Source organism: Callithrix jacchus, chromosome 14 (genome assembly GCF_049354715.1).
Source record: "Callithrix jacchus isolate 240 chromosome 14, calJac240_pri, whole genome shotgun sequence".
Taxonomy (NCBI): Eukaryota; Metazoa; Chordata; class Mammalia; order Primates; family Cebidae; genus Callithrix; species Callithrix jacchus.
Window position 1 is genome coordinate 25,048,119 of NC_133515.1, and position 72,089 is coordinate 25,120,207.

General features: G+C 40.6%; 1 long non-coding RNA gene and 2 gene segments (V, D, J or C); 2 read left to right on the plus strand and 1 right to left on the minus strand.

Moving 5' to 3' along the window:
- Window positions 1–4,075: 4,075 nt before the first annotated feature.
- LOC118147435 (immunoglobulin kappa variable 1D-33-like) lies at window positions 4,076–4,985 on the plus strand. The segment is given in 2 exon segments: window positions 4,076–4,157; window positions 4,279–4,985. Coding segments are annotated over 2 exon segments (378 nt in total).
- Window positions 4,986–35,386: 30,401 nt separating this feature from the next.
- LOC118147436 (uncharacterized) lies at window positions 35,387–36,785 on the minus strand. Its single transcript, XR_008476520.2, has 2 exons — window positions 36,494–36,785; window positions 35,387–36,000 (listed from the first exon to the last, which is right to left on the minus strand). It is a non-coding gene; the product is annotated as an uncharacterized LOC118147436 (long non-coding RNA).
- LOC118142815 (immunoglobulin kappa variable 2-28-like) lies at window positions 35,925–36,781 on the plus strand. The segment is given in 2 exon segments: window positions 35,925–36,003; window positions 36,360–36,781. Coding segments are annotated over 2 exon segments (459 nt in total).
- Window positions 36,786–72,089: the final 35,304 nt, after the last annotated feature.

Sequence of the window (72,089 nt, forward strand, 5' to 3'; positions counted from 1 at the left end):
TAGAAACCTAGTCTTAGAAGTAATGAGAAAGTAAAAGTGATAGTGTCTCATTATCAACAGAGAGCCCCTAAGGCTGGGCTGGGGTCTCCTGTGTGACATGGATCACCTGGGAAGACCTGCTAGTGTGCTTAGTGGTGGGAAAATCCCTAGTCCTCAGAGAGGAAGCCTGATCTTGCCCTTTTCCAACTGCCTTGGCTGTGTTGCCAAAGCCCATCTGTTGTGGACTGAATTACGTTTCACAAATTCCTATTTGGAATCTCTTACCCCAATACGGCTGTATATGGAGAGAGAGTCTGAGGAAGTAATTAGGGTTAAAGAGGTGATCAGGGCAGGAACCTGATACCACAGGATTAGCGTCCTTATAAAAAGAGACCCCATAGAGCTCTCTCCCACCCCCCGCCCTCCCTGCATGCCCTGAGGGACAGTAATGTGGGGCATGGCCAGAAGGTGGCATCTGCAAAGAGATGCCCCATCAGAGAGAGTCCTCATCAGAAAGAAAATGTTAACATTTTCTACCTTAGAAGAATTCTGGTGCTACCTCCCCTTACAATGTTGACTCTTGTCAAAATTGACAAGTGACAGCAAGGTGGAAATACTTTGGAGAACAGAGGTCAACCATGCACTCAGAAAGACAGAAGCCATCTCTTCCTCTTGCATTAGTTTTCTATTGCTGATGTAACAATTTACCATAGCTACACTGGATTGAAACAACGCAAATGTATTATCCTATAGTTCTAAAGGTCAGAAGTCTCTCTGAGCTAAAATTGAGGAGTCAGTAGGGCTCTATTCCTTCTGGAGGTTCCAAGGGAAGAGAATTTGATTTTCTGATTTTCATCTTTAAGATGTCCCGACCTTGTCTGTTCTATAGCCTCATCACCCATTACATTACTCAAGCATCCCTCTTCATAGTTCCAGCTGCTCTCTTGCTGTGACCCTCCTACCTCCCTAGTATAGGATCTTTTGATTATGTTCTCTCAACCAGATAATCCAGGACCCTCTCCTATCCTCACACATCTTAATCTAATCACATTTGCTAAGTTTCTTTTGACACACGAGGTAACATTCACAGACTTCAGATGTGAAGACATGAATGTCTTTGGGGTGAGGTAATATTTATTGTGTTAACAACACTTATGATTTTCCACAACTGTTTTCTCTTAAAGTAGAATAAAAGAATCACAAGACTGATGAGGTAAGAGAGCTGGAAACAATCTGAGACTTGGAGACCCTCTGACTTAAGGCTTTTAGGGTGAGAAGTATTTATTTCACTGCCTCTAATGTGGAATTCGTGGTATGTAGCTTTGTGGAATTTTGTTTTGTTTTGTTTTGTTTCTTGAGACAGAATCTCACTCTGTGGACCAGGCTAAAGTGCATTGGTGCAATCACGTCTCACTGAAGCCTCCAGCTCCTAAGCACAAGCAATCTTCTCACCTCAGCTTCCAGAGTAATGGAACTAAAGCAGCATGGGTAATTTTTTGTATTTTTTTTTTTTTTTTGTAGATATGGAGTTTTGTTGCCACGTTGCCAAGGCTGGTCTCGAACTTCTGGGCTCAAGCAATCTGCCCACCTAATCTTCCCAAAGTGCTGAGATTATATTTGTGAGCCACCACACCTGGCTATGTGTAGCTATTTTAAAGGCTCCTTTTGTTTTGTGAGTCAGAAGAAATCAACTGCTTAAATCAAATCTAAGATACATTGGTAAAGGGAAATGAAGTGCTTCCTGGATTTTCTTGTGCACCAAGAAAGGAAAAGGGATAAGAATTCAGAGCAAATATACCTTTTTCCAAGAGTAGGGCTTTGTTTCTTATCTTGAATTGGGTTCACCAGCATGAAGGAATTTGCTGCAGGCAGCCTATCTACACTGGTAAGGAGTAGAAAAGTAAAGCAGGAAATAGAAGATGGATGGTAAAAGTCACCCCAAAATGCAACCTAACTTTTAAGATGACTGAAGCTCCATCCCACGTGAAAACATGGGGATGATGCCTCTAGGCTATTCCATTTGAGGAGAGAGAGCTGGGGTATGTATACTTCTACTCCTGTTATCATCTGTTGAGGGCTATGTCTCTTAGTCTGTTTTGTCTTGGTATAACAGAATGCCTCAAACTGTGATTAATAAAGAACAGACAATTATCCTCTCACATTGGAAGATGAGAAGTCTAAGATCAATACACTGTCTGATTAGGATTTGGTTTATCTACTTTCAAGGTGGCATTATGAACCCTGAGTCTTCTAGAAGAAAGGAAATCCATGATCAGAAGAGCAGAAAAGAGAGAGAGAGAGCCCACACCCACAAGTGGGAGAGAGCAGGGACTCACTCTTAGAAGCCTGCATGGAAATGATAGAACATCTTGAGTATTTTCAAAGGACATTCTAAGCACTTACCTATCATTAATAAGTAAGTAAATAACATGATAAGCAAGGAAGTAATAGTAGCCAAAAACAACAGCCAAATAAGCTAGAATCATAGGTTGGTTGGGTCCCCTTTAGAAACTGAAGTGACATTTTGATATATGTTTCTGAGTTGTTTTTTGGAAAACAAGACCCCTCCAAATGAATCTGCCACCACATAGACCTCATAAAAAGGGAAAATGGGGACTGAGCTCTGACCATGGTTCTTTGTTCTAAATTTCTTACTGTGGGGCCTGGTGAAAGTCATATCTGTAAACCAGAGCTAATGTTCTTTTCTGCTGAATCCAAATTTTTAAACAAAGCTTTTCTTCCTTAACCAATTGCAAATGAGGAATCTTCTAATCTACCCTTGATTTGTAGCCCCCTGCTTCAAGATATCTTGCCCTTGTAGGCCAAAACCAATATGTGACCTCCATGTATTAATTTTTAATTTTACCTGTAATTTTTGCTTTCCTGAAATTTACCCCTGCCTTAAAAAACTCTTACCTGTAAGCCATCAGTGAGGCCAGGATTTGAGCCTCAAATTCTCTTTACCTGATGCCCTGCAAAGAGAGAGAGAAAAAAAAATCTTACTTTCTCCTGCTGCAAATTCAGTGTGAATATCTGATCTTACTGAGCTGAGTGAGTGGACTCCAGTTTGGTTCCATAACACAAGCCCTGTTAATAGCAGCATTTATCCATTCATAAGGGCAGAGCTCTCATGACTTAAACATTTCCCATAGGCTCTACCTCCCAATTCTTTTGCATTGAGGGTGAAGTTAACAACAGATGGATTTTGAGGGACACAGTAAACTTATAGCACTGTCCAAAGAGAGGCTCATTTGAGTCCCTGTAGTCTGCTATGAATACAGGTAGAGCCACGTTCTCCAGCTTCAGAAAGAGCAGTGAAATGCATAGATGGCCACTGGAAGTCAGCAGCAGTACAAGAAAAGGGAAGGACATAGGGTATAGACAGGGATTGCAATCTTGGTACAATTCCTTTTTAATTTCCTTTCCAAAAATAGAATAATTCTATGCTAACAGAAATGTTGTAAGTACAGCACAATGAACTGTCTTCTATTTGAGTGTATATCATATTTAAAAAAAAAATACCCAGCACTTTGGGAGGCCGAGGTGGGTGGATCATGAGGTCAAGAGATCGAGACCATCCTGGTCAACATGGTGAAATCCCGTCTCTACTAAAAATACAAAAAATTAGCTGGGCATGGTGGCACATGCCTGTAATCCCAGCTACTCAGGAGGCTGAGGCAGGAGAATTGCCTGAACCCAGGAGGCGGAGGTTGCGGTGAGCTGAGATCGCGCCATTGCACTCCAGCTTGGGTAACAACAGCAAAACTCCATCTCAAAATAATAATAATAATAATCTCTATACACCAGCAAAATACATTACTTCATCTAGTCATCAGGAATATTTCAAATTCTGACATTAACTCAAAAACATTCTTTGTAACAAAACAGCTCCCAGGAAGAAACATGTTATTTACACACAAATCTGTGCTGCTCTGGTCTGACCTGGAATCCTGAGGACACTGCCTTTGTACTGAGTTACTGAGATGAGCCAGCCCTGCAGCTGTGCCCAGCCTGCCCCATACCCTGCTGATTTGCATGTCCCAGAACACAGCCCCTTGCTCTGCAGACTTATTAATAGGCTGGCCACACCCTGTGCAGGAGTCAGTCCCAGTCAGGACACAGCATGGACATGAGGGCTCCTGCTCAGCTCCTGGGGCTCCTGCTGCTCTGGCTCCCAGGTAAGGAAGGAGAACACTAGAAATTTACTCAGCCAGTGTACTCAGTACTGGGCTGGATGTTTAGGGAGAACGTCTTATAACATGATTGTATGAATGTTTGTTTTTATGATTCCAATCTCAGGTGCCAGATGTGACATCCAGATGATCCAGTCTCCATCCTCCCTGTCTGCATCTGTAGGAGACAGAGTCACCATTACTTGCCGGGCAAGTCAGGGTATTAGCAGCTGTTTAGCCTGGTATCAGCAGAAACCAGGGAAAGCCCCTAAGCTCCTGATCTATAGGGCATCAAATTTGGAAACAGGGGTCCCATCAAGGTTCAGTGGAAGTGGATCAGGGACAGATTTTACTCTCACCATCAGCGGTCTGCAGCCTGAAGATATTGCAACATATTACTGTCAACAGTATGATAATCTCCCTCCCACAGTGTTACAAGCCCTAACATAAACCACCAGGGGAGCAGATGTGTGAGGCTGAGCTGTCCCAGATGCTCCTTCTGGTGCCTCCATCTGCTGAGAGTGTTTCTCAAATTGCAGTCACAATTTGAGAAGGTCACTGGAGAGTTTCTGTAAAAGGGCCATGAAGGCCCACTTCATCTTTTCTGTCTTTCCTGGTCCTCATCCCCAGTAGCATTGACATGGCAATGCCTGTCTTGATTTCATTGAGAAGAGATGATTACACCTGAGGAGTCTCAGTTTTGGCATTGGTCGGAATTCATACAGCAAAAGTGAGCCACTCTAGGTATTCCAAGTAGGATTTAAAAAAAAAAACAACACAGGGAATGAGAGTCTAAACTATAGCCTTTAAAAGGCTTGGGTGTGTAGTAGTCAAAGATGCAAATACTAGAAAAGAGGAATTCTCTTCCACAATCCAGAATACATATGGTAGAGAAGGTACAGTTGCCAATCATGTGGTCCTCAGACCTTTCTGAGAACCCCATGGTGGTGGTGCAGATGCTCTCAGATGCCTGGAGGACTTCACCTGGTGCTTCTGCAGTCCTCACCTTTGTCAATATGTCCTGCTGCAGGTGTTGAATGACAGTATTGAATCTTCCTCTTCTGACTTTCCAATCTCAGGGCAGGCCCCTCACTGGGAAACTCTTCCAAAAACCAAAGAAGGAAATTTCTGGCAAATGTGCTTCCAGAATGACAGTGATGATAGGAAGTGACAGCTGACATACCAGTGTGGTCACGTATCTCAACTCTTAAGATTTTGTCAGTTAAGTGATGGCCTCAGAATATACTTGGATGTACTTCCAAAGACTATGTTTAGTTTGAAATCATAGCATGAAAATAATATTCAGTCATGGTAAATAGAACTATGTGGCTATATTAGCCAAAAGAGCATAGTAGTGGTACAAAAAGAGACATAGACAAATAGAACAGAATAGAGAACTCAGAAATAAGGCTTCACACCTTCAACCATCTAATCTTCAACAAACCTGACAAAAACAAGCAATGGGGAAGGTCCCCCTTGTTTAATAAATGGTGCTGGGAGAACTGGCTAGCCATATGCAGAAAATTCACGTTGGATCCCTTCCTTACACCTTATATAAAAATGAACTCAAGATGGGTTAAAGATTTAAGTATAAAACCAAAAACTATTAAAGAATACCCTAGAAAACAAATCTAGGTAATACCATTTAGGACATAGACACAAGCAGAGATTTCATGATCTTGTGGCTGTGCAAATTTTTGCAAATTTCTACATTCTTGCAGCTGGGCAAATTTTTGCTTTTGTTGCCAAGAGCAATTGAAACAAAGGCAAAAATTGACAAATGCAATCTAATTAAACTAAAAAGCTTCTGCATAGCAAAAGAAACTATCATCAGAGTGAACCAACAACCTACAGAATGGGAGAAAATTTTTGCAATTTATTCACCTGACAAAGATCTTATATCCAGAATCTATAAGGAACTTAAACAAATTTACAAAAAAAAAAACATTAAAAAGTTGCAGACACTTCTTACAAGAAGACATATGTGCAACTGATAATCATATGAAAGAAAGCTCAACAACACTAATCATTGGAGAAATGCAAATCAAAACCAGAATGAGATACCATCTCACATCGGTCAGAATGGCGTTTATTAAAAAGTCAAAAAACGAGAATTTGGGCATGGTTATTCACACCTATATTTTGGGAGGCCAAGATAAGTGGATCACTTGAGGTCAAGAGTTCAAGACTAGCCTGGCCAATATGGTGAAACCCCATCTGTACTAAAAATACAAAAATTAGCTGGGCATGTGGTGAATGACTGAAATCCTGGCTCTTTGAAGGGCTGTGGCACAACAATCACTTGAACCTGGAAGGCAGTGTGGTACATATAAGTGGGAGCCGAACAATGAGAACACGTGGACACATGAGAGAAAACAACACCCTTCTCCCACAACACACTTCTCCCACAGACACCCTCCTCCCACAGAAACACTTCTCCCACAACACAACACAACACAACACAACACAGACCCCAATGTGTTTGTTCCTCCCATGTGTCCATGTATTCTCATTGTTCAGCTTGCACTTATATGTGAGAACATCAGCATTTGGTTTTTTGTTCCTGCATTAGTTTGCTGAAGATAATGGCTTCCAGCTCCATCCATGACCCTGCAAAGGACATGATTTCATTTATTTTTTATGGTTGCGTTGTATTCCATGATGTATATGTACCACATTTTCTTTATCTATTTTATCATTGATGGGCATTTGAGTTGAATTCATGTCTTTACTATCGTGAATCATGCTGCAATAAACATGCATGCATGCATCTTTATAATAGAAAAGTTTATATTTCTTTCAGTATATACCTAGTAATAGGCTTGTTGGGTCAAATGGTATTTCTGCTTCTAATTCTTTGAGGAAGTGCCACAGTGCCTTCCAGAATGGTTGAACTAATTTATATTCCCACCAACAGTGTAGAAGTTTTCCTATTTCTCCACAACATCAACAGCATCTGTTGTTTTTTGACTTTTTATTTTTTTTTCTCTGAGAAGGAGTCCAGGCTGGAGTGCCGTGGTGTGATCTCAGCCCACTGCAACCTCCGCCTTCCAGTTTCAAGATCATCCTGCTTCAGCTGTGACATCTGCACTAGTGGGAGGAGGGTGTCCCACATTCTGCGCCTATGTGGGGATATCCTCCTTTCTCCACTATAGCTTCAACACCTCTGGTGGGCTTCCCTCTCTACTCCACAACACAAGTGCCCTTTACATACTGTGTGGGTTTCACACCCCATGCAATAATTTGGTCTTCCTTTCATTTTGGTTCATGGTTTTCTTTCTGAACCTGCTTTGGTCAAATGCCCTAAATCCAGTAATTAAGAACTGCTTTCTCTTATAAACTGGAAGAGATTGGTAATATAGAGATGCACAGTTTATGGAACAGAGTAGATTCAAGAGTAGATGTGAGCACTGGGTCTATATAACATCTCAGCTTCTGAAAGAAATTAGCTTAAGAATGATTAAAGACACACATATTAATCCAAGGAACTCAGGAAATACCTAGTGTGGGAATGCATGATGACACACGGAGCTAGAAAGAAGCTGAGACTTTTCAGAAGTGGGGGAAGAAAATTTCTGATGTTGGCCTAGATGAAAGAAGTAGGAAAGGAAATGTAGAAATAGAGGAAGACAATCACATGTCCGAGATAACAGCTTAGCTATGTCACACCTAGTGGCTGGACCCTTCCTTGCAAAACATTACACTATTTTCACATATTACATGTTAACATTTTTCTTATTTTTCAACAAATAAATCTGTCCTTCTATCCATCCATCTATGTATCTATCCATCTTTCTTATACCCCACTGCATCACTGGCTGATAGTGCTGATGATTTACAACATTAAGGGCTCTAGAGGATCAGAGAAAAGAAGAAGTCTTTCTGGCCTCAATAATATTCATCAGTACCAAATGCAGAAGACTTCTAAAATTTATTGCGGTTTCTGGAGATGTGCTTCTCTAACAAGCCAGGTCTTACATGGGAAGCTAGCAAAAAAAGTAGGTCATGAATAGAGCAGAAGAGCAATCTACTTGCAAGACAATAGACAGATTCTGACCTGTGGCCCCCAGAAAGAAATATGTTTTCTGCAGACAAGCATATGCAGGCCTGATTAATCTTAGGACCCCTGAGAGACACTAGGCCTGTGCAATATCATGGAGATAAAGTCATTCTTGCAGATGTGCAAATTTTCATATTCAACAAATTTTCATATTTTGAAAAGGAAATTTCATAATATGAAAGGCAAATTTTCATATTCAACAAAGCAAAAGCTAGTCACACCCTTTGCGAGCATCAGTCCCTCGGGCTCCTACTGCACTGGTTCCCAAATAAGTAAGGAGAACACTAGGAATTTACTCTGTCAGTATGGTCAGTACTGCCTGGTTATTCAGGAAAGCCCTCTCATAACATGGTTAATAGTGTTAACAGTTTTATGTTTTCAATCTCAGAGCCAAATGTGACATCTAGATGACCCAGTCTCCATCCTCTCTGTCTGCTTCTCTAGGTGAGAGAGACCTTCACATGCCAGGCAAGTCAGGCAGGGCATTAGTCTTGTTTTAGCCTGATATCAAGAGAAACCAGGAAAAGCTTCTGAGCTCCTGATCTATGATGCATCCAATTTGCAAACCAGGGTCCTATTGCAGTTCAGTGGCAGTGTATCCAGGACAGATTTTATTCTCATGATCAGCAGTCTGCAGCCTGAAGTTGCTGCAATTTATTATTGGTGAACAGTATAAAAGTTACCCCCTCACAGTGTTACAGACCCAATAAACTCCCCAAGGAAGCAAACGTGTGAGGCTGGGATGTCCACATTGGTCCAGGTTCATAGAACAAAAGATAATGTATTGTAGGTAACCAAAATACAAACAATCATCCTGTGATTCTAGATTATTCGGCTATTGTTTTAGGCTATTACTACTTCCTTGCTTATCATATTACTTACTTCCTAAGGCTAGGTAGCTGCTTGGAATGTCCTTTGAAGAGACTCAAGACTTTCTATTATTTCCATGCTTGGGGTGTAGGAGTTGCAGGCTCTTAAGAGTGAGTCCCTGCCCTCTCCCACTTGTGGGTGTGGGCTCTCTCTCTCTTTTCTGCTCTTCTGATCATAGACTTCCTTCCTTCTGGAGGACTTAGGGTTCATAGTGCCATCTTGAAAGTAGATAAACCAAATCCTAATCAGATGGTGTATTGATCTTAGACTTCTCATCTTCCAATGTGAGAGGATAAAACAGACTAAGAGACACAGCCCTTAACAGATGGTAACAGGAATAGGAATATACATACCCCAGCTCTCTCTCCTCAGATGGAATAGCCTAGAGGGATTGTCCCCAGGTTTCCACATGGGATGGAGCTTGAGTCATCTTAAGAGTTAAGTGGCTTTTTGGGGTGACTTTTTCTTAATGTGGAAATCTATGTCTAAACCACAACTTTTCAAAGACCAGAGGATATAATGGTTAGGACACCAGAAAGGCAAAAGGAGTGCTGGGAAATCTACTTCAAGAAGCAGTGGTGGCTGGGTGTGGTGGCTTGGGAGGCTGAGGTGGGTGGATCACCTGAGATCAGGAGTTTGAAACTAGGCTGGCCAACATGGCGAAACCCCATCTCTAATAAAAATACAAAAATTAGCCAGGTATGGTGGTGGGTGCCTATAATCCCAACTACTCAGAAGGCTGAGGCAGGAGAATTGCTTGACCCGGAGAGGTGGAGGTTGCAGTGAGCTGAGATCATACCATTGCAATCCAGCCTGGGTGACAAGATCAAAACTCCATTAAAGAAAAAAGAAAAAGAGAGAGAGAGAGGAGGAGGAAGAAGGAAAGAAGAAAGAAAAAGAAGAAAGAAAGAAGAAAGAAAGAAAGAAAGAAAGAAAGAAAGAAAGAAAGAAAGAAAGAAAGAAGGAAAGAAAGAAGCTATATAATAATGGAGAGAGTTAACAGCAGATAGCCCAGTATGGTCACTAGTTCCCTGTCTCTCCAAATTAGCACACTTAGAGAATGGCTGCAGGATAGGTTGGGATGCGCTTCTAAGTATCATCAGCAAGTTGGGATCATAGGAAGAAAGGTTCATTAGGTCACAGAGTCAACAAAAAAATGAAAAGCTTTTTCTTATTTTATTTCACTTTATTGCATAATATATATAACTAACATTTGAGAAATAAACAAATGCAAGTAAGCAACTACAATTAAAAAAAAATAAAAACAATGCAAAATTGCAGCACCACCTTAGATGAACTGAATGAAAGCCTACATTTTAGGAAGCTAAAAAGTGACCCATGCAAAGTTTAAGAGCTATGCTTTAAGGAATATTTACTTTAGATAAAGAGATTTTTCCCCATATGAGGACATTTATGGAAATTTCTATTTAAAGCTACATGTTGAAAAAGTACACCCATCTTTACTTCCTAATTAAGGAAGAGTTAAATTTGAAAATATTTGAGAGATTGTAAAGGATAAGGAACAATTATGTATCAATGTCATCAAATATTTGCCTGTGTATGTCAGTTTGGGGATTTTGTTCAGTCCTGTAACTTACATGGTAATGTTATGTACTGAGTCATCACTGCCCTTCAGGCTTGAGCCCAAATAAAACACAATTCATACACTGGAGATAAGCTCAGTGCAGCTCAGATAAGCTGCAGTAGAAACACTCAGCTGAGCTCTGCCTGGATCAGCCAAAATCATTAACATGAAAATCCATGAACGTGAAAATCCGTGCTTAATATTATAACTTACCGAGTTGAGTGATTAGTTACCAACCATTATTATGCAAATACCATTAAATATTTCTACATCTGCCCATACAGATACATGTATTTTATTTATATATATGGGTTTAGTTTAAATTTTAGCAGTGCATTCATAAAGATTTTTAAAAAGAAATTAAAACAGTAAAATTTGAGTAAAAATAGTAACATCATAAACATCATTTGAGTAAAAATGGTTACATCATTGATAGAAATGTGCACATATGTTTATAATATACATGTAGGTACATAGGCAGTATATTATTTCCTGTATTATTGGCTGTACATATTTATGTTTGTATGTATTCATGTCTAAATAAGGTTACAATTCCAGGTTAATCCAGGTGTTTCTGTTTGTTTCTGAATTGTTTCTGCATTTGGAGACATAATTTTGCCTTCCTATTTGTGAGATTTGTACTTGAGTAATATCATACCACTGATAAGTCAAGGATGTCCTGGCAGAGTGGAAATCACAACATTGGGTAAAATGCAAGAGTTACCTCTCATGGTTATTTTCCAAAGAGCGACTGGCAATTCGATGACATTGACTGCCGGATTTGACAGCTTATCAGGTCTTAGAAGAAACAGCTGAAGGATTACAGACAAAATTATTTTAGAAAAGCTATAACTGGACTTTTCAAAATGAACCTAGATTGAAAACAATGGTTTTCCAAGTGAATACCCATCTAAAGGCCACTACTGAGCAGGAGGCTCTCAATAATTAAGATGATCCAACACAGGGACGTTAGTCAGTCACTTTCCTAGGTTTCCCAGTGAGGTCCACGCATGGGCTCAGCCATGTGAATTTCAACTAAGGAGGCTCACATGACTACTGACATTTCTAAGCAACCAATTTTCCAAGAACAACAACCTCTCCTGAGCCCCTAACATTGTACCACACATCAAAGATCAGACTAACCACCATGATCAAGTTGATTACAGTGGGCCAGCAGAACCAGACAGTCTCTCCCATGGTGGTATAGCCTTGGGCATAAGCCTTCTTTCCAGGATGGTTTTCTAGTGAGGATTGGTAGTGCCAGCAGCCGCACTCTCCTCTGTGGTCTGCTATGAAGTGCTGCCTATTTCTAGGAATGTTGTGTAGGGCTGGAGTCCTGCATGGGACTTCAGTCCTTTGAAAACTTCTTTCCATGTGATACACAAATAATGTTTACAAAGATAAGTGATATACACATAGAAATATGAGCATTTCTTTTTCTGAGCCTTTAAAATATTTGGCCTTTAAGTAGAAAGAGGGAAAGAAGATATGCATGGAACCAGGTTAATGCTTAAAGGAGACTTGTTATAATACAAGGATTGGTTAGGTGAGCTAAAGAACCAGTGTTAAATATCAAATGTTGTTTCTCTTTTTATCTTTGATTGAAATACAAATATACAATGAAGTTTTTTAAAAAAGGGAAAACTTCTTTTCTTCATGACATAAATCTCTCAAACCTTAAATTCATTCTGAAATGATATTTCTATTTCAAGCCTGTAAAGGAGTGTGTCCAGAGCATAGTCTTTGAATCTATTCACTACAGGAGGTGTTTTTAAGGTAGAGAACTAAGCAAATAAAAAGAGCCCATATCCAAGGAAATAATAAAATAATAATAATAATAGTAACAACAACAGCAGAAACACCATCTACGATACCAATTGCCATCTACTGACGTTTTGAAGTCTTCTTGTGCATTGAATGCTGCACTAAGGGCTGAATCAACAGCCTTTTCCAACCTGACCACCTGAGCATGGGCTGCTTAGTACACAGAGGAGGAGGAAAGTAGTCTCTGCAGTTCCGAAGCCTAGCACCAACTGTGGCTGTTATGTATGTCTCTCCCTGCCACCTTGCTGTCCAGAGTTCATATCAATGTCTGGGGTAGCTCTGTGGAGGAGCTATTCAGTTGGGACCCAGAGGGAACCTTGGAAGCTCCAGCTCAGCTGCTCTGATTCTGGTTCCTCTGGCTCCCAGATGCAGGAAACACTGGATGGGTCTGCATGTCAGTGAAACTCTCTCAACCTTGTTGAGTCCTGTCACCTGGCACCACCTGCTGGGAAGGCACAATAATTAAAGCTCATTGTAGATCAGTGCACTGGGAAGACAATAAGTATGATCTAGTTTACATGTGTGACATTTCTGTTTTTATTCCAATTCAGATACCACCAGAGAAATTGTGATGACATAGTCTCCAATTTCCCTGTCTTTATCTGTGGGGGAAAAAGCCACCCTCACCTGCAGAGCCAATTCAAGTATTAGCAGCTCCCTAGCAGGTATCAGTGGAAACCTGGGCAGGCTTCCAGGCTTCTCATCCATGGTGTATCCACCAGGACCACCAATGTCTCAGTCCAGTGGAGTGGCAGTGGGTTTGGGGCAAACTTCAGTCTCATTATCAGCATGCTGGAGCATGAAAATTTTGCACTTTAATCCTGTTATCAGCATAGCAGTGGGTATTCCACAGTGATTCCATGTGAAACCAAACCTCCACAAGACTGCTGGTGTTTTTTGCTCAAACCTTCTGTTTCTTTAGAGTAAGCTACTATGGTGGCTGCTCAGTTTTATTGAGAGAAAACAATGGAGACTTCAATAAATAGAAGCTTATGACACATTCATGCATTGTAAAAGCTAATATTGTGAGTAAAATAATTCTCCCTAAATTAACTCAATACAGTGACAACTAAAATCTCAGAGAACTTTTGTGAAATTAAAATGATGTTTCTCATATATATATAGTGATATTTATATGTATATCATATATATATATAGTGTGTATATATAGATAGATGGATACATACATACATACATACATACATACATACATATCACACATGCATTCAAATTACAAAATTACTTTAGAAAAGCTATGACTGGACCTTTCCAAAAATAGCCACTGGAATCTTGCATAAGAATAACAGGCCACGCCACATGCAGTGGCTCACTTCTATAATCCCAGCACTTTGATAGGCCAGATCACCTGAGGTTGGGAGTTCAAGACCAGCCTGACCAACATGGAGAAACCCAGTCTTTACTAAAAACACAAAATTAGCTGGGCTTGGTGGCACATGCCTGTAATCCCAGCTACTCAGGAGGCTGAGGCAGGAGAAGCACTTGAACCCAGGAGGCAGAGGTTGTGGTGAGCTGATATCAGGCCATTGTACTCCAGCCTGGGCAACAAATGTGAAACTCCATCTAAAAATAATAATAATAGGCTGGGTGTGGTGGCTTATGCCTGTAATCCCAGCACTTTGGGAGGTGGAGGTAGGGAGACTTCTTGAGGTCAGGAGTTAGACCATGCTAGCCAAGATGGTGAAACCTCAACTCTACTAAAAAAATACAGGCATGGTGACACATTTCTGTAATATCAGCTGCTCAGAATTGCTTGAAGCCAGAGGGTGGAGGTTGCAGAGACCCAAGATCATAGCTCTGCACTCCAGCCTGGGCAACACAGCAAAAGCAAAACTGTTTCAAAAAAAGTAGAACAAGAAGAGGAGGAGGAGGAAAAGAAGAAGAAGGGGAAGAAGAAGGAGGAGGAGGAGAGAAGAAGAAGAAGAAGGAGAAGAAGAAAAGAAGAAGGAGAAGGAGAAGAAGATTATTGAAGGAATAACTCCAAGCAGTATCAAATCCTTTTGAGGAAATGTATGCTCTTCCCAGGTCCACAAGGGGGTGTAGTTTCAAAGGCAAGAACTTTCCAGTGCCATATCCCCTCCGCCCAACCAGAGACTAGAGGTTTTTGTTTAAATTTTCGCGGGCGCGGGAAAGAATCAAAGATCAATCACTCCAGCGGAAGTTTAAAGGAACTCCTTTCATAGGTTGGGAAAATTAAATGGGGTGGGAATTCCTCCCAGTTAAAAGTTCCTTTCCCCCACATCCGGGTGGACTCGGTGTCTGGATCCCTTTCCATGACCTCGTGGGAGCTGCTCTTTGTCTTTTCTATTTCTTTCTCCTTTCTCTCTCTCTCTGCCTAAATAAATCACTTTCTGCAAAACTCTTTGGGGTCTGATATTTACTTACAAGTGCACCACGTCTGACGGAGTCCTCCCTCCTATTCTTGGGTGAGTGAGAGACCAAGGACCTGGAAGAACACAGCCCACCAGGGAGTGTGTCTCCTCAGGGTCCCGGAACCGGGTCTCAGTATTGGCGAGCCAGCCAGGAGAAGGTACGGCGTAAGAAATTGTTCCTTCGAAGTGGTAAGTGAGTTTGACCTCTCTCACTTAAAATTTGTCCTGTCGCTTTAAGGAGACACTGGAAGCGGCTGCACCAGGCCATTGGGTGAGAGCCCAGCAGGGCCTGGTCACTAATCCAGTGACCTGAAAGACACTGGCCTGTCTTTAAGGGGTGCAGGCCAGCCAGACGTAAAAGCACAGTTCTTTTTTCCAAACTGTCTTTCTTTCTCTTTCTCTCTCTCTCTCCCTCTCTCTCTAGGCTGCATCTCCGGGTCAAGCACCTGCAGGAGGCGGGGCAGGCAGATGCTATCTGTAGAAACTGGGCAGGACCAGCTGTGCCGGTGGCAAACTAAGCCTGTGGGGGATGGAGCAGGCAAGCATTCTCCCTGGGGCCATTCACTCACAGGTCTCACCTTGCAGCCATAAACTGGGACCACAGGTTGGGCTTGGGCTGTTAAAAGCCACAGTCACAGGCACTGTGGGGAGGGAGCAAAACAGCAGAGATGTGGGGAGGTATGGCCCGGGCCTGTGTGGGATTGGGAAGCCCAGTTGCCTGGGGCCACAGCCAGGTAAGCCTCTCCATCTTCCCCCTGCAGCAGAAGCTCCAGGCTCCCAAACAGAGATGCACCTGGCTTTCAAACTCACAGCAGCAAGCCGTTTTTTTCTTTTGGTGCATTGTAAGGAGACAGTGGCTGAAGCAAAAAGCAGCCACTGGCTGCAAGCCCTGCCCAAAGCTTCAGGCCCACACCTGGGTCCAGATTTCCATAAGGCAGACTTCTTCCTGGCAGCCCCTTAGCACAAGCAGCCAAATGGCAAAGGGGTTAGGATATAGGGCTGGCAGCTCTGAGGTTGCCAGTTCAGATCCCTGGTGGTATCAGTCTTGAATTGGGGAAGCCTTTTGGGGAATCTAGAAGCTGAAGGCTATGGAACATTGTGTTTTGTGTATAATTTGTCTTGCTTGGGATTGGCTTTCTCTACAGCAGAAATTCTCCATCTAGAAGATCATAGTCAAACTGGGTCCTAGGCCTAAGTAGTTAATTGCTGGCCCCACAACACTAAGGACATTTCCTATAATGGAAAATGGGGTGGGGAAGGAGGACTGGGTCCTGAGGGTATTGTTCCAGCCTCAGTCACCCGGCCCACCTTCTTTGAATTTTGTGCATAGAGGTCCCTCCTTAGAAGTTTACCCTCCTGGGCAGTTTTATAATCTGGCCTGATCTTTGCTCAGGAATATTAGTACCCATCTCCCGAGCCTCACTGGCCTGGTTCAGGGATGTGCTGGTACAAACCAACCATCCCAGCAGTCTACATGTCTTTATGGTGGTCACTAAAGGAATGCAGACAGTAAGCGTGAGTTCCCATAACGCTAGTAGGCATGATTTGAATCCAGTACATGGGAGGCCCTGAAAAGATTATCATGCATCTTGGTCACACAGAAATTATGAGGTACTGACTAGGGGACACCCCAGATCCCATGCCTTATCTGAGGGATACCTCAGATTGAGTGGTTTCAATTAATAACCAGGGATGTGGGCATCCCTTGTGTTCGATTTCAGATGGGTGCTACTCTTCCCAAAATAAAGTCACCATTAAGATGTATCCTGGAAAATTGGGACCAGTTTGACACACAATCTTTGAAGAAGAAGCGGCTCGTTTTTCTCTGTGGAACAGTGTGGCCGAAGTACCCACTGCTGAGTGGAAAAACCTGGCCTCCTAAGGGAAGTATAGATTATGACACTATTCTACAATTAGACCTGTTTTGTAAAAGTGAGTGTAAATGGTTTGAGTTGCCCTATGTGCAACTTTTCTTTTCTCTAAAGAAAAAGCCTCAGCTCTGTCAGGCCTGTTCCCCATACCCTACTCAGCCCTCCTCAGTACTATCTCCACATTTGGGACTCCCTGTGGCTTCTACCTCTACTAATGTCTACCAGGGCTCCTCAGCCTCTATACCCCAGCAGGAGCCAGGGAGGGCCGAGATGGCCAAGGCATCTCAGGTTACCAGGATGCCTAGCTTCTGCCCCCTACAGGCAGTAGGAGGAGAATTTGTCCCAACCACGGTACGCACCCGCTTCTCACTTTCTGACTTAAAGAAAATCAAGGTGAACTTAGGAAAGTTTTCAGATGACCCAGACAAGTACATAGATGTTCTGCAGGGCCTGGGTCAGTCCTTTGAATTAAACTGGAAAGATATCATGTTATTGCTTAATCAAACGCTAACTAGCAATGAGAGAGAGGCTGCTCTAGCAGCAGCTCAAGAGTTTGGGGACACGTGGTACCTTAGTCAAATACATGACCTAATGACGCCAGAGGAAAAGGATAGATTTCCTACAGGTAGACAAGCAGTTCCTGGCACAGACCCTCACTGGGATCCTGATTCAGAACAGGGGGACTGGAGCCGTAGGCATTTCCTGACCTGCATACTTGAGGGATTAAAGAGAACTAAGAAGAAGCCCATGAACTATGCAATGTTATCCACCATAACTCAGGGAAGGGAAGAAAACCCAACAGCTTTCCTTGAGAGATTGCGGGAGGCCTTAAGAAAGTACACTCCCCTGTCACCAGACTCCATTGAGGGTCAGTTAATACTAAAGGACAAGTTTATTATGCAGTCAGCAGCAGATATTAGGAGGAAGCTCCAGAAGCTGGCCTTGGGGCCAGTACAGAGTGTAGAATCATTACTGAACCTGGCAACCTCAGTGTTTAATAATAGAGACCAGGAGGAACAGGCTGAAAGGAACAGGAGAGACCAGAGAAAGCCTGCTGCCCTAGTCATGGCCTTCAGGCAGGCAGACCCCAGGGGCTCAAATGAGGGAAAGCCTTGGATTAGCCACCAGGCTAGCAGAGCTTGTTACCAGTGTGGTCAGAGGGGACATTTTATAAGAAATTGTCCCCAGAGGAATGGACCACCTCCTAGTCCTTGCCCGCTGTGTCAAGGGGATCACTGGAAAGCACACTGTCCCAGGGGACGAAGGTTCCCAGGGCCTGAGATGTCTAAGAGATGACTGAACTGCAGGACTGAGGGTATCCGGGGCAAGTGCCAGCTCGCATCATCACCCTCAATGAGCCCCTGGTAAAGCTGACTATAGAAGGCCAGGAAGTTGACCACCTCCTGGACACTGGCATGGCCTTCTCAGTATTACTCTCCTGACCTGGACAGTTGTCCTGTAAGTCTGTAACTAGCCACTGAGTCCTAGGATGAGCAGTCTCCTAATATTTCTCTCCGCTACTAGAACATGCTTTATGGACTGCTCTTTCTTACTAATGATCTTGTATTAGACAAGGAAACAGCAGACTTAATAAAAGATATAACCTCTTTGGCTAAGTACCAATAGACTCTTAAAACTTTACCTGAAGGACACCCTAGGGAAAAAGGGAAAGAGTTGTTCTACCCTGGAGAGTTGGTGCTTGTTAAATCTCTCCCTTCAGACTCTCCCTCTCTAGGCCCATCTTGGTGAGATCATTTTCAGTTATTCTGTCTACCCCAATGGCAGTTAAGGTGGTGGGAATTTACTCATGGATTCTTCACACTCAGCTGAAGCCTTGGACTCCTCCTGAAGAAAGTCATAAAACCTCCATTCTGCAGTCTAAAGTTCTAGAAGATGACCCTTCATATACCTGCAAGTCATTAGATGATCTACACTTGCTCTTCCAACAAGATCTCAGGGAAAGTAACTACTCATGAATCTAATTTATATCCTGGTATTAACAGGACTATAACTCTTAATTTTGCTATCTCTCAAACTCCAATTATTTCTTTAATGGAGGGTGGTCAAAATAATAGGAAAACTTGGTGCTGACATTAGAAAATTTACTACCTCTATTCAGTTATTATAAGCTATCTCAGGGGTTAATTAATAACATTAAAAGGCTGCTAATTCGCTCTGCAAAGGCAGCTCACTCTGCAAAACAGCTCAACTCTTTAGCCGCTGCAGCTCTTCAAAGTTAAAGGGCCCTAAATCTGCTAACAACAGAGAGAGAGGGAGCCTGTCTGTTTCTAGGAAGAAATGCTGCTCTTTTGCAAAGCAATTACGTGTTGTTGTAAACAAAGTTAAAGAACTCAGGAATCAATTGAACACAGGGCTAAAAACCTTCAAGAAATAGTATTGTGGAGCTTGTTTAACAACTGGCTGTTCTCATTATATCCTCTCCTAGGCCTGTTTATAATCATTTGATATTTTTTGGCCTCTGGGCTTTTCATCTTTAACCTCCCTGTCGCATTCGTTTCTTCTAGAACCATAAGGTCATGTATAATCCTGCAACTGGAACCCCAGATGTCCTTGGATCATGAGCTCTATCGTGGACCTCAGGATCAACCTGAACCCCTGAAAGACTCCCCTCTGGAGGAAACCTCAACCATAGGGCCCCTTCTACACCCCATTTCAGCAGGAAGTAGCTAAAGAGCGACCGACGCCCCATGTCCAAACAGAAGTTGGACTTTCCTCTTCAGAGGGGGGACTGAGGGAATGTATTCTCTTCCCGGGTCCACAAGGGGGCGTAGTTTCAAAGGCAAGAACTTCGCAGCACCATACCTCCCCTCCAATTGGGGAAGTAGAGGTCTTTGTTTAAACTTTCACACGTGCAGGAAAGAATCAAAGATCAACCACTCCAGAGGAAGTTTAAAGGAACTCCTTTCATAGGTCAGGAAAATTAAGTGGGGTGGGAATTCTTCCCAGGTTAAAAGTTCCTGTCTCCCACATCTGAGTGGACTCCATGTCTGGATCCCTTTCTCCAACCTCGTGGAAGCTACTCTTTCTCTTTCTGTTTCTTTCTCCTTTTCTTCTCTCTCTGCCTAAATAAATCACTTTCTGCAAAACTCTTTTGGGTCTGACATTTACTTACAAGTGCACTGCGTCTGATGGGGTCCTCTTCCCCATTCTTGGGAGAGTGAGAGACCAAGGGCCTGGAAGAACACAGCCTACTGGAGAGTGAACTGAGCCTCCCAGAGTCCTGGAACCTGGTCTCATTGTTACAAATAACAAAAATTTAAGTATTTTGTGTTGGTGAAGAGTGAGAATGATAACCCTGTGCAATGGGTTAGATAATCTAAATACACATGCTCACATACGTATTCACCCAATTTACAATAAAAATATTACCACAATTGTCTTAGATAATTCATGCTGAAAGACAAAAATATACTGGTCAGGTAATTTAAAACAAGAGACATGTACTTTCTCACAGTTCTGAGAAACTGGGAAGGCTGGCGAATCCAAGGTCATGGCATTGGCAATCTTGGTGTCCCATGAGGGCTGCTCTGGATCCCAAGATGGTGCCTTGTGGCTGTGTCCTCGTGTGGTGGAGGAGGAAGGGCAAAATAGACAAACTGTGTGAAGCCACTTTCATTGGGCATTCATCCTATTCACAGGGGTAAACCCCTCTTGAGTAATCAGCTCCCAAAGGCTCCACTTTCTAATACTTTTGCATAGGGTTAACATGAATTTTGGGTGAGACAGACATTCAGACCAGAGCGGTAATCAGTTGAAAAATATAGAATAATTAAACTGTATTGGATCAATAAGATATTTATATTACATCAAAATGAATTCTGATCTCTACATTTCACCACTACATTATGCAAATATCAACTCTATAAGAATCATAAACTAAAATATATAGGCAAAATAATAAAGCTTTTAGAAAAGAGCATAAAAACATATACCACAAACAATGCAGAAATATATTTCTTAAAGAAGACACACAAAGCACTAGGCACAAAGACAAAGATTCATAAATTACATTTTATTTGTATGAATTCTTTCCTATAGAATTTTAAACAAATAAATTAAAAATATTATTTGATGAATACATATAGAAGAAATTAACTACAGAGAGGAAAGTCAAATTATAAAGAATATGAGATTCAGAATTCTGATTAACTTGGTGGAAGGAGATAAGCATATGGCATCCTGGAAACCTCAACCAGAGATCACACTTTTAGAGGATCCTGTAGAATGGTAGGTCCTGTGACAACCATCTTGAAGGATATATTGGCATCAGTCAACCCTGTGGCCCAAACAATTCATATCCCTTTTACTTGTTAAATGCTCTAATTCTCACCTCATCAAGCCTAAGTATTATTCCAAAATAGTGTGTATTATTCCATAATAGTGTCAGGGCAAAGTTCAAAATATCATCATCAAAATAATGTCCTGGGGAGCTAATGTCAGCAAGATAGCAGAGTAAGAGACACCAGGCTTCACCCTTCATAAGCCAGCAATTAAATAATTATCCAAGAAGACAATTACCCCAAGTGGGCGGAGGAGTTCAATTACAAACATACAGCAACATAATAAAGAATAAGCACACACAAAGGATCGCTGGAAGCTGATGACACACCTGAGAGCCCTGATACCTCTAGGAACAAAGAAGGGAAGATATAGAAGAAATTAACTACAAAGAGGAAAGTCAAATTATAAAAAATATATGAGAGATTCAGAGTTCGGATTAACTTGGTGGGGGGAGATAGGCATATGGCACCGTGGAAACCTCAACCAGACATCACACATTTAGAGGAAACTGTAGAATGGTAATTCCTGTGACAGCCATCTTGAAGGATATAACTCTTATAATTGTTATCAGCCAGAAGTGATGCCACTGTGGGCCCCATGGCCTGCTCTGTGGAAGGACCCAGCAGGCTTTGCTACTGATAACCTCAGCAGTCACTCAGGCAATCCCCCACCCTTCAGCTTTCCCAGTGGAGGTCCCTTAATGTTCCTCATGGAGGATCATAGCAGCCTGCTCCACAGGGGCCTCTGGTGCTTTTGCCTGGGTGGTAACCTGCAGTCATAGTTGTGCACATCCCAGAGAGGGAGATGCTGCTCTATGCAGTTTCCAATAATGAGCCGTTGTTGTGCCTCCTATGACAAGGCTACCTCCCAGCCCCTTGGCATAAACCCCACCCTCTGCACTGACCCAGACCCAGGCCCCAGGGCCTCACCCTGCACTGGTAACTCAGACATTAAGCCACCTCTATGTGGACTAGCCCATGCCCAGCCTCACAGTGTGAGGGTACACTGTGATTGCAAGTGTACCCTCACACCAGACCTCATCACTGTGGCTCTCTGGAAATTGCCAAAGACATACAATAAATTGAGATGTGTTTAGAGGCACACTTCAGAGATATTGCTGGTTTGGTTTTCAACCACTGCAATAAAATGAACATCATCATAAAGGGAGTCACACACATATTTGGTTTCCAAAAACTTTGCTGAAGTTGCTTAAGATGATAAGCAACTTCAGCAAAGTCTCAGGATACAAAATCAATTTGCAAAAATTGCAAGGATTCCTATACACCAAAAGTAGACAAACAGAGAGCCAAATCATGAGTGAACTCCTATTCATAATTGCTACAAAGAGAATAAAATACCTAGGAATACAACTAACAAGTGATGTGAAGGACCTCTTCAAGGATAACTACAAACCATTGCTCAAGGAGATAAGAGAGGACACAAACAGATTGAAAAACATTCCATGCTCATGGTTAGGAAGAATCAATATTCTGAGAGTGGCCATACTTCCCAAAGTAATTTATAGATTCAATGCTATCCCATCAAACTACCAATGATTTTCTTCACAGAATTGAAAAAAAAAACACCTTAAAATTAATATGGAACCAAAAAAGAGCCCACATAGCCAAGACAATTCTAAGAAGAAAAAAAAAAGTTGGAGGCATCATGCTACCTGACTTCAAATTATATTACAAGGATTCTGTACTCAAAACAGCATGATACTGGTACTAAAAGAGAGATATAGACCAATGGAACAGAACAGAGGCCTCAGAAAGAATGCCATACAACTACAACCATCTGATCTTTTACAAACCTGACAAAAACAAGCAATGGGGAAAGGATTCGCTATTTAATAAATGGTGTTGGGAAAATTGTTAGCCATATGCAGAAAGCCGAAACTGGATCCCTTCCTTACACCTTATACAAAAATTAACTCTAGATGTATTAAAGGTTTAAACATGAGGCATAACATCATAGAAAGTATAGAAAAAAACCTAGGCAATACCATTCAGGACACCATGGGCAAAGACTTCATGATTAAAACACCAAAAGCAATGGCGACAACAGCCAAAATAGAAAAATGAGATCTAATTAAACCTAAGAGCTTCTGCACAGCAAAAGAAACTATTGATAGAGTGAATTGGCAATAAATAGAATGTCAAAAAATTTTGCAATCTACCCATTTGACAAATGGTTAATATCCAGAATCTACAGTGAACTTTAACAAATTTACAAGAAAAAAAAAAAACAAACACCCCATTAAAAAGTGAGCAAATGATTTGAACGGGCACTTTTCAAAAGAAGACATTTATGTAGCCAACAAGCATATGAAAAAAAGCTCATCATCGCTGGTCATTAGAGAAGTGCAAGTCAAAACCACATTAATATACTACCTCATGCCAGTTAGAATGGCAATCTGGTCATTAGAGAAGTGCAAATCAAAACCACATTAATATACTACCTCATGCCAGTTAGAACGGCAATCATTAAAAAATCAAGAGACAACAGATGCCAGAGAGGATGTGGAGAAATGGGAACACTTTTACACTGTTAGTGGGAGTGTAAATTAATTCAACCATTGTGGAAGACAATGTGGCAATTCCTCAAATATCTAGAAATAGAAATACCATTTGACCCAGCAATCCCATTACTGGGTATATACCCAAAGGATTATAAATTATATTACTATAAAGACCCATGTTTATTGAGGCACTATTCACAATAGCAAAGACCTGGAACCAACCCAAATGCCCATCAATGATAGACTAGATCAAGAAAATGTGGCACATATAGACCATGAAATACTACGCAGCCATAAAAAAGGATGAGCTCATGACCTTTGCAGGGACATGGATGAAACTGGACACCATCATTCTCAGCAAACTGACACAAGAATAGAAAATCAAACACCGCATGTTCTCACTCATAAGTGGGTGTTGAACAATGAGAACACACAGACCCAGGGAGGGGAACATTACACAGCAGGGTCTGGAGGGGGTGGGGGACTAGGGAAGGAATAGCAGTGGCTGGGGGGATTGGGGAGGCATAGCATTAGGAGAAATACCTAATGTGGATGACAGGGTGATGGATGCAGCAAACCGCCACCATGGCATGTGTATGCCTATGTAACAAACCTGCATGATCTGCAAATGTACTCCAAAACTAAAAGTATAGTAAATAAATTTTTTAAAAAGAAATTATCTTATCTGAAGAAAGAAAATCATTAAAGAAAAATAATCATGACCTTAGAGAAACCTCAAGTCCATGTGAAGAACTTCAGCAAATGTGCAATGAGTCACAAAGGAGAAGACAGAGAGAAACTGGCCAAAAAAAAATTTGGAGAGATGACAAAAGCTTTCAAGAAGCAATGAAACACATTCATCTATAGAGAAAAGAAATCAATAGATCTTATTCAGACAAACACAATGCTATGCATAACTACGCATATTATAATTAAAAGGCTGAACCAATGACAAGAAGAAAATCTCAAAAGCATCAAACATAAAATGACTATATACAGGAATATAGTGATAAAGCCACCAGCTGAGTTTTCAACATGCCCAATGAGGGCTGGAAAACAGTGGAATGACATATTTAAATGCTGGAAAAGAAAACAAAACCAAAGATTCAACATCCAGTGAAAGTATGCATTCAAAATAAAGGTAAAGTGAAAACATTTCTTGATAAACAAAAATTAAGAGAAATTATTACTTACAGACATTCTCCACAAGAAATTCCATAGGAAATTCTTCAGATTCACAAGAAATGACAGCAGACAGTAACTCAAATCTTTAGGAAGGAAGGAAGGCCTAAAAAGTACTAAGGAAACAAAAAAAGAGCTAGAAACCCGCCAAACAAGTGTGTTTACTTTCATTTATCTGAGGTTTCACGTAGAGAAATCCAAGCTATTTGGACAGATGTCAGAATGCCAGTTTCCCTGGTTGGGGTGTGGGAGCAGCGGTTTCCTGAAAGGTACATTGGAAAGAATCTGGAGATTCTGAAGTATTCTACCATTTAATCTGGGTTGAGAATACACGTAAAACTTTATTCAGTTGCACTTTTTAAAATTTTGGTCCTTTGTGTGTGTTTTATTTCAATTTAAATAAAGTTGAAAGGGCCAAATCTGAACTCTTTTAAACAAATATGAGCAAAAAATGAGAATTATTAAATATTTGTGGAAACTTAGCCTTATTAACAATAAATATAAAATGTATCTGAGAAAGTGCTATGAAACAAGAAATCTGTTAGAGAAGACAGAAGGAAACACTTAAATTTCTTCCACATAGGCAGCACAGATTTTATGCCTATTGGTTTCCCTCCAAACAGAGAAGATATTTAAGTCATTTGGCTCACGAATGACTCTCCCCTTGGCTCTTTCCATCCCACTGCACCCACCAGGGGATTTGCATATTGTCCCATAGGGAGGATCTCCCCTTGTGAGTTTGAGATAAAAGATCAGCTTTAACTTTGCCTTGACTGATCAGGACTGCTCAGTTCACCTTTTCACGATGTGGTTCCCTGCTCAGCTCCTGGGACTGCTAATGCTCTGGGCCCCTGGTAAGGGCAGAAGGGATATGAGAGAGGAGAATGGGGTAGGACGGTGAGCTCTGGGAGCCCCATTGCCTCCCATGGGTGTTCCTTACATGTATTGGAGATATGCATCTTGTCCTCCAGGATGGGGCTTGTGATGTTCAGATCTCTGAGAGTGAGGAAGATTCAAGAAGGGCTAAGGATCTGTGTTCTGGGAAAGACTGACATGAAAGAGGGGATAATGTGGGTACTTCTGGAGACACCCTTGAGCCTTGGATTCCTTGAGTTCTATTTTGAAATTGTATATTCTTGAAATATAAGCAAACAAATACATCGCCTAAAATAAACAACAAATAAAAAATAATAAAAATGATGCATAAAGTTTATACATAACCTTGCTCTTCATTCTATTTATTTCAGGATCCAGTGGGGACGTTGTGATGACCCAGACTCCACTCTCCCTGTCCGTCACCCCTGGAGAGCCAGCCTCCATCTCCTGCAGGTCTAGTCAGAGCCTCGTATACAGTAATGGAAACACCTACTTGAGTTGGTTTCTGCAGAAGCCAGGCCAGTCTCCAAGGCTCCTAATTTATGAGGTTTCTACCTGGGAATCTGGGGTTCCAGATAGATTCAGCGGCAGTGGGACAGGGACAGATTATTTCACACTGAAAATCAGCAGAATGGAGACTGAGGATGTTGGGGTGTATTACTGCATGCAAGGTACACACTTGCCCCCCACAGTGGCACAGCCCTGAACAAAAACCTCCCTGTGGGGTGGCCCAGCTGCCCACATGTGGAGCAGCTCAGCAGGGTCTCAGAATCTGTGTAAGAGGAAGATGCTGGAGAACCAGGTGACGATTCACAGCTGAGGACTCTGGACTGTGAGAGCCCCAGCTACATCTCAGGCACCACTCCTTTATGCCCTGCCAATTGCCACAACCTTGACTGTCATAAGCAGCAGGAGAATGAGGAGTCCAAGGGCCCTGTGAGTAAACAAGCAACTTTGGAAGGAGAGGAGAATGAAAGCTCATCTTAACTGTCTGCCTTGTGTGCATTTGTGAATTAAATTTAATCAGCAGAGCAGCCAGACCATTGACACAGACTGTGACAATTCATGCTGGATATATCTTCGGGCTTAGCAGTTTTGGGCATATTTTTCAGATGATGTTTGATAATGTTTAATATTGATATTTTGCCAGTTCTCTAACTTCCTACTTCCCCTATTCTCCCACTCACAAAATTATAGTAGAGACAGCATTCTATACTAATTATCCTAAGGAGAAGCTGGCTGGGGACAGGCAGTAAAAATGTTGATTTTGGAGTATCAGATAGATTTTTGTAAATTCATAGGAGATAAAAGATCCTAATGCTAAAACTGTTTAATTAGCCTTAATTATCTCTTCATGATAGAAAAAAAAATGAGTCCTTGAAATTCCAAAAGATATTTTTAAAAATATAAAGCATATACTGGAAGAGGTAGAGTATATAATTTTTCTCATAGAAAACTGGAAAAGTACAGAATGATGTGAACGTTTTTATTTCCAAATGTTAAGAATTTAAGATTGGGCAGACTGAAGGAATGGGTACATGAAGGGAACACAGGAGAGGTCAACTTCAATTAAACTGCCCTTGGCTTTTGGTGGGTAGAGGTGTGGATGGTGGTGAAACTGGCCGTTCATGATGTGGACCCAGGAGGCCTGATATGTTTCTTGTGAAGAACCACAGAGTTGAAGACTGCTGCCTGGCTTCCTGGGTGGAGCCTGCATCACTGCAAGTTTCCTGGGAAGATAACGCTTTGAGAAGGGTTTTAGATCTGTAATCACCAAAGCCATAGTAAAATCCTTGTGCAAAGAGACCTCAGGTCATGTCACTCATACCTAGTCAACCCAACACAGCCAAGCAGAGCTTCTGAAACCCAGTCTGTCCCTAGAGGAGGTCTGTCAGAGACTGCTGGTTAGGTCTGAAGATGTCACAAGCACTGGCATGCTGAACAGAAGGCCCAGCAGGGCCTACACCAGCATGTAGGTGGTGTAGTGGGAATGTGGGGATGGAGACCGGTGTCCACGATTCAGACATGTATTTAGGATGTTCAATGTAGCCTTGGGGATCAGAGAACAAGCTGTCTGTGGGAGTTTTATGTCCTTCTTGCCCAGAACCTCCATCCCTGCCCTCTGACTCAGACCTCAACACACATCCCATGGAAAGCATGGGTCATGTATAGAGGTTGTCCTGTGCAACCCCCGAGGTTCAGTTGGACTCTCCTTTCCCAGGAGAGCTCCTCTGCCTCTGCCAACTCAGAGCTTGTGTCCACAGGCAAACTTGGCAGCTATGGCAGGAGGACGAAAAGTCAAGTGAGCATCAGCTTAACAATGAAAGTTTTTTTTTAACTATTGGAATTTTAGATCATCCATTTCTCACTGCTTCCACTCCTTTGGTATTTCTTTGTTTTAAATGGCCTGTACCTTTTGCAGTGGTTGTTTTGGCCTTTCCAGTCCTATACTGCTGTAACTGGGAATGAAGATTCCTTTCATTTTTCACACAAATTAAGTTTTAGAAGTGACTATGTTGGTACTATTTGATCATAAACAGGAATACATTTTCAAACAATAAATGAATGCATTATTTTCACTGTACCTGGTCAGTACTTGGGCATAAACCTGATTCCCCCATTCTAGTAGTAATGATATAACAAAAATTCTTTCCATAGAGTCAGTTTAAAATACTGTTCTAGGAATATTTGTGAATTACTAATGAGCCTGTCATTTACATGCTATGGCATGGTATGACTGAAGTAAAACAATGTTGCAATCAACAGGATAAAGTAATTCAGATTTAGATTAAAGAAATATGTTACATTAGAGATGACTTTCTATTAAGGATAATGGATTCCATGGCAAAGATAATTAAATCTGTAGTTTAGACAGACCGCATATACAGTAAAAATTTCGTTTATAGCAAGTGGTGTATAAGAATAAATGACAAGTCTCCAGAATATTTTTTATACATAGCCAATAAGTAAGGACACACATACAGTCAACATTTTATTTATTTCTTCATCACTGGCACCAGTTGGGAGCCTGGAAATGCTGCACCTTCTCCTGTAAGCATAACACTTGCTAGGACCCTGCACAGTCTGAGGGTTTCAAACACAGCCTCCCTAGGAGGCTCAGTCTCTTCGTGCAGCACCAGCAACTGCAGCACCCAAAGATGGAGTCCACAGCACGTGGGCTCAGGTGAAGATGGCTAGAGAGCCTTTGAGGAAGAGACCATGAGACGTCACTTGTAGGAAGGAGCTCCACTTTTTTTTTTTATTGCATTTTAGGTTTGGGGGTACATGTACAGAGCATGCAATACAGTTGCATAGGTACACACATGGCAGTGTGTTTTGTTTGCTTTCTCCCCTTCACTCACATTTGGCATTTCTCCCCAGGCTATCCCTCCCCACCTCCCCCTCCCACTGGTCCTCCCCTTTTCCCCCCAATAGACCCCAGTGTTTAGTACTCTTCTGTGTCCATGTGTTCTCATTTTTCATCACCCGCCTATGAGTGAGAATATGCGGTGTTTCATTTTTCTGTTCTTGTGTCAGTTTGCTGAGAATGATGTTCTCCAGATTTGTATGAACAGGGCCAGGGCCCCCAGGAAGCCTCCCAGAACCTCTTCCTTTCTCTCAACTTAGGGCACTCAGGCCCTGGAGCGGCTACCATGTCCCCTCTGGAGCAGCCATGAATTTTCCTGCTGCCCTCATGGCTTCAGAGACACACATTCATGTCACTGGGAGGGGATCCTAGTGGGCCATGACATCACCTGCCTCTGATGACCTTCTGGGAGATTCTTCCTCCCTTTGCCAAGTGACCCAACTCTCACCAACCCTCCAGAGGATGGAAAGCTATCTGCACTGCATGGTTTTTGCTTTTGAGCAAGTCAAAGCTCACAGCGATCTCACACATGCACAGCCCATATTAATATTACATATGATTCCTATTTTCATTTTTCCTATCTTCCAGTTTTCTCTACACACTTACTCACTCTGCCCATCCACATTCTCTTGTGAAGCTGCAAATGAGGGTTTTTATTTCCAGGCTGATGTGATTTCCTTGCTGCAATACTTGACATGTGCTCATCATATGCCCACATTTTTAAGAATAAAATATTTTAACCATAATTTGCTCTTCTTGTACTTGTATGTCAGGGTGGCAGCTCAGGGGATTGGTTTGAAAATTTATTTGCTAAAATGCATGAATATGTCTATAAATTCAGTGTTAAAATTCAATGTCTTCTTGCATCCCACAAATTTCAATATGTGTTTTCTTTCACTTCAAATTGCTTTGAAATGTCCAGCTTGGTTTCATCTTTGTCTCAGGCTTTATTTACTAGTATGTTACATAGTTTAAAAATATTTGGATTTTTTTCGGCTAGCTTTGTGTCATTGATTCCTAATAAATATCCTTTGGTTTCTGAAACTTTATTTTGTATGATTTAAATCCATTTAACTTCTTTGAAATATCTTGTCATCCAAAGCATGATCTGTTTTAGCAAATGTTTTAAAATGGCTGTGGAGTCTGCTGTGGTGCCAGAGTGTTCTCTCAGTGTCCATCCTGCCAATGTGGTTGATAGCATTGGCAAGTCATCTGTGTCTGCACTGGCCCGACAGTGTTGCCTGCAGTGCAAGCTGGACCTGCTACAGATCCTTTTTCTGTCCTGGGTCTCACTAAAAGCTGGGAAGACTTCCATGTCACCTGGATGGTGGGTTTGACCAGTATTGCATGGTGTAAAATCTGTTGCCTCCAGATTCCCAAAAGGCCACCCACTGTGAGATTCCTTCATTTTTTTTAAGCTAAAGACACTTATGAAACACAATGGAATGGAATATGTACGTCTATCAGCAGGAACTCTGATTCTCTCCATATTTATGGAGTACATATTACAGTAACCTTACGGATTTGGGAAACCATTTAATGTCATTTGATGACAGCTGTGGAGCTGAACACCCAGAAATACAAGCTGCAGTACAATACCAGCCGGGAGAAGTTAGCCTCCCAACCATAGTCATGCTACGATCAGGCAGCTGCAGAGTTCTCAGGGAATTTTCCGATAATTTTCTTTGTGTCGAGGCAGTTTCTGGCCTGGCTGTCTAATGAGGAAGGTGTAAAAGCAGACACTGTGATGTCCTGACTTCTACTGCACCAACTCTTGCTTCTGTCAATAACTCTGTAGGGCACATAAGTCAAATTCTCAATAGGTATACTTATCCTGTTTTAAGTTCTGGTCAAAAGTTGCTTTTTTTTTTAATGAATTTGCCTATTACATTAAACATTGTAATTTCTTGAATATGGTTTTGCAAATCATGCCTCTTAGTCTCTCTGCAAATATTAATATTGGGGCAAATTTAATAACAGGTTTCTCATTATGTCATATTTTCTCTATAAGTCCTGAATTAGCTGAACTGTAATGACAAATATCATAAGCTAGTTTGAACCCAAAACAAATTACTTTTACTGAAATTTAATACCTTAGTATCAACCTGGAAACAAAGATATTGCTCCTGTTAAAGGACCTATTTAGAAATATCATAAACTTGCACATATTTGCTATAATTTTCCACAGGATCAATAGATTTCCCATTTTAATGTGCTTAATATGGATAATTTTTATGCAATCAGATTTTCTGGGGTAAGCAAATAATATAAATTCTCATATTAGGCTTTAAATTCTACCCAGGGCTACTAGGATTTTACAAAACAAAAAGTCATTTTCTAGGTTGACAATGTTCTTCATTGACCAGAGTAAGAATGCTAAAAATGAGTAAGACCTGGTCACGTAAGTTTCTGAGGCATGGTCATGTCTATAGTCCTGTGTTACACTTCATAATTTCATGTCCTGGCTGCTTCCAGGAGGTTAAAATTTGTTTTACTTTATTACTGATCCTGCATTCTCTTCTTGCTAGGATATATTTTAGAAAAAGCAATTTCTAGAAGTACTGAAATTTGAGCACAGTTGATGCTTCATAGAGCATGCGAGCTTTGGGTGATTGTTGACTCCTGGCCAAGAAAGGACCAGTAAAAGTGAAATTTACTACTGTGAAGCGAAACTGCTGCTTCCATAAGGCAGAGTCACCATTTTGAGGTGTCCACATAGAGGCTGTACAATTATTGTTATAACAGGGAATGAGCACCAGGTAATTTATTCAGCCTCTGACTCTTTCTTATCCTGAACTTTAGATTTTTATGAATAGGAGTTGACAAGAAGAGGCTAAAAAAGAATTTAAGATGATTTTACGAGTTAAAGTGATTTAATTTTGTCTCTGATTTTTCTTGAAGGTCTTAACATTTCTGTATTCAAAATTCATGAGAGTATTTTATTGATCTTAATATAAAATGAGGAGTAATAAGTGTCAGAATTCTCATATTATATTTTTGATTTTTCTGTGGGTGAATCATTTTCTCTAAATTAAAAAGTAAGAAAAAGTTTCTTTGTCTTCTTGATATATTTATACAAATTTTCACATCACAGGCAGCTTCCACGGCAGTTTAGAAGGCTCAAATTCCCAATTCAGTCCCCAGAATCTTCTTGGGGTCTCCACTCTCCACCTCTCAATGAAACCAGGCTTTAATATAAGGTCAGAAAGACAGCTTTCAAGTTCAAATGGTGGAATAAAAGTAATAGCCTTCCAGGCAAGCTATGGTTTTATAAAGACCTACTTTTGAGGACAGAAGTCCCTTTCTATAAGGGTGAGAGTTTCGAGGGAACTAATCAGATGCAGAAGGCTCAGAGAGGCATGGAATTATTGCTTTAATTTTTGTATTAATGTTTGGTGAGGTGGGCTCTGCAGAAAGATTAACATGCACCAAAAAAAAAAAAAAAATCCAGCACTAAATCTCACGGCTTAGCCCATCATTTTATAAGATTTTTTTTCTGTTGTTGTTGTTGTTGTTGTTGTTGTTTTTCCAAGAAAAAGGAAAGACAAATAATTCAAACGTTTGAAAACAGATTCAGATTTTGCAGGTCTAGAGGGTCTGAAGACTTAGAAACATGTTTTGTATTGCCTTACATGTCAAACATACACAACCCTGTTTTATCCAGTTTTTAGAGCGAGAAATTCTCAGAAGCACAAGATATAGACATACATGAAGGTTTCACTCCCTGAGCTCTCTGTGTACCAGAATATTTATTTATGAATGTATGCCCCAGTGGGTGACAATTTGCAGTTAGTGAGATAATCCAGACGGCTTCAGTATGGAATAAGGAATTCAGTCACAGGACCTGCAAATTCATTTCTTTGCAGATGACTTGGTCTTAATTCTTACTCAGGGGCAAACTCTCACTTTTAGTCAGGAAAACCCTCCACTGAAGTCCAGGTGTACAACAGGCCTCTGTATGTCTCAGTCTCCTCCAGAACATGCGAGTTTGCCTGTTGGGACTACTACAGTCTGCAGAACAAAGTCTACAGAATGCATAACAGTGTTGCATAAATGAGCTAAAGATGGCCAGTGTGAACTGCCCCTATGTTGTGTGTTTCTAAGCTGCAGATTATTTCTAAATGGCCTGTGCCAAAATCAAGTTTCCCAATCCAGTCATTTCAAAAACAACTCAAGGAAGATTTTTAGCCATTCAGAGAATGCTTGTTTTTCATACCACAGAAAACCTCACCCACATCTGCTAGCAATAGGGAAGATAAACACCAGGTTATGAAAATTGCAAACCTCTACTGTGGAATTCTCTGACCTACAGACTCCCCACTAAGCTGTTGTCTGGCTACCCCTAGACACAGAGCTCCTTCTCCAGCGTTCCTTTACCTTAGGCGTTCCCTTGTTCTTCACTTTTCTGAGTAGCAACCTGACACCTTCGCTTCCAGACAGTCTCCTGCTGTGAGACTCCTTTGGGCAAATCTGTCAAAGCTTCACCCAACGACAGTGCTGTGTGCTACTGCCACCCTATGGACATCTCTTTCTCTTTGATCAAAACCCCAACTTCTCAAACTCTCTATAAACAGGACCACACTCCCCACCCCACAAACATGATTCCAGCATAATGGACACAATTCCACTCCTGAGGCTGTCTTCTCAAGTTATACAAATAATACACTTGCCTTCAATTTTATGGACTCCAAACTAACAGTATCAGGCAAGTGAGATGCAACTGCAATAAACCCCACCTGTATCGGTCCTTCCTAATGGTCCAGATTAGAGAAATACAGAGGCCTGCCAAACAGAGATTTCTGTTTAGAATTAAGAATATTATCCTTTAAGTTTAATAGTGTATAATAATTTCAGAGCCTTTAGTATAGGGTAATTTCAGAGCCTTTTTATGACTGAATTTTTTTTTAATTGTACTTTGGGATGGGATACATGTGCAGATCATGCAGGATTGTTGCATAGGTACATACATGGCAAAGTGGTTTGCTGCCTCCATCCGCCCGTCACCTATATCTAGCATTTCTCCCCATGTTATTCTTCCCCAACCTCCCCCCAACGCCACTGTCCCTCTCCTAGCCACCCCCAACAGACCCCGTGTGTTATGCTGCCCTCCCTGTGTCCATGTGTTCTCATTGTTCAACACCCACCTATGAGTGAACATGTGGCGAAGGTTTTACATTTTCAGATGTGTAATGGCAACAGATTATGAGCTAAAACAACCAACCCCGATGGCAAACTTTTTAAAGCTTTGTTATTAATTTTCAAAGAAAACAGAAGTACTCTCTGAAACCCAGCAATAGTAAAAACAAACCTGACAGATTTATGACTATTATTCGTTTTCCCACAGTGCAAGTTTCTATACAAGATAGTTGGTGGAACTGTTTATTCATTTAATACCCTTCCATACTAATTCATTTTACCAGTGATAAGATGGACCACAGTGTTCTCTTTTAGATTGTGTGTTTCTTCTGTGTGTTTTCTTTTATATTCCTTTTCAGCATTTGATGTTTCTGACTCTTTTAACTATTATTATGAATTAGGCGTTTGGCATTCTCAAGGCTAAAAACCATATTTGAACTGGTCAGCAGCACAAGAAAAAAGAAGTCAATGCCAGGCACAGTAGCTCACACTTGTAACCCCAGCGCTTTGGGACGCCAAGGCAGGCAGATTGCTTAAGGCCAAGAGTTCGAGACCAGCCTGGCCAACAAGTGAAAACCTCATCTCTACTAAAAATACAAAAATTAGTTGGTCATGGTGAAGAGTGCCTATAGTCTCATCAACTCCAAAGGACTGAGAATCACTTGAACCTGGGAGGCGGAGGTTGCAGATTGCGGTGAGCAGAGATTGCACCACTACACTCCAGCCTGAGTGAAAGAGCAAGACTCTGTCTCAAAAAAAGAAAATCAAATACATAAGATTTATCAAAAGTAATGAAAGAAAATAATAAATAAAAATTTAAATAGTGAACTATGATATGTGATCTAATCCTACTTCTGCACTACAATTTGATATTCTCAATTCACATTAGTGCCATGAAGTTCAACATTTAAAGGCTAATAGCATTTTTACTCAATTTCTTTTCACCAACTTTGTTAAAATATGTTATGCCAGTGCATTTCCCAGAAGATAATCAGGAAAAGCTTTCTTTGGAATAATAATACCTGGAACCCTGTTTTGTTTTTCCCTGTATGTGTTTTCTTTACTCAGCAAATCAGACTTTGTATTAAATAATTGAAGATTACATAGCACTAGAAACTATTCTTTTAATTGGTCCTGGGATTTTTGTTGTTTCTTTTCAGGACAGCAACAGTCTTTGTGAAGTGATTTCATGTACACACCATTATTCAGGAGCCACTAAATTCCATATTAAGTACATCACTGACAAATGAATAATACTCAGGTTTTTATTTGTAATGATCATCTGTATGGTAGATTCATATTCCTGAATGTGATTCTCTTTCACTAAAAACCTAGGGAAATGTTGTCCACAGTACTACTGACCCTGAGACTTAAAACTGTGGATCCAGTTCTTGTTCTTCCTACATAATCTCCTTTTGAACTGAGGTCTCATGGTTGTGGCTGCGCCACATACAGGCTAGGGGAAGACACAGGTTCATACTCAGAGTTAGCAAAAACTTGGAAACCCTGACATCCTATAAAGTGTTACTTGCCCAAGATCCAAACTTTCAAATTCAGATCCTTCTTCCCACTGCTACTGGTAAATTAGACTTTATCTCTATTAGTTTTGGATCAAGGGACACTTTATATCACATTGCTCACAGAGGAGACACGTCCACCTCTCTTTACCTCCCACTCAGTGGCTCTTTCCACACCACTGCACCCACCAGGGGATTTGCATACTGTCCCCTAGGGAGGACCTCCCCTTGTGAGTCCAAGATAAAAGCTCAGCTCCAACCTTGTCTTGACTGATCAGGAATCCTCAGCGCACCTTCTCACGATGAGGCTCTGTGCTCAGCTCCTGGGGCTGCTAATGCTCTGGGTCCCTGGTAAGGACAGAAAGAGATGAGGGAGGAGAATGGGGTGGGAGGGGCCCCACTGCTTCCCATGTTTATTCTAACCACGAGTTGGAGGACTATGGCCTATGCTCCAGTGAAGGGAATTTATATTTTGCCCTGAGAAAGATTAGAAACCTACTAAAAGCAGTGTTCTGAATAGTATCTTGAAAAGTAAAGGATCACTTGTACCTATTTAATAAAGGGTTTGTTTTAAAAGTTTGTTTTTATAATATGAATAAAAATTTGTAAAAATAAAAGATTAACCGTAAATCAATACCATAAGGCAAATCTCAAAAGTTGCTCATAATGCTTGCATATAACCTTGCACTTCTCTCTCGTAATTTCAGGATCCAGTGGGGATATTGTGATGACCCAGACTCCACTCTCTCTGCCCGTCACCCCTGGAGAGCCGGCCTCCATCTCCTGCAGGTCTAGTAAAAGCCTCCTGCATAGTAATGGATACACTTATTTAAATTGGTACCTGCAGAAGCCAGGCCAGTCTCCACAGCTCCTGATCTATGCGGCTTCCAACCGGGCCTCTGGAGTCCCAGACAGGTTCAGTGGCAGTGGATCAGGCACTGATTTCACACTGAAAATCAGCCTGGTGGAGGCTGAGGATGTCGGGGTTTATTACTGCATGCAAGCTATAGAGCTTCCTCCCACAGTGGTACAGCCTCGAACAGAAACTTCCCTGCTGGGGTGTCCCAGCTGCTTACATGTGCTACTTGTCTGGGGAGCAGCTCAGCAGGGCTCTTGAGTCTGCAGAAGAGGAAGCTGTTGGAGAACTCAGGGGCAGAGTTTACTATTGAGGACTTTGACCCATGAGAGTCTCAGCGGCACCTCAGTCCCACGTGGTCAAAGCTCCATTAGTTGTCAGCTTCATCTTCACCCTGCCTGTCTTGCTCACGATTGCCAAGTACATTCAGTCAGCATAACAGCCAGAACACAGGTGCAGTTTAGTGGCAACACAGGTGGAATACATGTGGAAAATGACTGTGTGGGGTTTATTTTATACAAATTAATACTTGGTGATAATACTTGGAATTATTTTCCCACTTTCCTTACTTTCTGTTTCCCTTGACCACTCACACTAAACTGCACTTTCCAGTGTCATGTTGGAGAACATGTTCTATATAAGCTGTCCTCAGGGGGAGTATGGATATGAATAATTAGTAAAAATGTTTGATTTCTGACTGTTCTTAGATTTGTTAATCCATATCAGATATAAGATCTTAATGTCAAGAGACTCTAATTTGCCTCTTATTACTTTTTTCCCAGCGAGGAGGGAGTTCTTACAACTCCAAAAGTGAGCTTCCAAAATAAGCAGCATTGGCTGGGTGCAGTGGCTCCTGCCTGTATTCCCAGCACTTCGGAAGGCCGAGGTGGGTGGATCACCTGAGGTCAGGAGTGCAAGACCAGCCTGACCAACCTGGTGAAACTGGGTTTCTACCAGAAATACAAAATTAGCCAGGGTGTAATGGCATTCGCCTATAATCCCAACTACTTGGGAGGCTGATGCAGAAAAATTGCTTGTACCTGGGAGGCAGAGGTTGCAGTGAGCCAAGATAGCACCATTGCACTCCAGTCTGAGCTACAAGGCGAAGTTCTTTCTCAAAAAAGAAAAAAAAAAGCAACATAAACTGAAAAGATAGAGAACACAGAGTTTACTAAATATGCCACAGGAATAAATGCAGAAATATATGAGAGGCTTTCTTTTCCCCGTAAACCAAATTCTAACTGTAAAACTGTTTATTGTAAGTACTATTTAGGGATGATAAATTTAGTACTATATCACATAATAAAAGGTTTCAAATATTACAAAAATGTATTCTTTACATATGACATCACCCTTACCAGAAAATGAATCTGGATCTTGCGTTTTAGTTGTAAAATTAGAAAATTTATTCTTTCAATAGATTTTATGCAAAATAGTGTTTTATCAAACTTAATAATCCATCATGTCAGTTACATGTCACAATATTGCATGATAGACACAAAATGATTAGAACAACAGAACAAGAAGATCTTACTTTAGGTTTAAGATTTAAAGTATATTTGAGATGATTTTCTACTCCAACATAATGAATTTCATGGTAAGTGCAATTAAAATTCTGAAGTGCCATTTCTGTTGGGTTTATTAGACATAACAATATTTATATAGAAATCAAGCAGACTGGAGCTGTGAAAATAAAAAACATAAGATACTTAATACACTGTTTGAAACACTAAGTAATGCATTACAGGGCTTAAAAGTTGTTACAAAATTCAAGGAGAAGCGTAAATAGCAGGAGCAGGAGCTAAGCAGTGTCATTATCATCTTTCGCCATCAAGTGATTGACGACACCTAATGACCTAAGATTCTGCTTTGATGTGAGACAGGGGATAAGGCGCAAACAACTCAAGGTTGGTTGGACACTTTTAAAAAACAAGCAAACATACAGCCTACATGATGTTGATATCCCGAGGGGCTATACTCTCAAGTTGAAATGGTGAAAAATGAATGATTCCAAATACTGAAAGGGATACAAGAAGAATCAGAGCATAATCAAATGTATTACAAAGAAGCTTCAAAATATGGTGGACTAAATGTGATGAAGTTTCTCTGTCTGTGCCATGGCAATGTAGAGACTAGAAGGTGGCTTCGGTGGTGCCAATGGCTGTGCTCCATGAGGTCACTCAGGTGGGCAGGAGGCATGACCACACTCAGCACAGTTCTCCTCCTTCATTACAGTCACTGTCTCCACGTCCATTCCTCGGCAGCATGAGGTGGAGCAGAGTGAAGGGAAAGCTGTTTTCTTATAAAGACCCAAAGAAAACTCCAGCTTTCCACCAGGGATAAATGTTTAAACAATTAATGTATTAAGGTTAGTTCATTATTTATGTTTAATAATTAATTTTCACTATCACAAAATCAATACTAAATGTTGCTATGTCAAAGACCTGCCTGTAGATGGCAAACAAATCCCACAATAAACCAAAGAGATGGCCATGATCTAAAAATATTAACTGGCATTGTAAGGGTGATAATGTCTGATTATCAACATGGAGCCCCTAAGGCTGAAATGGGGTCTCATGTGTGACCTGGAGCACCCAGGAGGAGTTTCCAGTGTGTTGTGTTATGGGGAAACCCCTCTGTGCTCTGAGAATTCAAGCCTGGCACTATTCCCCTTATGTAGCTATAAGAGATGGAAATGATTGAGGAAATTGAGGCTAAACGATGTCAAAAGGATGGGACCATAATCTAATAGAATTAGTGTTCCATTAATAATAAAGAACCAGAGAGCTCTCTTTATCTCTCTCTTTCTCTTCTCTTGCCCCTAACCCTACTTTCTACCCAAGGTGGCTATCTCCAAACCAGGAAGAAGATCCTTACCAGAAAGTGAAACCTGTTGGACATTGATCTTGGAATTTCCAGCCACCAGAAACATAAAATTAATTACTGTGGTTTAAACCATCCAGCTGTATCCATTTTGGTGTGGGAGTCCCAGCGGACTACTACACCATCCTTGCCATCTCCGAGCAGAATCAGCCTCTGGAGACTCCCCATGGGCACAGATATCCAGCTTTGTTCCTGTTCCTCCTGCTGTTCTGATTCTCTAGTGAGGAAGGAAGGTGGAGGCTTCATCCTGTTTGCATATTTTACTAGAATGTCTCCCTTGAAGATTAAGTAGTTAGTCTGTTTTGCTTTCTAATCAGAACTTCATCAAACTGAATGAACTACTTGCTTGGTATTAATACTTGGGGAAGTTCATGTTTGCTCCCTACTTAGATGTCAGTGGGTATGTTGTGCATACCGTCTCCTACCCCTTTTCCTATGTCCCCACAGAGGTCACTGTTACCTGTGGGGACAGACAGAGTGTTAACAGCATTCTACTTTAGCTTGACTCCAGCAGAAAACAGGCCTAGCTCTGAGCTCCTGTTGGCTCACGGTTCCCTGTGGACACAATGCCTGACTGGGCCAGGGTCCAAATGTCTGGACAGACATCACTCTGGCCATCAGCAGCCAATCTGACCAAGGAACCTCATTGTGAACAGGATTCCAGCAGCCGTGTGAGCCCTGAAAGCTGGGCAGAGAGGTCCTACATGGCTCCAGTCATAGGGGAGGCTGCCCATAGGCTGTGGAGGGGTTTTGTCCTGTGACCACACAGCCACTGAGCCTCATGTGCTGCTCTGTCTGATGGGATTTCCCATGGGGAGGACCTGCCCACAGAAAGCTCTGGGCACCAAATGTTCCCCTCCCATTTCCTGGATCCACTGCCTGTCTCCCTGGAACTGCTGCTCAGTTTCTCAGAGCCCCTCTGGTCACTCAAAGTTCTCAGTAATGGGCAAGTCACTGCTCAGACCAGCAGGAATATGGGAATAGAGCCTGAGTTTTCTCACTCTTGGACTCTGAAATGAAGAAGGAGTCATGGAGGGGTCCACCATTGCTGGTTTTAAAAGTGCCTGCTCAATTTATCAAAATTTAAAGTTATGCACTATAAAAACAAAGTTATATTTATTCCTGTATAAATGTATGCATTATATTGATTTATAATATAGTTGCATAGCACATATAGATCAATATAATTTACATCCAGAACATCATTTTTTTCATTTATATAATGTGTACATATATATTTATGCACACACACATAAACACACACACATACTAACTTATTTAGCATGTGCTTCTTATCATTCTAATCAGAGCAGAACCTGGCTGAGTAAAGACTCTGGGGACATTTGCTGTTCCTCCCTCTTTGGCTCCATCATGATACCAATCATTCAGGACCAGTGAGGACAGAGCTGAAGATAGCTGGCCCCAGGAGCCCAAGCCCAGGCCCAGGCCTAAGGCCCTGGTCTCTGAGTCTTTCACTCTGACTATGGGCTCTGGACTTGGTGCAGTCCCCTTGGGAGTGTGAGCAGTTTCCTTCCCTGAAGCCCCTGCCAAGAATCCCAGTGGACAGGACCTTTGACTCCTTCCAGGTCCTCAGCCCCATGGCTCAAGGGAGTTTTAGCTGCTTCCTCCACAGCCCAGGGCCAGAACCCAGCAGCACAAGCCTGACCCTAATTAGCCCTGGGGTTGAGAACTCTACTGCAAATCTCTTCCCTTTTATTTCCATGCTTAAAATTATTTATTGGTCTTAAACTCAAGGCCACTTTTTCACAACTGCTGAAGCTAAGGTTGTCATCTGGAAGATTAGGAATTTGACTTCATGCCATTCTCAGGGCTTGTCCTGTTCTATTCTCAGAAGGTAAAGATACCTATAGACTTTCTTCTCCCCATATGACTTCACTTAGAAGCTTAGTGAGATTTGGCAAAGCTCTTAACACCTACACAGCAGCTATTCCCCTCCTCCTTTGGTGTGTAGCTGTCTCCTGCTGGGCAAGCAAGGACAGTGAGTCTCTCCCAGCCCAGAACAGGAACAGGAATTAGGGGCACATGTGATCAGCTCCAGAATGAGATATCAGAGGAGTAAGGGGAAGTAGACAGTGTTTTGGATGATGTTGATCCCGTATAATATAGGCATGGATGGCAAAGAGAGCTTTGCTCTGCTTTTTTTTTTTTTTTTGGTGGGGGCGCAGGGTCTCACCATGTGAACCAGAATGGAGTGCAGTAGCGTGGTCATGGCTTACTGCAGACTCAAATTCCTGGTCTCCAGCCTTCCTCTCACCTCAACTTCCTGAGTGAAGACTACAAGTGCTCACCACCACATCTGGCTATTTTTTAATTTTTATTTTTAGTAGAGATGTGGTCCCCACTATGCTTCCCAGGCTGGTCAGACTCCTGGGCTCAAGCAGTCCTCCTGTTTGGCCTTCCAAAATGCTGGTGTTAAAGGCGTGAGCCACTGTGCCTTGGCCTGCACTTTTTTTCTGGGATAGTTACGACTGGCATAATGTAGAGTCACTGCAGCCCTCTTGAGACCATGAAGCATTAAGCCCAAAATTGAAATCCAAAGTGGTGCAGGTGCAAAGCAAAAATGTAGAAAGACATAATGGAAAGCTGAGGGAGGTGGATGGCTTGAGTTTATGAGTTTAAGAATAGCCTGCATTAAATTGGTCAGCATCATGTGATAAAAAAAAGTTAAATATACGAAACTTAGAAAATAAAGTATTATTGATAAATACTGAAACATAAGACTTTTATTATACTTCTACTTCCTCACCATAATTTGTGGTCATCAACCCAGAACACTGACATGGAGTTCAACATTTAAGATGAGTGTCACTTTTTTTTTGGAAAGGAAAGAAAGAAAGAAAGAAAGAAAGAAAGAAAGAAAGAAAGAAAGAAAGAAAGAAAGAAAGAAAGAAAGAAAGAAAGAAAGAGAAAGAAAGGAAGGAAGGAAGGAAGGAAGGAAAGAAAGAAAAAAAGAAAGAAAGAAAGAAAGAAAGAGAAAGAAAGAGGAAAGAAGGAAAGAAAGAAGAAAGAGAGAGAGAAAGAAAGAAAGAAAGGAAAAAAAGCATGAAGGAGAGAAAAAAAGAGGAAGAGAAAGAGGGAGAGAGAACGGAAGTTTTGCTTTATTGCCCAGGCTAGAATGCAGTCTAAAAATGGGTATTAAAAACCTCTTTTATTTCAATAATTGTGCTTAACAATGGAGACAGGAAGGAATAAGGGAGAAAAATAACAAACCAGCAGCCAACCAATATTTCATTTAAACCTGTGAAATGCTATGCAATTGCTGAGGAGTGATTTACTTCCAATTATATAGTCACTTTTAGAGTAGGTGTGATGTGGTACTGAGAAAAATGTATGTTTTGTGTATTTGGGGTGGAGAGTTCTGTAAATGTTTATTAAGTTTACTTGTTCCAGGTCTGAGTTCAAGTCCTGGATATCCTTGTTAATTTTCTGTCTCGTTGATCTGTCTAATATTGACAGCAGAGTATTAAAGTCTCCCACTATTATTGTGTGGGAGTTTAAGTCTCTTTATAAGTCATTAAGGACTTGTCTTATGTATCTGGGTGCTCCTGTATTGGGTGCATCTATATTTAAAATCATTAGGTCTTCTTGTTGCATTGATCCTTTCACCATCATGTAATGTTCTTCTTTGCCTCTTTTGATCTTTGTTGCTTTAAAGTCTATTTTATCAGAGGTGAGAATTGCAACTCCTTTTTTTTCTCTCCATTTGGTTGGTAAATCTTTATCCTTTTGTTTTGAGTCTTTGTGTATTGTTGCATGTGAGATGGGTCTGGATGCAGCATACCATTGGGTTTTGGCTTTTTATCCAATTTGCCTGTCTGTGTCTTTTGATTGGGCATTTAGTAAATTTAAATTTAGGATTCATATTAATATATGTGAGTTTAATACTGCCATTTAATGCTAGTTGGCTGTTTTGCCCATTAGTTAATGTAGATTCTTCATTATGTTGATGCTTTTTATATTTTGGTATATTTTTGGAATGGCTGATACTGGTTGTTCCTTTCTACATGTAGTGCTTCTTTCAGAAGCTCTTGTAAAGCAGGCCTGGTGGTAATGAAATCTCTGAGCACTTGCTTGTTCACAAAAGATTTTATTTTTCCTTCACTTATGAAGCTTAGTTTGGCTGGAAATGAAGTTCTGGGTTGAAAGTTCTTTTTTTTAATTGCATTTTAGGTTTTGGGGTACATGTGCACAACGTGCAAAACAGTTGCATAGGTACACACATGGCAGTGTGTTTTGCTTCCTTTCTCCCCTTCACCCACATTTGTCATTTTTGGGGAAAAATGACAAAAGTTCTTTTCTTTAAGGATGTTGAATATTGGCCCCCACTCTCTTCTGGCTTGTAGTGTTTCTGCTGAGAGATCTGCTGTGAGTCTGATGGGCTTCCCTTTGTGGGTAACATGACCTTTCTCTCTGGCTGCCCGTAGCATTTTCTCCTTCATTTCAACCCTGGTGAATCTGACGATTATGTGCCTTGGGGTTGCTCTTCTTGAGGAATATCTTTGTGGTGTTCTCTGTGTTACTTGGAGTTAAATATTGTCCAGCTTTTCTAGGTTGGTAAAGTTTTCCTGAATACTATCCTGAAGAATATTTTCCAGCTTGAATTCATTCTCTTCATCACATTCAGGTACACCTATCAAATGTAGATAAAGTCTTTTCACATAATCCCATATTTCTTGGAGACTTTGCTCATTCCTTTTTACCCTTTTTTCTCTAATCTTGTCTTCTCATTTTATTTCATTGAGTTGATCTTCGACCTCTGATATCCTTTCTTCTGCTTGGTCAATTCGACTATTAAAACTTGTGCATACTTCATGAAGTTCTCATATTGTGTTTTTTAGCTACATTAATTCAGTTATATTCCTCTCTAAATTGTCTATTCTCGTTAGCATTTCGTCAAACCTTTTTTCAAGTTTCTTAGTTTCTTTGCATTGGGTTAAAACATGTTCTTTTAGCTCACAGAAGTTTCTTATTATCCACCTTCTGAAGCCTGATTCTGACAATTCATCACACTCATTCTCCACCAAGCCTTGTTCCCTTGCTGATGAGGAGCTGTGATCCCCTGAAGCAGGAGAGGCATTCTGAGTTCAGATGTTTTCAGCCTTTTTGTGCTGGTTTCTTCCCATCTTTGTGGATTTATCCACCTGTCATCTTTGTAATTGCTGACTTTCAGATTGGGTCTCTGAGTGAACATCCAGCTTGTTGGTGATGTTGTTATGTCTGTTTCTTTGTTTTCCTTCTGTGGACACCCCTCGCCCACAGAGCTGGACCTTCCCAAGTTCAGCTGTGCTTGCTGTCAAACTCTCAACCGTCAGCGTTTCCAGTTGCTTTTTTTTTCTGTTGGGGTGGGACCAGCCGAGCCCGATCACCTGGCTCCCTGCCTCAGAGCCCCCTCTTTTTCTTTTCCTAGTTGAACGGTTGATTCTCTCCCAGGTGCCCCAGTTGCCCACTGAAAAGGTGCCAGGATCTATGCAATTTCCCATGCGGTGACTGTGCCGGCTGAAACAGCAGTGCTGAGATTTGTGGTGCTTTTCTGCCCAGGAATCTCCTGGTCTGGCTCCCTGCTTCAGTCCCCTTTTCAATCAGCTGAATGGGCAACTCTGCCTTCCCAGAGCTCCAAACCCCAACTACAAGGGCACCCAGTCCCGCATACTCCACACTGAGAACCAACACACTGGGACACCAGCAAAACAGCTGCACCAGCCAAAAGAGTCACACTGGCGACCCGTGGGGCTCCTCCACTGGGAATCTCCTGGTCCTTGGGCAACAAAAATTCATCTGGAAGTCTGGCACCCACTCTCTCCCTGTGCCTTCATTGGGAGCTGCAAACCTGAGCTGCTGCTAATCAGCCATCTTGGATCTGTCTCAAGATCAGTGTCACTTTTATACCCAATTGCTTTTTCCAACCTTGTTAAAAAGTCTTAATTTGGTAGATTTCCCAGAAGACATACAGATCAAGCTTTCTTCTGGGATCACATTTAGATCTGCATTTGTTTGTGTTTTTACCAATGAAGCATGACTTTGGGTTAAATTACCAGAGATTATATAGCACTGCAAACTATTGTGCCAAGTCTTCCCACATGTTTTCTTACCAGGACAGTGAGTGTTCTTGTGAAGGGACCTGACGTAGGTATGATCTTTCAGGAGCTGTCCAACTCAATTTTGAGATCATTGACAAATAGTTGGATTGTTTCCCTATTTTCATGATCAGCTGTGTGGTAGATTGACATCTCTGAGTTGCAATCATCTTTACAAAAAAATTCAGGAAAATGTCAGTCATGGATAATGGTGACCATGAGACAGCAAAGCTGTGGATCTATTCCTTGCTCTTCTTACACAGAGATTTTCCACTCAAATTGTGAATTCATGGCTGTGGTTGCCCCACTTACAGGGACAGGGGCCACTCAGTTCTCACTCAGAGTTGACAAGAACCTGGAAGCCCTGGTAGGACCTGATTTTACATGATGATTCCTCATGTATCATCTGTGGGAAGAGTTTTTCTTAACACCACTCAGAAAAACATAGTGTGAAGTTATTTTTTGTTCATTCTATTTCCTATAAAAGTCTTCCCTTAATAAATTCTTTGGGTTAATCTACTACATGTGAGATGATTATGATGGGATATATACCAGATTGAACAATTGGTTCACCAGGAATTTTATATTCACTGCCTGAGGAATAAAATTTTTCCTCCTTTCTGATTATTTACACTGGGATCCTCAATCTAAATGTAGAGACCCACATCATTTTCCCTATGAGGTCCTTGGACAGAGTGCTCTTATGGGGCTCATACACCAGGCGCCAGGGGAAGGCAGATTCCAACACTTGCTATGAACATTGTTGAACAATAGATACCAGACAACTCTTGAACTGACTCAAGACTATGTTTTATTTGTAGACATTCTTCTGATCAGTGCTTGTAGGAAAGGGTAATGTTTCCTTTCTTTAATTAGCTGGGAGACCGCATTCACCCATGTTCATTCTAGACACATATTTCTACATAGTTAGGGTTGTTATCCTTTCCTAGAGTTGCATGTCCTGCACAATGGGACCTACCCTAGATCCAAACTGTCACAGTCAGATCCTTTCTTCCATTTTATGTCACACTGTTCACAGGAGAGACATATCTCCTCCCCCCAGTTTCTTTGACTCTTTCCACACCACTGCATGCACCAGAGAATTTGCATATTGTCCCATAGGGAGGACTTTTCTTAGCAAGTCTGAGATAAAAGCTCAGCTCCAACCTTGCCTTGACTGATCAGGACTCCTCACTTCACCTTCCCATGATGAGGCTTGCTGCCCAGCTCCTGGGGCTGCTAATGCTCTGGGTTCCTGGTAAGGACAGAAGGAGATGAGGAAGGAGAATGGGATGGGAGGGTGAGCTCCAGGGCTCCACAGCATCCCATGTTTAGTCTAACCCTGCATTAGAGGAATAGGATCTGTGCTGCAGAAAAGGGAACTTGATATTTTGCTCTGTGAATAATTAGAAGTCTCATGAAGTAAACAATGTCTGGTGCTCTGACTAGATATTCAAAATGTAAAGGTCTCATGCTTAACAAAAATCCTTTTCATTTTAGAATGTGTATTTTTTTTAGAATGTGTATTTTTATGGCATGTCAGTATTTTTAAAAATTAAGTTTAAATAAATAATATGAGATAAATTATGAAAATTGCTTATTAGGTTTGTACATAACTTTGCTCTTCATTATTTCAGGATCCACTGGGGATATTGTGATGACTCAGTCTCCACTCTCCCTGCCCGTCACTCCCAGAAAGCCAGCCTCCATCTCCTGCAGGTCTAGCCAGAGCCTCCTGTATAGTAATGAAAATAACTATTTGCACTGGTACCTGCAGAAACCAGGGCAGTCTCCACAGCTCCTGATCTATTTGGGCTCCAACCAGGTTATCTAGAAGACCCCATCATCTCAGCCCAAAATCTCCTGAATCTGATGAGCAACTTCAGCAAAGTCTCAGGATACAAAATGAATGTGCAAAAATCACAAGCATTACTATACACAAATAACAGACTTAAAGAAAGCCAAATCAAGAATGAATTGCCATTCACAGTTGCTACAAAGAGAATAAAATACCTAGGAATACAACTAACAAGGAATGTTAAGGACCTCTTCAGGGAGAACTACAAACCACTGCTCAACAAAATAAGACAGGACACAAACAGATGGAGAAAGATTCCATGTTCGTGGTTAGGAAGAATCAATAACGTGAAAGTGGCCATACTGCCCAAAGTAATTTACAGATTCAATGCTATCCCCATCAAACTACCAATGACCTTCTTCACAGAACTGGAAAAAGCCACCTTAAACTTCATATGGGACCAAAAGAGAGCCCACATAGCCAAGTCAATTCTAAGCAAAAAGAACACAGCGGGAGGTATCACACTACCGGACTTCAAACTATACTATGAGGCTACAGTAATCAAAACAGCATGGTACTGGTACCAAAACAAAGATATAAACCAATGGAACAGAACAGAGGCCTCAGAGACAACCCAACTTATCTACAACTATACAATCTTTGATAAACCTGACAAAAACAAGCAATGAGGAAAGGATTCCCTGTTTAATACATGGTGTTGGAAATACTGGCTAGCTATGTGCAGAAAGCAGAAACTGGACCACTTCCTGACACCTTACACTAAAATTAACTCCAGATGGATTAAACACTTAAACATAAGACCTAACACCATAAAAACCCTAGAAAAAAATCTAGGCAAAACCATTCAGGACATAGGAGTAGGCAAGGACTTCATGAACAAAACACCAAAACGTTGGCAACAAAAGCCAAAATAGACAAATGGGACCTAATGAAACTCCACAGCTTCTGCAGGGCAAAAGAAACAGTCGTTAGAGTGAATCAGCAAACAACAGAGTGGGAAAAATTTTTTGCAGTTTACCCATCTGACAAAGGGCTGATATCCAGAATTTACAAAGAACTCAAACAGATTTACAAGAAAAAAAAAAAGCCCATTCATAAGTGGGCAAAGGATATGAACAGACACTTTACAAAAGAAGACATACATGAGGCCAACAAACATATGAAAAAATGCTCATCATCCCTGGTCATTAGAGAAATGCAAATCAAAACTGCATTGGGATACCATACTGCATTGGGATACCATCTCATGCCAGTTAGAATGGCGATCATTAAAAAATCTGGAGACAACAGATGCTGGAGAGGATGTGGAGAAATAGGAACACTTTTACACTGCTAGTGGGAGTGTGAATTAGTTCAACCATTGTGGAAGACAATGTGGCGATTCCTCAAGGACCTAGAAATAGAAATTCCATTTGACCCAGCAATCCCATTACTGGGTATATATCCAAAGGATTATAAATCGTTCTACTATAAGGACACATGCACACGAATGTTCATTGCAGCACTGCTTACAATAGCAAAGACCTGGAATCAACCCAAATGCCCATCAATGATAGACTGGATTGGGAAAATGTGGCACATATACACCGTGGAATATTATGCAGCAATCAAAGACAACGAGTTGGTGTCTTTTGTAGGGACATGGATGAACCTTGAGAACACCATTCTCAGCAAACTGACACAAGAACACAAAATGAAATACCACATATTCTCACTCATAGGCGGATGTTGAACAATGAGAACACATGGACACAGGGAGGGGAGCACTACACACTGGGGTCTGTCGGGGGGAATAGGGGAGGGACAGTGTGGGGTGGGGAGTTGGGGAGAGATAGCATGGAGAGAAATGCCAGATATAGGTGAAGGGGAGGAAGGCAGGAAATCACACTGCCACCTGTGTACCTATGCGACTATCTTGCATGTTCTTCACATGTACCCCAAAACCTAAAATGCAATTAAAAAAGAAAAAGAATAATGAAGCACGTTCAAGAGAGAATAGCAGGGGTGTAGCCAAGCAACTGTTTGCCAACTGGATTAATGTGTATAGAAGGAAGCCAGATTCTCTCCGTTAAGACAATAAAAAAATAACCGTGAAGTCATTTCAGAAATCTTCAAAGGCAAATTAGAACCTTGGAAGCAAGGTTTTCAAAGGGTGCAATATGTTCTCAGCATTTGCTCTGCTGTCCTGCCTTGGGACTCTGCTTTTAGAATTTTATTGTGCCACACCCTGGCTGCCCCAGCCATAGTTCAACTGCATCCAAGTGTGGTTTCACCTTCCTCTCCAGAAAATACAAGGTGTAAACCCTGGCAACATCCATGTCGAGGTCATTTTATAGGTGTTCAGAATGTAAGAGATGTGGGACCATAGCAGCATCCACCTAGATTTCAAAAGATGTCATGGATATATTGGGTCCCAGGTAGAGACTTACAACAGGGGAAAGCCTCCACAGAAAATCCCTGCTAGGGCAATGTCTACTAGAGCCATGAAAGTGAGGCAGCCTGGGAGACCACAGAACTGTAGGACCACCAGCATGCAACTCCAGCCTCAGAAAGATGGAGGCACAAGACTCCAACCCATGAAGGCTTTTCGTTGAAGTGAGCCTAGTAAAGCCATAGAAGTAGGGCTGCCTGAGCTGACTCCCACCCCAGATTGTCCAGTATGTGAAACTTAAAGGCAAAGATTATTCTCCACCTTTAAGACTTAATGTTGTTTTTCCTGTTGGGTTTTTGGCTTACATGGGACCAATTAACCCTTTCTTTTTCATCTATCTCTCTTTTTTTGGACTGAGAATGTTTATCTTATGCCTGCCACACCATTGTACAGTTGTCCCTCAGTATCCACGGAGAATTGGTTCCAGGGTCCTCCACAAATATCATAATCTGTAGACATTCAAGTCCTGCAGTCAGCTCTGAAGAAAAGTATGCCCTCTGCATCTGTGGATTCTGCATCTCCTGAAAACTCCATTGTCAGTCCATGGTTGTTGAATCTATGGATGTGAAACCCATGAGTATAAAGGGCCAATTGTATTTTGGATGCATGTAACTTGATAATTCACAGGCTTATACCTAGAATAAATTTGCCTGGAATAAATAGTGCCTTGAATCTCACCCATATGTGATTTAGATGAGACTTTGGACTTTGAACCTCTGATTTAATGCTGGACCAAATTGAGACTTTTGGTGGTATTGGGATGAAATGAATGTATTTTTCATGTGAAAAGGACATAAACTGTGGGGAATGGGGTGGAATGCTGTGATTTGAATGTGTTCTCCAAGGTTCATGTGTTAGAAATTTAATTCCCCATGCAGCAATGTCAGGTAATTAGGTCACTAGGGCTTTGCCCTCATGGATATTTAATGTCATTATCATGCTTTGTTATAGTGAGAGTAGATTCGTTATAAAAACAAGTTTGACCCCTGTCTTGCCCTTACTCACTCTGTCTTGCCTTTCCACCATGGAGATGCAGGCAGGAAGCCCTTGCAAGATACCTGCACCTTGATATTGGACTTCCCCACCTTCAGAACTGTGAGAAATAGATTTCTACTTTAACATATAAATTACTCAGTTTCAAGTATTCTGTTATAACAGCACAGACTGAAACAAACATGTTACTATTATTATTTATTTTCAGAGTCAACCTTCTCCTATTTTGTCCAAAGGGAGCCCCATTCAAGCTGGTTCCTAACACCTTTTCCTTTGACCCTATTATTTTCTCAGCACTTCCTTAATTTCTGACACAAGAAGTGCAGTCTCATTTTATATTTTCTCTGTTCTAAACCTGAAACCAGTTAATTCCAATATCTATTTATTTATTTTAGTAGAGACTGGTATTCAAGAAAACAAGATTTGGGCACTCAGTGTTTATTGAGACTTGTGTGCTACTGTTTCTAGAAAAACTTACCTATCTATCTATCTACATGTGTCTTATCTATATCCATATAAAACTATACCAAAAATTACAATCCAAATTTACAGTTTCTTCCTTTTTGTATTTGTAACTTTTTTCTAAACTGAGAATCTTGGCTGTAACTACTCATATCACATTTACTTAAATGATCAAATGCTTTGTGTGACACAAATCTCCTTCTGTCCCTGTCACCTAAAGTCTTCTTGCAAAGAACTTTCCTCTATGCCCCACACACCTTCATTAGCCTTGATATTTTGTGCCAGTCCACCATGAACTTTGATCTCCTGCATGGGTGCCCTTTTCACCCCCCTGGGCTCTGACATTAGCAATGGAGGCCTCGACCCCTGTGACTGTCCTGCTCATCCTCATCCAGCTGTGACATCCTGCACAAGTAGGAGGAAGGGTCTTTACCTTGCACACCCATGTGGGGATACTCCTCTCTGCTAACTATGGCTTCAACACCCAGGTGGGCTTTCCCCTCTACTCCATAACATGGGTGCACTTTCTATACTGTGTAGGCCCAGTATCTTATACAATTCCCTGGCTTTTTGTTGCATAGTTTTCTTTCTGAACCTGTTCTGGTCAAGTGCCCTAAACCCAATCATTAAGAACTACTTTCTCTTACGAGCTGGAAGAGATTGGTGATTTGGAAATGTGCAGCTATAAAAAACAGAGTAGACCCAGGGATAGAGGCAAGCACTTGGTTTCCAGGACACCTCAGCTTCTGAAGGGGAATAGCTTGGATAAGAGAAATAAAAAGCATAAATAGAATTCAAGGAGCACAGGGAAACATCTAGCATGAGACTGTATGATGGCATACAGAGCTAGAATATAGCTGAGAATTTTTAGAAGCAAAGGGAGAAAATTTCTCATGTTGGGTGGCCTAAATGGAAGAGGTGGGAAAGAACATTCAGATATGGAGGATGACAATTGTGTGTCTGGAAATGTCAGACTAGCTATGCCAGATAGCCAGTGACAGGACCCTTCCTTGCTATGGCACTATTTTCAAGTATTAGGTTTGTTTTTTTAATTATTTATTCATTTTTTAATAAGTCTGTCTGTCTATTTATCTATCTATCCATACATCTATCCATCATTTATGCTTATACTTTAATGCATCCATTGTTGGTGGTGCTGACAATTTATAGCTCTCTGGGCTCCAGGGAATTGGACCATAAAGGAAGTCTCTCTGACCTTAATAATATTCACCAGTATCAAACGGAGGAAACTTCTAAACTTTCTTGAGTTTCTACAGATATGTTTCCCTAGCAGACCTTATCAAAAATAGAAAACCAAATCAATTCTAAGCAAAAAGAACACAGCAGGGGGCATCACACTACCAGATTTCAAACTATACTACAAGGCTACAGTAATCAAAACAGCATGGTACTGGTACCAAAACAGAGATATAGACCAATGGAACAAAACAGAGGCACCAGAGGCAACACAACATATCTACAACTATACAATCTTTGATAAACCTGACAAAAACAAGCAATGGGGAAAGGATTCCCTGTTTAATACATGGTGTTGGGAAAACTGGCTAGCCATGTGCAGAAAGCAGAAACTGGACCCCTTCCTGACGCCTTACACTAAAATTAACTCCAGATGGATTAAAGACTTAAACATAAGACCTGGCATGATAAAAACCCTAGAAGGAAATCTAGGCAAAACTATCCAGGACATAGGAGTAGGCAAGGACTTCATGAACAAAACACCAAAAGCATTGGCAACAAAAGCCAAAATAGACAAATGGGACCTAATGAAACTCCACGGCAAAAGAAACAGTCACTAGAGTGAATCAGCAACCAACAGAATGGGAAAAAATTTTTGCAGTTTACCCATCTGACAAAGGGCTGATATCCAGAATTTACAAAGAACTCAAACAGATTTACAGGAAAAAAACAAACAAGCCCATTCAAAATTGGGCAAAGGATATGAACAGACACTTTACGAAAGAAGACATATATGAGGCCAACAATCATATGAAAAAATGCTCATCGTCACTGGTAATCAGAGAGATGCAAATCAAAACCACATTGAGATACCATCTCACGCCAGTTAGAATGGTGATCATTAAAAAATCTGGAGACAGCAGATGCTGGAGAGGATGTGGAGAAAAAGGAACACTTTTACACTGTTGGTGGGAGTGTAAATTAGTCCGACCATTGTGGAAGACAGTGTGGCGATTCCTCCAGGCCTTAGAAATAGAAATTCCATTTGACCCAGCAATCCCATTACTGGGTATATACCCAAAGGACTATAAATCGTTCTACTATAAGGACACATGCACACGAATGTTCATTGCAGCACTGTTTACAATAGCAAAGACCTGGAATCAACCCAAATGCCCATCAATGATAGACTGGATTGGGAAAATGTGGCACATATACACCATGGAATATTATGCAGCAATCAGAAATGATGATTTTGTGTCGTTTGTAGGGACATGGATGAATCTGGAGAACATCATCCTCAGCAAACTGACACAAGAACAGAAAATGAAACACCTCATATTCTCACTCATAGGCGGGTGATGAAAAATGAGAACACATGGACACAGAGAGGGGAGTACTAAACACTGGGGTCTATTGGGGGGAAAAGGGGCTAGTGGGAGGGGGAGGTGGGGAGGGATAGCCTGGGGAGAAATGCCAAATGTGGGTGAAGGGAAGAAAGCAAACAAAACACACTGCCATGTGTGTACCTATGCAACTGTATTGCATGCTCTGCACATGTACCCCAAAACCTAAAATGCAATAAAAAATAAAAATATATAAAAAAATAGAAAGCTAGCAAGAGGAGCATGTCATGAAACATGAAGAGAGCAAAAGGACACTCCATGCATAGAACAGTAGGCTGATTCTGTCCCGTAGCCCTCAGGGAGAAACACATGCTCTGCAGACTTTGGACACCTGGGAGGCACTGGGCCTGTGCAGTGTTATTGAGATAAGTCATCTTCACAGCTGTGCAGATTTGCATGTCCCACAGAGCAACACCTACTGCCCCAAAGATTTATCAATAGGCTGGTGACACCCTGTGCAGAAGTCTCTCTCAGTCAGGACACAGCATGGACATGAGGGTGTCCGCTCAGCTCCTGGGACTACTGCTGCTCTGGCTCCCAGGTAAGGAGGAAAACAACAAAAATTTTATTCAGCCAGTGCAGTAATTAATGCCTGGCACTTCAGGAAGTTCCTCTTATAACATTATTAATCATGTAGATATGTGTTTTTATGTTTCTAATATCAGATACCAGATGTGACATCCAGATGACCCAGTCTCCATCCTCTCTGTCTGCATCTGTGGGAGACAGAGTCACTATTTCTTGTCATGCTAGTCAGAGCATTAGTAACTGGTTGGCCTGGTATCAGCAGAAACCAGGGAAAGTTCCTAAGCTCCTGATCTATAAGGCATCCACCTTGCAATCTGGGGTCCCATCTCGGTTCAGTGGCAGTGGATCCGGGACAGATTTTACTCTCACCATAAGCAGCCTGCAACCTGAAGATGCTGCAACTTATTACTGTCAGAAGCATGACAGTGCTCCTCCCACTGTGATACAAACCCAAACATAAACCTTGGAGGGAAGTAGACGTGTGAGGCTGATTTGCCCCAGCTGCTCCTCCTGGTGCAGCCGTCTGCCAACAGCAGTTCTCAGATGCAGCCAGGGTTTGAAGGTCAAAGGAAAGTTTTGGTAGAAGGGGTCAGAGAGGCACATCTACATTCTATCTCTCTTTATCCTCAGCTACATCAGCTGATATGGGAATGTCTCTCCTGATTATTACTAATAAAGGACAAAGAAAATTACATCCAGGAGGTCTGAATTGCAGCATCAGTCAGACTTACACAACAAAGGAGAAGGTACTCTATATATTTTTAAAAGATTTTTTTTTTTGATACAGGGGATTCGAGTCTAAACTATGACCTTTCAAAGATCAGAGGCATAAGTACATACACATATAAGTATGTTCAGCCAACAACATATCAAATAAGCATATTGCACCTATATATATATTGTAAACATTTATGCTTCGATCCCACCTTCTCCCAACACTATCCAGATTAAGATCTACACTCTTCTCAGCATCTCAGAGGTCTCCCCAACTTACTTCCCTATCAATTCCATGTTCTATCTATCATCATCCTAGGCCTCCACTCTATTTTATGCCAATATTTATTAATTTTTCCTATTTTTAAGCTTTATATAATTGTAATCATACAGTGTTCTGATGTTTTGCTTATTTTGATCAAAATATTTTTGAGCTTCATCTGTGTCATTTCTGTGGCAGTAATTCGTGCCTTTTTATTGCAGAATAATTTTCTATGAATATACTAAAATGTATTCATTCTTCAACTAATGATTTGTTTTTGGTTTAAGAATATTACCGTTAAAAATCTTAAGAACACTCTTGTACTTGTCTTTTGTGGACTTCTGTGCTCATTTCTCTTGGGAATATTCCTAAGAATGGAAGTGCTGAGTTGTAAAGTTAGCATAAATTTTGTCTTAGTAAACATTGACAATAGTTTACTAAAATTCTGAACATATTTACACTAAACCAACCACATGCAATAAAAGTCTCAACTGCTGTCAATCTTTTTCAATACTTAGTACTGTCAAACCTGTTATTGTATGTAGCATGGAGACCAAATCAACCCCATCTTGGATGCTAATTTGCCAGGTTTGACTTCTGATTAACCGGAGTCCTGGAATGGTCTCTAAGATTTTCAGGTTATCTATTGTTTATTATTTAAAAGTAAGTATTTAGCATAAATCCTGTCCTTGGATTGAACAACATTGAGGTAATCATTCTTTGATCATCGTACACATTCTTTCTGAACCACTGGTCTCCTATGATATACAAGCCCTATTTGGGAGGGGTAATGGCAAGTAATTGACAATCTTATCTCCCCACTGCCAGAGACACAGACATGGCTTCTGTTTTTAAGTCTCTATTAAATCTTACTTTCTGAGAAACTTGATGTGTTGGCCTCTTTCTTCAGCCTTTCAGCTTCCTCAGACATTGGGGTCAAGTTTGCGTAGATCTGCCCTGTCATGTGCACTCCAACGTCACAGTTAACCAGGCCCATGCATGTTTGTGTCTTTCCACAATATCAGACTTTTACTGATGGCATTCAAACACAGAAGCTGCAAGCTACATGGAGTTCCCAAGGAGTCATTCCATAGTGTTGCGGGCGCACAGGCCAACGTCACTGCACAAGCCAGGCAATATTGCAAAACATACACAATAGGATTCTTAATCAATATGTAAACATTAGAAGTTAAACTTTTACTCAGCAAATAATGTAACATTTAACATTAAAAAAAGAAAGAGAAAGAGTTATCAAATCAGCCCAAGATTGTTTTGAAGAAGACAAAAACAATCCTGGTCTGGCCTGAAGGTCCCTAGGTCCTTGCAGAAGTCTCTGATGTGGCAGAGCCTTCTTAGGCAGATGTGCAGTTCTTATCACAAGTGAGAGTGGGACAGTTGTCCGTTAAGATGGCCCTTTTGAGATATTGACAGCCTGCACTTTTATGGTCACAGAGTCCTCTGGTGAGAACTGATAGTGGAAACGTGTGCTTGTTTGTGACCATATCTGGTTGGACACAGTCTTTATTTTTATTTATTTTTTTTTTTAGGCAAAACATTTTATTCTTGTTAGAAAGCTGCCCCATGAAACAAATAATGCAGTCTTTATCTGAGATTGAGTTAATTATGTCAAAGATGCACTATACATATCCACCGCAAAACATCTATACTGATAAATCTGAAATTGTATCATGATTAAAATTTATACTTAAATGGTAATGATGTTGAGTCACTTTTCATGTATTTATTTTTATTGGCTGTTTGCATATCTTATCTTTAGGGAAGTTCCTGTTCAAATTGTGTGTGTGTGTGTGTGTGTGTGTGTGTGTGTGTGTGCGCGCGCGCGCGCACGTGCATATGGTGTGTGTAATATTAATCATATATATATATTAGAAGTTCTTAATTATAATGCAATCTAATTTGTCATTTTACTTGTCATTTTTTTCTCCTGTGTTTGTTTTGTGTGTTTACGTGTGTCCTCTGTTTAATAAATTTTTACCACCAAAGGGCTTATAGATATGCTCCTATGTTTTCTTGTAGAAGCATCACTAGTTTATCACTCACATGTAGACTACAGTCTACCTCTAATTCATATTTTTACCTGGGATGAGGTGGATCAAGAATTTTATTTTGATATCTCATTTTATTTTCATTTTTGTACTCAGCAACTCCTCATCATTCCCTGTAAAAGTAAAACAAAACAAACAACAATTGAAGAAAAACCTGTACCTCACTCTCATGCCTGTGCTTAAAAATCAGATGGGCTGACGCAAGAGAATCACTTAAACATGGGAGGCAGAGGTTGCAATGAGCCAAGATTGTGCCACTGCACTTCAGCCTGGATGACAGAGCAAGACTTCGTCTCAAAAATAAAAATAAAAATCACATGACTGTGTATAAATGATCTTTTTTTTTGACTCTTTATCTATCTCTGTACCTACAGTATACCCACTGTCTTAATTACTGTGCCTTTACTATAAAGAAGAAACATAAAGTCAGAAGACATAATGCCAGATTTTTAGATTTAAGATTTTTTTGGCTATTCTATGTCATTTGAGTTTCCATGTAAATTCTAGAACCAACTTTTCAATTTCAAAAATTCCTTTGAAGATTTTAATTGGATTGGATTGCATCTAGCCATCAAACTGGAGAAAACTGAAATTTTAACAATGTCAAGTCTTCCCTTTTATAAACATGAAAACATCCTCTATTTATGGATATATTCTTTAATCCACCACAGATATTTCTCTATCTACATTGTGTGCAAAGATCGTGCTAAGTTATTATTTCTAGTGATTAATTTTAGATTCTTTAAGAACTGATGTACAAATTTTATCAGCAAATACAAATATTTTGCTTGTTCATTTCCAAACTCCATGCATTTTGTTTGTTTATTTGTTTTGAATGTTTGCATGTCTTAGGACCTCCATTATAATTTTGTATAGTGGATGGTTCAGTATTTTTTACAATTTGGAAAGTAAAATGTTTAATATTTTATTACTAAGTATGATGTTTGCTGTTGAATTGCCTGTACCACTTCTCAACAATTCTAATCTTCAGTAATTCTAATGATGGATCATTTGTAGCTACTTTATCAGAATAAGGTGATTTTTCCATTATTCCTGGCTTGCTCTGGCTTGCTGAGAGTTTTATCATGTTTAACTGTTTACTTCTTTCAAGTGATTTTCAGCTACTATTGAGATAATTAAAGTTATTATTCTTAATTCTGTCAATATGATGCATTATATGGATTAATTATGTACTGTTATAATAACCTTGCACTTCTGAAATATATTCAAGTTGGCATGACAGATTATCTGAGAGAGACAGAGGTAAATCTTCCTTTTCTTTTCAATGTTTGTGTCCATGTTTATGAGACACACTGACTTTAGTTTTTATTTATTTATTTATTTTTATTGGATTTTAGGTTTTGGGGTACATGAGCAGAGCATGCAAGACAGTTGCGTAGGAACACACATGGCAGTGTGCTTTTCTTTCCGTCGCCTTCTTAGTGCAGTGGGCAGCGTGTCAGTCTCATAATCTGAAGGTCCTGACTTTAGTTTTTCTACTTGGAATATCTTCAATAGTCTTTTGATCTTCCCAATCTTATTGTACAGTTGTCAACATAACTTACCAAACTAGACAATGAGGGATTAGAACATGAGCAACACCATTCCCAAGGCTCCTTGTGGTTATCAAGATGATGGAGGTGATAGAGAGATAAACCTGAGAAACATTTCAGTGGGTTGACGGGACTGAAGTTTGCACAGCAGATGGCAGTTGATTTTTTTTAATTGCTTATATGTGCAACTGTATTTCCCTTTATAATTTTTACTCTTTACTCTGTGTGTAGAAAAGCATATTTTATGCTGCTCTATCAGGGCATTCGTGTTTTCATTTCTTTTTATAAATCTGAAATTTATGTTTATTTGTGAATTATCATGTTACTTGAACATTTTGTATGATGCTGTTCTAGCATTGAGATTTTGGAGTACTATACAGCTGATATTGAATGTCAAACATAAACATAACTGCTAATAGCAACTTAGGATCTCAATACAAATTATACTGGTTGGTGTGGGGAAATTGTGCATATTATGAAGAAAGGACGAGCATTAGAAATAAATGAAATATTTCTTAAGATATTTGATAGCCCTCAGGCCAGTACAACAATAGCATAGGAATATTGATTTATTTTTTCCTTTTTCAGTTTTGAGCTGTGTTTTTCAAGTGATCTGTTCATTTCTTCTAAGTCACAAAATTTATTGTCATAAAGTTGTACATAATTACGGTAAATTGCATTCTGGTTCCAATTCTTCCTACACATTTGCTTGGCCTGGCCACCTAACTGTACACAGACTAATCAGTTGAGATCCAGCAGTCACACAGACATATGAAAGAAAATAAAGAAACATTAGTTTTTTTAAAAAAAAAAAAAGATATTTGATAGCCTAGGAAATAGCTTTTCATAACCTTCATATTTTGAGAAAAATATTTGAGGTGTTCATGTTCTGTTTCTGAATTAGATGCCAGAGTAATCACTGTGCCAGCTCAACTTCTGATCTCCAAAAATAGCTGGATCAGCTAGGGCTGAACTGACTCAGAACCCAGTTTAGTATCCTGTGATTCTTACTGTGTATGCATCTGTCTGACTTCACCCTAATTCAACGGAATTGGTCTGAGACAGAAGCCTCACTCACAGTTAGGACCTGAAGGCTGAGGACACTGCACAATCACCTGCGTTGGTCCTTGTCACATGACACTGCAGGTCAGCATGTGACTCGTTGTGATGTTGACACTTGGGTCCAGCCTGTGCCCTTCTCAATAACTTTAAATCTTGGTAATTCTAAAGATGAATTTTTGTAAATATACAGAGCACATATCAGAATGGAGAGCCCCAGGCACCAGCCCACAAACACCTCTTCTGGTTTCTAACTACTCATATATTTTGGCTATTTCTTGCCCAAGATCTCTTTGCCCTTAAAACCTTAGACCTTTTATTATCAACTTTATCATTATATAACTCACATAGCATACAACTCAACAGCTTAAATTGTACAACTCAGTGGTTTTTAGTGCATTCACAGAGGTGTGCAGTTATTGCCACAGTCAATTCTACAGCATTTTCATCACATTCAGAATAAACCTTGTGCCCATCAGCAGTTACTCACCTTATCCACCAGCATCTCGTATCCCCTGCCTCAGGCAATCAGTCAGCTACTTTTTCTCTATAGATACAATTATTAAGAATATTCCACAGAAATAGAATCATACTCTACGTGGTCTGTTGTGACTGGTTTATTTCACTCTGCATAATGCTTGCAAGTTTCCACCATGTTGCAGAGTGTGTCAGTACTTCAGTTCTTTGTATGGCCAAGTAGTATTCCATTGCATGAATACACATTTTGTTCATCCATTCCTCAATTGGCGGACATTAGGGTAGTTTCTACAATTTGGCTATTTCAATTATGATGCTATAAAAATGCACATGCAAACTTTTATATGCACATAGGTCTTCATTTTGAGAAAATGCAAACTTTTATATGCACATAGGTCTTCATTTTTCCTGGGTATGTATGTAGGGGTGAAAGTCCTTCCATTAAGGAAAGAAAAGCATTGGAAATAAAGGAAATCTTTATTAAGATATCTGAAACCTTAGGAAGTAGCTTTTTATAATATTCATATTTTCAGAAAAATATTTGAGGTGTTTGTGTTCTATTTCTGAATTAGATGTCAGAGTAATCATTCTTCTGATTCAGCTTCTGGTCTCTAAAAAGAACTGGATCAATTAAGGCTGAGCAGTGATCCGCCTGGCATTGGCAGAACCCAGTTTAGTATCCTGTGATTCTTACTGTGTATGCACCTGTCTGTGCTCCCTGGCACAGGACAGGCATCTGCCTCAGCCATGTAGAGAATGGACATGAGGAGCTCAGCTTCTCTGCCTCTTACTGCACCGGCTCCAGGTCAGGAAAGAGATTATGAGGCTCCCACATGATGAGGAAACAGCCTTTCTTCTCATTGTAAGATGAGTTCTAAGGGCTTTTTTGCATCTGTGAATTGTGGCTTCTCAGAGGAACTCATACACTTGAAGTATGATGTATTTAATTAATCTCAATTACATCATCATTTTTCATGTAATATTTTTTTCATTTCAGTTGCCAATGGGAGCATTGTGGTGTCCAAACTTACAACTTCCAGACAAAGCTTCCAGACAGAAGCTGAAAGGCCATCATCAGCTGAGAGGCTTTGATGATATTAGAAGCTGGCTGAATTGCAGTTGACAAAAACCAGGACAGGCTCTGCCTCTTATTATTTATATTAATTATGATCTGCACCTTGGTGTCCTTGCCAGGGTTACTGACAGTGGGTGAACTGATTTCATCTCCTCAGTCAGAGCCTGGAGGCTGAAGATGCAGCATATTGCTACTGTCAACTACATAGGAGCTTGCCTGTCACAGTGTGAGAGCCCCGGACAGTGAGAGGACACTGGCCCACTCCTTTCTCTTGTCAAAATGAGTGATGTCTAAGTGGGAAATCTAGTGAACTCCTCAGAAAGGGCCTTTGGATACTACTTTGTCCCATTATGAAAGACAGGATCCAAAACCATACACATTTGATGGGAATTTGGGCTCATTCACTTAACAGCTATGTGACTTTCAGGACATTACTAAAAGTTTCTTTGCTTGATTTTCCCATGTGTAATAATATAAAATAAAGGAATATCTACACCACAAGGTATTATAAGAGTTGAATACTTTGAGTGTTTATAAATAGTAACCATTCGATAACATAAGTTATCATTATCATTTTTCTGCAAAATGTAATTATATATATAATATTTCTCCGACTATTTTTAAATTTGGATCATTTCATAATTTAAAAATTGCTTTGCCACTTATTTCTGTAAAATGGTGAAGTGGCTTATTTGCAACCAACCTGTTAGGAACAATTACAAAAAGTTGAACAAAAATTGAAAATATGTTTAAAGGCAATAGAGCAGCACCACGTCTTAGGGTCTGATTATTTTTGATGTTTTATCCTTGACATCCTCCAAGCCCCTCCTCCTCCTTTTGTCCCTGCCAACATCTCTGTAAGCATTGGTAAGAAATTCTCCACAACCCTCCAGCCCACAAGGAGAACATTCCCGCAGTCTCTCCGCTTACCAACTCTAAAAGCCTAAACTCTGCCTCTTTAATCAGGATTGCACCAGCTTGTGCCCATCCCACACAGGTATTTTTTGTGGGAACAATAAACACTCTCTCAAGTTTTCTTGGCCTCAGTGTAATAATTATTAATTAGGAAACAGGTCCAACTACCTTCATGATGGGGCATTAAGCATAACAATCCAGCAGGTCTTCAAGGAGACTAGAAAAGCAGGGAAGCCTAGACAGGTGAGCACTAGTTTTGTGTCATCTATGTCCCTTGAAACATAAGCAGGCTCAGAAATAGAGGCCCAAGGCTGAGAATCTGAAAGAAAGAAGGGGCTGAGAGGCCTCAGAGCCCTGCAGAGCTGCTTTATTTTTTTTTTTTCCTGAGACTGAGGCTCTCTCTGTCACCCAGGCTGGAATGCAGTGGTACTATCTCAGCTTAATGCAACCTGCCCATCCTGGGTTCAAGCAATTCTCCTGTCTTAGCCTCCTAAGGAGCTGAGACTACAGGCACATATCACCATGCCTGGCTAATTTTGTATTTTGGTACATTTCACCATGTTGTGATCCACCCGCCTCAATCTCCCAAAGTGCTGGGATTACTGGCATGAGCCACCGCACCCAACCAGAGCTTTCAAAAATATCCTGTGGCAACAAGTGGAAAATTGCTCCTAATGACTGCAGAAAAAGAGGGATCCTGATGCACACCGAGGTCTTGAGGTAAAATCTTGCTAGACAAACATACCAGGAGGAGGATGCACCAGGAATAGCAAGGCTCCATCATGCTGACACCCAGGCCCAAAGTAGTGCAAACTTTAATGGCATTAAGTTGATACAGCCCTCACATTTGATTCTGGCAGAACAAAAAGTAAATCCTCTCCTGAGTGTGAAAATCATTCAAGAGACTAAAATTGTTTCTAAAGTATCAGTTTAAATCTACATCAAGTATCAGTTTAAATCTAAATAGATATTAAGTGTATTAAACACAGTGTGATTTCAATCAACAATACTCAAACATACAAAATGGAGAGGAAAAAAACACGCAACAGAAAGGGGTGAAAAGAATTTGCAGATATTGGGCCAATAGTATATTATATGCTGAATGCATTCAACGACAAGGTCAAGACTTAGAGCAGAGAACCAGAAACTATAAAAGGAAATCAAATAGAAATTTCAATTATCAAGTATTTCAAACTAAGAACTCAACAGACAAATGTAACTGTAAATTTGACAGTTAAATTTGCTCTCACAAATAATCTGGTGGAAGCTTGATTAGTCCGCGAGGCAATCTGTAATAAATAAAAAGAATAAAATCTTTTCTAGACAAATATAGTAAATGTGATTTGATTTAATTGTGAATTATCTTGCAAATTGTAAATTAATTGATCTTATAATTAATCAATTAATTTCACCTTCTTTCAAAGCTGAAAGAAGCAACACTCCTGGTTTAGACCAAAATGTCTGAGAATTTCCTGACCAGAGAAAGAACAGAAAGGAGTGGGCAAGAGGAGGAAGCTGAGTGGTAAGGTGGCAGGAGGGACCCTTAAACCCGCATGAAGCCCTAAATTCCACAGGCTTCAGTGCCTTGTGCAGAATCAGAGAGCAAAGTCATTTACAAAAGCCTTGCTTCACCTAAAATCCCAACACTTTGGGAGACTGAGGCAGGAGAATAGTTTGAACCCAGGTGGCAAAGATTGCAGAGCTGAGACAGTGCCATTGCACCCCAGCCTGGGCAACGAGAGTAAAACTCTGTCTCAAAAAAAATAAAAATAAATTTAAAAAAAGGAGTTTTATAAGTTCTGCTGCAGCAGACTTAAATGCACCAGCCTAAGGGCCCTGAATGAACAACAAAGCTCACAGCTCAGCACTTGATCTCCTATAAAGTACACACCATCACCTCAAGCAGCTCCCTGACCCCTGTATATCCAAAGAGTCACCTCAAAAAGGACTGATCAGACTGACATTTGGCGGGCATTATTCTGGGACAAAGATAGCAGAAGAAGAAACTTCTTCTTCTCACTGTTCCACAGCTGCTACAGGTGTACCCCAGACAAGCAGGGCCTGGAGGGGACCTCAGCAGTCATACAGCAGAGGGGCTAGACTGTTAGAAGGAAAACTAAGTAACAGAAATACTTCATCATCAACAATCTGGGTGTCCATTCAGAGACCCAATTGAAAATTCAGCAACTACTCAGACGACAGGTGAATAAATCCACAAAGATGGGAAGAAACTAGCACAAAAAGGAGAAAAACACCCTAAACCAAAACACCTCGCCTCCTACAAAGGACCAAAACTCCTCACCAGCAAGGAAACAAAGCTGGATGGAGAATGAGTGTGATTAAATGATGGAATCAGACTTCAGAAGGTGGATAAGGAAAAACTTCCATAAGCTAAAAGAACATGTTCTAAATCAATGCAAAGAAACTAAGAATCTTGAAAAAAGATTTGTAAAAAGATTCAAGGAAATGATAACAAGAATGGACAACTTAGAGAGGAATATGAATGAATTGAAGTAGCTGAAAAACACAACACGAGAACTTCGCAAAGCATGCACAAGTTTCAATAGCCGAATTGACCAAGCAGAAGAAAGGATATCAGAAGTCGAAGATCAACTCAATGAAATAAAATGAGAAACCAAGATTAGAAAAAAAAGCACAAAAAGGAATGAACAAAGTCTCCAAGAAATGTGGGACTATGTGAAGAGACCTAATCTACGTTTGACACATGTACCAAAATGTGACGAGGAGAATTAATCCAATCTGGAAAATACTCTTCAGGATATTATCCGGGAAAATTTCCCCAACCTAGCAAATCAGGCCAATATTCAAGTCCAGGAAATACAGAGACCACCACAAAGATACTCCACAAGAAGAGCAACCCCAAGGCACATAATCGTCAGATTCACCAGGGTTGAAATGAAGGAGAAAATGCTACAGGCAGCCAGAGAGAGAGGTTGGGTCACCCACAAAGGGAAGCCCATTAGACTCACAGCAGATCTCTCAGCAGAAGCTCTACAAGCCAGAAGAGAGTGGGGGGCAATATTCAACATCCTTAAAGAAAAGAACTTTCAACCCAGAATTTCATATCCAGTCAAACTAAACTTCATAAGTGAAGGAAAAATAAAATCCTTTGAGAACAAGCAAGTACTCAGAGATTTTGTCACCACCAGGCCTGCTTTACAAGAGCTCCTGAAAGGGGCACTACACATAGAAAGGAACAATCAGTACCAGCCATTCCAAAATTACACTAAATGCTGAAGAGCATCAACATAATGAAGAATCTACATCAACTAACGGGCAAAACAGCCAGCTAGCATAAAAATGGCAGGATCAAATTTACACATAACAATATTAACCCTAAATGTAAATGGACTAAATGCACCAATCAAAAGACACAGACTGGCAAATTGGATAAAAAACCAAAACTCATCAGTGTTCTGTATCCAGGAAACCCAGCTCACATGCAAGAATACACAAAGGCTCAAAATAAAGGGATGGAGGAAGATTTACCAAGCAAATGAAGAGCAAAAAAAAGCTGGAGTTGCAATTCTTATCTCTGATAAAATAGACTTTAAAGCAACAAAGATCAAAAGAGACAAAGAAGGTCATTACATAACGGTAAAAGGATTGATACAACAAGAAGAGCTAACGATCCTAAATATATATGGAACCAATACAGTAGCACCCAGATATATAAGGCAAGTTCATAATGACTTACAAAGAGACTTAGACTCCCACACAATAATAGTGGGAGACTTTAACACTCTACTGTCAATATTAGACAGATCAACAAGACCGAAAATTAACAAGAATATCCAGGGCTTGAACTCAGACCTGGAACAAGCAAACCTGATAGACATTTACAGAACTCTCCACCCCAAATCCACAGGATATACATTCTTCTCAGCACCACATCACACCTACTCTAAAATTGACCACATAATTGGAAGTAAATCACTCCTCAGCAAATGCAAAACAACTGAAATCATAACAAACAGTCTCTCAGACCGTAGTGCAATCAAGTTAGAACTCAAAATTCAGAAACTAACTCAGAATTGCACAGCTTCATGGAAACTGAACAACTGGCTCTTGAATGTTGATTGGATAAACAATGAAATGAAGGCAGAAATAAAGAAGTTCTTCGTAACTAACGAGAACAAAGACACAACATACCAGAATCTCTGGGACACATTTAAAGCAGTCTCTAAAGGAAAATATATAGCAATAAGTGCCCACATGAGAAGAGTGGAGAGATCCAAAATCGACACCCTATGGTCAAAATTGAAAGATCTAGAGGAGCAAGTTCCAAAAACTCAAAATCTAGCAGAAGACAAGAAATAACTAAGATCAGAGCAGAACTGAAGGAGATAGACACAGGAAAATCCCTTCAAAAAAATCAATAAATCCAAGAGGTGGTTTTTTGAAAAGATCAAAAAAATAGACAAACCATAGCCAGATTGATAAAAAAGAAAAGAGAGAACAACCAAATAGATGCAATAATAAATGATAAAGGGGAAATCACCACAGACTCCACAGAACTTCAAACCATCATCAGAGAATATTACAAACAACTCTATGCACATAAACTAGTAAACCTGGAAGAAATGGACACATTCCTGGAATCCTGTGTCCTCCCAAGCCTAAACCAGGAGGGAGCTGACACTATGAGTAGACCAATAACAAGGTCTGAAGTCGAGGCAGCAATTAAGAGCCTACCACACAAAAAAAGCCCAGGACCAGATGGGTTCATAGCCGAATTCTACCAGACACACAAAGAGGAGCTGGTACCATTCCTCTGGAACTATTCCAAATATTCAAAAAAGAGGGAATCCTTCCCAAATCATTTTATGAGACCAACATCATCCTGATACCAAATCCTGGCAGAGACTCAACAAGAAAAGAAAACTTCAGGCCAATATTCATGATGAACATAGATGCAAGCATCTTCAATAAAATACTGGCAAGTCAATTCCAACAGCACATCAAAAAACATCCATCATGATCAAGTAGAATTCACCCCGGGGATTCAAGGCTGGTTCAACATACACAAGTCTATAAATGTAATTCACCACATAAACAGAACCAAAAACAAAAACCACATGATTATCTCAAGTGACGCGGAGAAGGCATTTGACAAAATTCAACAACCCTTTATGCTAAAAACCTCAATAAACTCGGTATCGATGGAACATATCTCAATGTAATAAAAGCTATTTATGACAAACCAACAGCCAATATCATACTGAATGGGCAAAAACTGGAAGCATTCCCTTTGAAATCCGGCACTAGACAAGGATGCCCTCTCTCACCACTCCTATTCAATATAGTACTGAAAGTTCTAGCCACAGTAATCAGGCAAGAAGAAGAAATAAAGGGTATTCAGATAGGAAAGGTGGAAGCCAAATTGTCTCTATTTGCAGACGACATGATAGTATACCTAGAAGACCCCATTGCCTCAGCCCCAAAACTCCTGAAACTGTTAAGCAACTTCAGCAAAGTCTCAGGATATAAAATCAATGTGCAAAAATCACAAGCATTCCTATACACAAATAGCAGTCTTAAAGAGAGCCAAATGAAGAACAAACTGCCATTCACAATTGCTACAAAAAGAATAAAATACCTAGGAACACAACTCACAAGGAACATAAGGGACCTCTTCAAGGAAAACTACAAACCACTGCTCAAAGAAATCAGAGAGGACAGAAACAGATGGAGAAACATTCCATGTTCATGGTTAGGAAGAATCAATATTGTGAAAATGGCTATACTGCCCAAAGTAATTTACAGAATCAACGCTATCCCCATCAAGCTACCATTGACTTTCTTCACAGAACTGGAAAAAACCACCATGAACTTCATATGGAACCAAAAGAGAGCCCACATAGCCAAGTCAATTCTAAGCAAAAAGAACACAGCGGGGGGCATCACACTACCGGATTTCAAACTATACTACAAGGCTACAGTAATCAAAACAGCATGGTACTGGTACCAAAACAGAGATATAGACCAATGGAACACAACAGAGGCATCAGAGGCAACACAACTTATCTACAACCATACAATCTTTGATAAACCTGACAAAAACAAGCAATGGGGAAAGGATTCCCTGTTTAATAAATGGTGTTGGGAAAACTGGCTAGCTATGTCCAGAAAACAGAAACTGGACCCCTTCCTGACACCTGACACTAAAATTAACTCCAGTTGTATTAAAGACTTAAACATAAGACCTGGCACCATAAAAACCCTAGAAGAAAATCTAGGCAAAACCATTCAGGACATAGGAGTAGGCAAGGACTTCATGACTAAAACACCAAAAGCATTGGCAACAAAAGCCAAAATAGACAAATGGGACCTAATCAAACTCCACAGCTTCTGCACAGCAAAAGAAACAGTCACTGGAGTGAATCGGCAAACAACAGAATGGGAATAAATTTTTGTAGTTTACCCATCTGATAAAGAGCTGATATCCAGAATTTACAAAGAACTCAAACAGATTTACAAGAAACAACAAACAAGCCCATTCAAAAATGGGCAAAGGATATGAACAGACACTTTATAAAAGAAGATATACATGAGGCCAACAAACATATGAAAAAATGCTCATCATCACTGGTCATTAGAGAGATGCAAATCAAAACCACATTGAGATACCATCTCATGCCAGTTAGAATGGTGATCATTAAAAAATCTGGAGACAACAGATGCTGGAGAGGATGTGGAGAAATAGGAACACTTTTATACTGTTGGTGGGAGTGTAAATTAGTTCAACCATTGTGGAAGACAGTGTGGCGATTCCTCAAGGACCTAGAAATAGAAATTCCATTTGACCCAGCAATCCCATTACTGGGTATATATCCAAAGGATTATAAATCGTTCTACTATAAGGACACATGCACACGAATGTTCATTGCAACACTGTTTACAATAGCAAAGACCTGGAACCAACCCAAATGCCCATCAATGATAGACTGGACTGGGAAAATGTGGCACATATACACCATGGAATATTATGCAGTCATCAAAAACGATGAGTTCGTGTCCTTCGTAGGCACATGGATGAATCTGGAGAACATCATTCTCAGCAAACTGACACAAGAACAGAAAATGAAATACTGCATATTCTCACTCATAGGTAGGTGAGGAAAAATGAGAACACATGGACACAGGGGAGGGAGTACTACATACTGGGGTCTATTGGGGGGAATAGGGGAGGGACAACGGGGGGGGGAGCTGGGGAAGGATAGCCTGGGGTGAAATGCCAAATGTGGGTGAAGGGGAGGAAGGCAGCAAATCACACTGCCATGTGTGTACCTATGCAACTATCTTGCATGTTCTGCACATGTACCCCGAAACCTAAAATGCAGTTTTAAAAAAAGCATTGCTCTCTGTCTTCAGACACAGCTTCCTATACAGTTTTGAAAAAGAATTTGAATCATTTCATAAATATTGGAATATAAGTATTCCAAAATTCTAGAATGTACTCCATTTAGAGAAGACAGAAGAGGGGTTCTCCCTGCTCTACAATCATCTGGAGGGCGCTGTCCTGCTCTGAATTTGAGCTCTAGCCAAAGCTGAGAAGATGAAGAACTTTCCTTGTGCAGCCATTAGCTGCGACCCCCAGCACTGCCGGGAAGCTGAGAGAGGCCAGAGGCACAGACATGGTGGAAACAGCCCACAGATGACGACTGGGAAACAACAGAACAGTGGAGCAAGAAATCAGCGACAGAGCCGCTGTGGACTTCAAGTCTGATGACCTTAGGGTCACTGCATTGCTAACTAGAGAGTGCTGGGCAGAAACATATTGTGTGGCCTCCACAGCACTTGGAAACCAGACGTGAGGAAATCCCAATTCATAGGTATCAACATCTAACTGATAGCTACCTACCACTCGCTTGTTTCCACAGTCTTGGATAGTGCCGGAAAACCATTGACTGTTTTAGGCATCATTTTAAAAAACTAACAAGTAAACAAACAACAAAGCATGTTTGAGAATATGCAAAGAAGACGTACATTATTCACACAGTCAAGTACCAGGAAAAAACAGCAGATGTCTTGCCACAGTTGACCACAAGAGGGGGCACGTGCACAACAGCGATCCTAGAGAGGGCTCTGGGATCCATCATAACAATGGCCCGGACTCCAAGCTGGTTCTGGGTATTTTTACTATTATTATTATTATTATTACCACTACTACTACTACTACTTCATCATCCCAGTTCATAGCTTACAATTTTCATGCAATAATTATTTTACATCTCTTCGCACTGCTTCACCCCCACCCTCCTCCGCCCTCCAATTCAGAATTTTAAATGGTCCTAGACTCTTCCTCAAGATTGAGACTCTCTTTAATAGAGATGCTTTATAGATGCAATTTTTTTTCCCACAAAAGACAGCTTTACAGGGCCATTTCAGGATAGAGCAAAGAAACATACTTTAGGTTAAAATATTTTAATTTGTTTTCTTGTTGTGTAATGTTACACTAGAGTCAGGTTGGAAGGTAAGTCATGATATGTAGGGTTAAATAAAACCCAACTGATGAGAATTTAGTTTGTAGGACATGACTCCCCAAACCCCTTAGATTGGAACTGGGGCAAGGTAAAAAAAAAAATATATATATATATATATACACACATATATATATATATATATATATACACATATACATATATATATATATATATCAGAGCTTAGTCCTCATCTTGATAAACACAAAGATAATTATTACTTGTAGACATTCAATAAATTATTTGCAATCAATTTAAGAAAAAAACTCTTCAGAATCACAGGAAATTATAGAGGACAATAATTTGAATCCACAAGCAGAAATAAAGGCCTCAAAATAGTAAAGGAATGGGGAAGAAAACTAGACACAACAATAAAAAAAATTTACTTCAATTTCTATGATATTCACTTCTAAGTACAAACAAACTTGTGGTAGATGTCAGAAAGACAGTTACTTCGGTTAGGATGGGGAAGCAGTTATTGAGTGGGAAGATGTATGAGAGAATTATTCAAAAATTTTGAAATATTCTATAGTTTCAGATGGACAGTGGTTTATCTCAATGAAAAAAAATAAAATAGCCAAACCTAGATTCCTTTAAGGAAGTTCTAGACAAGAAAAAAGAATGAACCAATATTTATGGAAACTCAGCTTTATCAGAGACAAGTGCAAAATGTACCTGGAACAGTGCTAAAGAACTGTTGAAAAACAGGTGGGGAAAAAAAAGGAAATATTATAATATGTCCCTTCTTCTACTGAGGCAACCCAAATTTTTATCTTGGTTAGTTTTCCTTGAAACATGAAGGATATTTTATGTCTCTTTGCCGACAAGAGAGGTCCTCATCCTCCTGTTGTCTCTCTTGGAATCACTGTACCCACCAGCTGATTTGCATATCGTCGCCTAGGAAAGATCTTCCTTGCGAGTCTGAGATAATGGCCCAGCGTTGCCTTGACTGATCAGGACTCCTCAGTGCACCTTCTCACTATGAGGCTTTGTGCTCAGCTCCTGGGGCTGCTAATGCACTGGGTCCCTGGTAAGGACAGAAGAAGATGAGGGAAGAGAATGGGGAGGAAGGGTAAGCTGTGAGGGCCCCACTGTCTTTCATGTGTCTTCTGTTCTGCCCATGTGTTACATGTACAGGTCTT